This window comes from Malania oleifera, chromosome 3 (assembly GCF_029873635.1).
Source record: "Malania oleifera isolate guangnan ecotype guangnan chromosome 3, ASM2987363v1, whole genome shotgun sequence".
NCBI lineage: Eukaryota > Viridiplantae > Streptophyta > Magnoliopsida > Santalales > Ximeniaceae > Malania > Malania oleifera.
In genome coordinates this window covers 67,083,785-67,155,873 of record NC_080419.1, presented here as the reverse complement: position 1 = coordinate 67,155,873, position 72,089 = coordinate 67,083,785, and the positions used below count along the sequence as shown (strand labels likewise).

The window sequence follows — 72,089 nt, the reverse complement described above, 5'->3', positions numbered from 1 at the left end:
TGCAATTTAAAAAACTCAATTGTAACTTTGTAAAATCATTTTCTAGGGTTTTCAAAAACTGGTCTCTAAATCTTTGCTCCTAAATAAGCTTCAACAATATTTCAAAAGATATTTAAACTATGAAGCACTTATATAAAGACTTCTAGGACATTTGACATTTTGAAACACTCAAAGTCTTCATGCTTGTTTTGCTTTAAGCATTTTGCTTTTCTTTGGCTCTCTTGTTTTGCTTCTTTGGTTCCATCTTGACTTCAAGCTTTAACATATCATCTTTAAAATCATGCTTTTGATTATTTAAGCTTTATTTGATCCTTGTGAGCACTTTGGCCTTGCTTTCACATATGTGAGCCCTAAAATCATCTCTTAACCAAATATGTTAAGTTCCACTTGTTTGTTAGCATCAAAACAATATTTTAAGCCTTGCAAGGCCAACAAAAACCCTGTTTTGCCCTCAACTCTTCAACTCCCTCCTTTTCCACTTCTCGATCAATCCTTATCGCACCTCCCTTCGACCTCGTCGCCTAACCCTCATTCATCATTTTTTAGGCTCTGGAGACCATCCGGTCACCTGATTCAGTTTCAATAACCTTCTTGTTGTGCGAGACCCTGATTCGATGACCTAGGGTTTTGGTTCTTTTTCCTTTTTCTCTTCCTCCTCATCACTAGTTGTGCTTCCTCAAAGATGTCTCCCTAACCTGTCTTAGGACAAGACTCATCCCAAGACTCGTCCCAACCAACCACCAAACGGCAGCGACTTCGGGTCCTACTGAGAAACTGATCTTCTTCACTAGGACAACCAACTCCAAGGGGAACTGTGAATGCAATAAGACCTCCTTATAGGCGGCTTCGGGTCTTGTCAATATGGGGATCTTCTTCAAGCGATTAACAAATCCCAGGGGGAGCATCGGAAGAGATAAGGGCACCAAGGGTAACCCTTGAGGATGAACAGTTGCCTCTGGCACATTCTACTGTGTCACCTATACTTGAGCAGCCTTTGAAGGCTAGCCTAGGGCTTGCAGAGGTACGGTTTCCCCAGCCACTGGCTTTTCATACATTTAATCCAACTTTGCCATATAATCCCATCACGAGGCCTCCAGATATAGCTAACCCGCCAGTGCTGCTTCGAATCCTTAGACCACGCAGTCCACCTTCCCCTCCTACTCCTCAACTACATCATCTTATGGAAGACCTAGCACAAGACTATTGTGCTGCTTGAGTGAAAGAAATATCATCCTCCTCTGATTCTGATTAGGTCAAGGGCAAGCCACCTAGGATCCTTTTTGCGCACCTTACTGATGTATTGTGCTTCTACACACTTTTGTTATTTTTCTTTTCTTTCCCTTTATTTTACTTCTGTATAAACACCATGTTTTTGAAGGGCGATACATGGTGTTTTTGGTGGCTACATGTCTTTTGTGTTTCAATGTACTATTGCATGCTTGATCTTTCTAGATTTTCTTCTTATTGCATATGCAGGTACATTGTTTCATTTCATTGCTCCATGCAGTGTTTCCTCTCCCATGCATCCTAGGTTCTTTCTTTCCACACTTTAGTGAGGACACTGAATTTTTATGTTGGGGGTAGGGGGTAGGAAAACACTACAATGGCACATTTTATGCACAAAAATGACAATGTTTAAAATTTTTCAGTAAGCATTATCATTTTCATGACATGTTAACACTGTCTATATTATTTACATACATTTATATTACCCACATGATACATACATAGGTTTATCAATCATATGACCTTGTTATGCTCACTAACGAAGTAGTGATTTACTTGTGCGTCATTTCATATAACATAGTTATGTACTAATATACCACTCTATGTGGATTGACTAGTGATTTGTTTGTGTTAAATAGTTATATTAACTCTTTTATTCACATGGTACTTCATAAGGCTAAAAACGCACTTTCATGTGATTTGTAACACTTACGGTTCCTTGAGAGCATAGAGAGAACAAATGTGGCGACCATGACACCTTGTGAGGTACTATTGATCCTTTTGTTTATTTCTTGAATTATTTACATCAAACTCTAAGTTTATGAAACTCAACTTTCCTTTCTTTTTCTAAATTTTCTTTTCCCGTTAGTCTCAATTCTTGCATTTGCTAGTCTAGAGGTGATGTGTAGTGGGGAGATAAAAACCTAGGTATTGTAGCCTACTCAAGACATGAAAATTAAGCCACCCCTGGAGATTGACTTAGTTCATGGACCTCCTTTTTGAGCTTAAATTCCCATTGGAGATATGAAGATAACAAAAAGTTGTGAAAATTGTCCTAGCTGACCATAAAAGAACAAAATGAAAAGAATGGGCAGAAGAAAGAAAAAGAGAATGAAAAACTTATACCTACTCCATATAAAAAAAGGTCAAGTTAGGGACAAAACACATATGTTCTTACACGTTTGAAGATTCTTTAACTGTCTGATGCATAAGTTGTACTCACACCAGGTCTGTGAATAAGTTGATCTAAGGTGGTTTTGGTTGGATGTGGTGAGTAGGTGAGAATATGAAAGGGTGAAGGACCCAACACCTCATCCATAGGCTAGATCCCATTCTTATGAGACTAGTGCACTCCATGCTTAGCATCAGTTCTTCAAAATATGTGGGATGTTTAACATGACATTCTTCCTCATATATGAAAGTGAACCCATTTTCTTGAATGTTTTTTAGGGTATACCAGTGAGGCAGAGTCGAGACAACCATTTAGTAGGTGTTCAAGGGTATCTCGAGTGTGACAAATCATGCACTTTACACATGCCTTGTGTGTGGCCTATCCATACTTGAATTTACATGATAATATTAACTCTTAATTGTAATTGCTAGATTGATTCTCTATGAGTGTGTTTTTATTAATGGCTAAACCATGTTGAAACTCATATAACTTATTTGCTTTGGAGTTGTGTGTATAACTACCTTATGGATGAAAGAGCCAATATGTAATTAAGTTATATAATTGTATGTAAAATGGCATAACTATGTTGCATGTTTTATTATCTGATGTTCACTGAGATTGGTGTTTTTGGGTATCGCCCTGGAAACCCTCACAAGACTAGAACTCATCCACTAGGATCAACCTAGGGGTTTAAAGCCTTGTTTCATATGGTAAATGCAATGGTGTTTCCCACGAAAGAGGAGGTAGATAGGATTTTCTTAGTTTTCTTAGATTTTTCTTTGCTCGAGGACTAGCAAAGTGTAAGTTGGGGGTTGTGATGAGTCCCTAAAATGCATTATTCTAGGTCCTCAATTACCTTTGTTTATCCTCATTTATATTGTATGAAACACTTTATTAACATTGTTCGGAGTTATACTAGGTTAGTTCGTGTTTCAAGAAAAACAGGTTAAAACCGAAGAGTTAAGCATTACAAGAAGTCAAGGGATAATTGGAGCGCATAAAGCCTAAGTTAGATGTTCAATCCAGTTCCTAAAGCCTCGGATCATCAAAAGAAAAGAAGAATATGTTCGACCATGTGGTTCGACCAGCTATACAAGGGACAACCAAGTCTCAAGTTGCAGACTCCAAGGTTTAGACTCAAGAATATTTGCTTCAAGGTTCAACCAAGTGACCCTCATGGGTGACCACATTGAGACACTCAATCTGATTGAGCCAGGAAATACCGAGAGTCTCGATGAAGTGCTCGACCAGGGAGACTCTAAAGGGTGACCAAGTCGAGTTCCTAAGATTACTTGAAGATCGAGATCCTACAAAACTCGACTATCAACTCGACCAGTAAGACCCTATGGTGTGACTAACTCAAGAAGATGCTTAAGTTGAATTCCTAATTTCCCGTGATTCTTGACCAGGGCGCTACCAAGGGAATGCATGGGTGTGACTTGGTTGACAGCGATGATCTTTTGCACAAGATATTGGAAGAACTTTCGTATTTTTAAATTAAAACCTTGTAAACCCTAATGGGTATAAATAATAAGAACGAACATGTTCTCTCGGTTCCTCGTTGGCCTCTCTTAGGTTAGTGACTGACTTAAGATGTCATTGAGAGCCATCTAGAGTAGGAGTAGTGTAGATTTCAATACTTGTTTTGGTTTGTGCAAGATGTATTTGAAGGCATGTGACAACCGGTGAAACTCTTGTGCTTTTCACGTAGATTAGATGATCATTTAGTTGTGCGGACAGTCGTTAGTGACAATTAATGAATCTTATACGAAAATTAAATTATTTTCTTATACTAAAAATAGAACAATTCTCTAATGATATCCATATAAGTTAAACTAAATATGCAAAAGATCTTATAAGAAATGTAGTGATGAAAATTGTAAAATATTTTCTACACCCATGAGTAATTCACCTGGAAAAGAGAAGAAAGTGGATCATAAATTGCATAGAAACATAATTAGATCCTTATTGTATTTGACTACTTGTAGGCATGATATTATGTTAAATGTTTGTTTGTGTGCTAGGTATCAATCTAATCCTAGAGAGTGTCATTTAATTGTTGGTAAAAGAATATTATGATATACTCATAGTACTATTGATCTTATATTATTTTATTCAAAAATGTTTGACCATAAACATTTTGACTATTCAAATGTTAACTTTTCAAACTCAAAGTTAGGTTGGAAGAGCACTAGTGGAATTTGTCAGTTTTTATGTTTCCGCTTAACAAGTTGGTCATGTAGAAAGCAAAACTTCATAGTGCCTTAGCACTTCTGAAGCTGAGTATAAACTGCAAAAATTTTCCTATTTTGTGTGATAATTCTAGTGCTACTTTCTTATCAAATAATTCAAGTAACCACTCATATATAGAGAAAAAAAAAACATTGATATTAGACACCATTTTTTGATAGAATATGTTGCAAACCAAAATGTTAATTTCGAATATATATATATAGACACACACAGACACACATAGATGACTAAACTGTAGATATTTTCACAAAGCCCTTCCTTAAAAGAAGTTTGTTAAGTTAAGAAGGTAATTAGGACTTCATTCAATGCGCTATCAAAAGCAAACTCATTAAGACACACAGAGACCCAACCAACCAACCCTTAAGCCATATATGTCTCCTAGCATCCCTCGAATCTTTTTCGATGCCCCCAAAAACTAGAGGAAAAACCTACATACTAAGGAGTTGTCTCCTTTGTTCATGAATGCCTAATCAAAAGAACACAATTTGATCAAAATCTCTGATGACATGGAACGAAACCCTAGTTCCAAGTAGTCACCATTGTCTCACTCTATTCCATCTCCATTGTCGCTACCTCCTCAACCCTTGTCTTCCTTTGCTCCACCAACTATTTGGGAAGAGAAATTTCTCTCAACCGATTTAGAAAATCGTGTCTATGTTGACAAGAAATTTCCTCTTCTAATTATAAAAGATTATGATGTTGACTGGTATCTCACTTTAAGTGAGAAAGGTAAGTTCTTTTCCTCTTTCATCAATAGAAATATTTTGCTACCTTGTATTGTTCATTTTGAATCATTTTCTAACAATGTGTTTAGCTTTCCTACTTTTTTTAGGCTCAAGGGTGGACGAAACTAAATTTTTTCAATGACCCTATTTTAGGGAATTGCTTTTTAGTATTTTTCTTCCAATCTTTAATAGAAAAGGATAGTTGATGCACCCATTTTGTGATCCTACATGCACTCCACGCATATGGATATTGAGCCATGTCATTTGGCCATGTTGCTTATTCTACCATTACTAGTATTGACAATCATTGCTCTAATGAAAAAAAGAAAGCTTTAAAAGTTTTCTTTGGATTATCCAAATCCCCAAATGATGTCAACCTCCTTTCAACAAAAGAATCATTCACCATATTATAAAATAAATAAAAAATGAAAAAGACACTTACATCCCCTAAGGTTTGGTGAAAAGATAATGACCTCCCTTGAAGTCTCAAAAGCCCATGAGATTTCAAAAATCCCAAGGTTCCCTTATAAGGTTTGTCAAAAAGACAAACCTCCCCTTTTATTTTGTAAAAAGACAAGTTTTTTTTTTTTTTTTTGGGAAAGGTTTGTGTCTTTTTGGCAAACCTCAAAGAAGGTCTAGGGCATTTTTGAAACCTTAGGGGAGCATTGTGTCAATTTTGAAACCTCAACGAAGGTCAATGTATTTTGCCCTAAAAAAGAAATTGCTATACATTGTCCTGAGCTAGTTCCATGACCATGGTAACTAATATTGACATCTTATTTATGTGGGCTATTGTTAGCCTTAGTGGCTAATGTATCCCAATCTAATAGGTTTTGATGATAACAACCCATTCGTGGTCCTCAAGTTATCTAATCTTTGTAATCAAGTTTAGTACAGGACAAAAGGACGATATTGGAGCAATCACAATGATAAGGTAAATTTCAATGAAGCAATGATCAAAGCTTACACAAGGAATACCCAAGTACAACCAACTGAAATCATAATCAGTTTTACATGTATAATGGGTTGTGTGTGTGAGGTAGGATTTCTTGTAACTCTTGTGGTTATGATGTCGATAAGAATATCCTACAAGAGTTGAGCAAATGCATATGCATATTAGTTCATACTAGTGTATAGAACATTAAATTGAGTTTTCATATGCATACTAATTCATGCTAACAAATAAGATATCAAAATGAGCTTTCAAATATAATATCACACACAGGATATCTTATAATCTTATGGAACTTTGTGAGGACAACCTTTAATTATCATCAGTATCAATATTTTTCATAAACACTTGTCCTAGATTGGTTTAATTCATTAAAGAGCATATTAGTATGAAAAATAGGGCAATTAATCGACTAATTAACCCTACTCATCAACCAATTAAACCAGTGGCTAAATGAAGTTTTCAACCTAGTCAAATCGTTGACGAATTGGTATGACTCGTCGACGAATTAGGGCAATTCATTGACAAATAGGAGCAAATCGTCAACGAATTTTTCTAGTAGCTTAATGTGTTTTTCTACCCAGGAAATGATCAACAAATTAGGGTAACTCGTTGACGAATTGGGGTAACTCATCGACGATTTGATGCACATAGTTGGCAATTTGCATCGAGAAACTTGAAACAACGAGCTTTAAACAACTAGTTTTTTTACTTGTCCTTTCACATTAAATGCCCAACGACCAGATAACAACTAGCTCATCCCTTTGCTTATAAATACCTGCTACTTGCATTTATTAAACACATTGATTAGTAATCAATTTGTGGTTGCAAGCATTCTAGGTCATTATTTGCTCAAAACTCCCTTGCTTCTTATTCTTGTGAAGTATCATTTACTCAAGAGAGTAGTGTGAGGTTGTATACTGTAATATCAGCTCAAGAAGGAGCACTCTTTGTATCATCTACATTATTTGTGATTTTAAATTGGTTCTTGGTGAACCGTATCAAAGGAGGTTCTTGGTGAACTTCTCGTATTGGCTCTTGGTGAACATCAAGGATTGGTTCTCGGTTTGTAAAGGCTTCTCCATCTTGAAAGTAGATTGAATATTTGATTTTGCAATCCTTGAGTGTGTCTCAAGGCATGAACGTAGGCTGGGTGCCAAACCATGTTAAAATCACGGTGTCAAGCTTTTCTCTCTTTCTTCTCCCTTATTTACTTGCGTTATTTAATTTTCAATTATTGTGATTTAAATTACTCATACCTTGCCAAGCCTTATTGTATCAAATATTTAATCCGAGGAAAAAGTTTATTCACCCCCCCCCCCTCTAGACACAACTCTTGGGCCAACAAGTTGTATCAAAGCTAGTCACTTGACTTATCAAAGTAAATTCTAGAGCGCAATGATCAAATATCGGATATGATTGAGGCACCACTTACCCAAGGACAATCTATTGATTGGCCTCCTAAATTCGGTGGAAGTGATTATCTAGCATGGAAAAATTGAATGACTATCTTCATCCAATCACATGATCTTCAAATGTGGAGAGTCATCACAATGGGAGATTATAGCTTCAAAAATGACAAAGGTGAACCTAAACAAATTGAGGAGATGACATCCACTGAAATGAGGTTAGTTCAACTAAATTTAAGACTAAGAAGATTCTTTATTGTGCTGTGAGTGATGAAGAACATAATCGCATTTGCAAATGTGACACTACAAAGGAAGTTTGGGAAAAGCTCAAGGAAACGTATGAAGGTATGTCTCAAGTTAAAAAATTTAAAATTTATATGTTAGTAAAAGAATATGAAATGTTTAAAATGGACGAAGGTGAATCAATTACTTCCATGTTTACTCATTTTGCACATATAACAAATGGATTGAAAGCACTTGGTAGGGATTATTCTATGGAAGATAATGTACAGAAAGTTCTTCAATCATTGCCTGAGTCATGGCATGCAAAATCAACAACCATCGAAGAAGCAAAGGATCTCTCTAAGGTTACCCTTGATGAATTGATCAGGTATCTCATGATCTATGAGATCAAAAAGAAAAATACAGCAATTGAGCAAGAAAATCCCAAAAAAGTAATGGACATAGCCTTAAAATCAACAAGCCAAAAAAAAAGTTGAGGAAGCGAAAAGTGAAAATGAAGATGAAGTGACTCTACTAAGAAGAAGATTTAGAAGATTCTTATTGAACAAAAAATAAAAAGGGGAAGCTAGCATGAAATGCTACAACTGCAAGAAAGCCAGACACAAAATGGTTGATTGCCCATAATTAAAAAACAAAGGTAATTATTGCCAAGGAGACAATAAGAAGCACAAAGCCATGAATGCAATTGGATGGGATGAACTGGCCGGACTTTCAACTGATGAAGAAAACAAATAGGAAGTGGCAAATATTTGTTTCATGGTGGAGGATCAAGATGAGGTTAGTTCTGATGATGAGTATTTTCTTTCATATGATGAATTGAGAGATAATTGTAGAAAACTATATGATGAGTTAGTAGTAATTCAAATAAAAAATAAACATCTTGAAGAAAAACACTCAAAGTGCAAACAAAAGGAAATATTTCTTTGTTCCACTTTAAAAAAATAAAATGCCTCTTTTAAAATAAAAAATGAAGAACTTGTTAAAAGTTCTCAAGAAGAACATGAACTCTTTCAAAAGAAAATTGAAAACATGAGAAATCAACTTGATAAGAGTTTATAAGAAAATATGTCTTTGAAAAAGAAAAGTGAGGATCAATGTAACATCATTTATAAGTTCACTAATGGAAAAGAAAATTTTGACAAACTACAAGGAGCTTAAAGAATTGGGATTCACAAAGAATGTTTAGGTTATGATTTATCCTCATCTAAATCTATTGGCTTTGCTAGTTTTTGAGTCAAAATAAGTTCTTTACCAAGTGAAAACACAACACCCAAACCAAACCCTTTACATGTAGATAAAACTTGTTTATACTGTGAGAGAAAAGGTCATGTTCGCTATACTTGTCCTTTTAGAGGAAACAATAGAAAAGAAAGTAAGTGTGCATGGGTCACCAAGAAAACACCACAAGAAATAAGGTTATTAGTGACGGATTTAAACCATCACTAATAATCAAAAAATCGTCACTAATAGTATTAGTCACAATTCGATCAGTATTAGTGATGGTTATAAATTTGTCACTATATTTTGCGGCTACAAATACTTGTTAGCAATGAATATAATAAACGGTCACTAATAGTGGAGTATTAGTGACGGAAGACAACCATCACTAATATTCTAAGACTGTTACTATAAATTCTACATATTCTCGGTTCAAATTCATCGCTAAAGCCCAAGTATTAGTGACGATTTTAATCACCGTCACTAATATGACACTATTAGTGACCGTCAATACACTGTCACTAATATTACGCTTTTAGTGACGATTTTAAAAACTCTCACTAATAATATACTATTAGTGACGGTTATAAAATCATTACTAATATTTGGCCTTTATTGATGAATTTGAGTCCAAAAAATGTTGATTCTATAGTGACAGTTTAGACTTTTAGTGACGGTTTATAAACCGTCACTAAAAGTTCATCCTGCTATTATTAGTAATGGTTTTGCAAACCGTCACTAATACTTTGAAATAAATATTTTTTTTTTGAAAATTCCTATAAAAGCATGTAATTACATTTTAGCATACATAAAATTAAACTAGAATTACTAAAACATTCATTTTGCACCCTATTTTGTTTCCCAAAAAACACAATGCCTGTAGAAATTCAGCTTGCATGTTTTGACACTATTAGCCTTAGTGGCTATATAATCCTAATTGTCGTATTTTGATGATAACAACTCATTAGTGGTTCTAAGTTAAACTAATCTTTGCATACCTAGTTGTGACAGGTATAAGTGGCGAAATCATATAGATACAGGTTTAAGCGCAAAGATCAAGCAAATATTCTCATAGGTAGAGATCGAGTGAACACTCAAATAGGCAAAGATCAAGAAGACACTCACTCGGGAAATCTCAAGCACATCAAATGAAGCAATTGAAGAATCATATGTAATGGAGAGTGTTCGAAGTAGTGTTTATTGTAACTCTTGTAGTTTTGATTCACGCATGTTTATTGAGCAAGAGTTGAGCAATTGCATGTGCATACTAATATATAGGATATCACCAAGTCATAAGCTTCATACTTATGAGTTTTCAAAGACAAAAGAATGAGTTTTATGAAAATATCCTATATTCAAATGTATTTTAATATGGGACTAGTATTAAATGATCTTAGTATTGTAAACTTTTATATACTTAGTCCCAATTGGGTTAAAACCATGATTATGCACCTAAATATCAAGTTTGTGAAGAAATAGGGCAAATTGTCGACGATTTGGCCCAGGTGCATTGACGGTTTTAGGCAGAGAGTAAGTTGGAATTTGGCCTAGAGGAAACCGTCTATGGTTTGAGCAAATCGTCGACGGTTTGGGGGAAACTATCTACGATTTTGTTTATCCATCATCGGTTTGTGTCGAGATTCAAAACTCAATGGCTATAAGCGGCTAGGTTTTCAAAGTATTAAATTATTTTCTAAGCCCAACGACCATAAAACAGCTAGTACTCCAAATGACCTATAAATATAAGGCCAAAGACTTGTTCTAGCATTGATTTAGTAATTTGATCATTAGTGAAAAACATTTCTAAGCACATTGCATTTTAGTTCATCATTTGTGTGCTCACTATCTCTCTTGCTCGCTAATCTTTATTGTGACTTATTTCTTTAAGAGATTAGTGTGAGATATTCATTGTATTAGATATCAGCTCATTCAAGCAACATTGTTTTTATAAATTATCTTCAAGTTGTAAGGGTTCTTTGTGAACCAAGTGATAAGGGATTTGTTCTCTTGTAAAGTCTTTGTGTGAGCAAAAGGGATTTGTTCCCATGTGAAGGCTCTGTGTGAGCATTAAGGGTTTTGTTCCCTTGGAAAGGCTCTGTGTGAGCATAAAGGGATTTGTTCCTTTGTTGTATAAAGGCTTCTCCGTCCTTGAAGGAGATCGTGATAGTGGATTGAGAATCCTTGAGTGTGTCTCAAGGCATGGACGTAGACAAGGGTTGAACCACGTTAATATTGTTTGTTGAGCTTTTCTTCCCTACTCTTTAATTTATATCTTGTACATGATTTTTATTATATATATAGTGATATAGTCATTTTTATGTTGCCAAGATTTTATATTTTGTAGATAAAAATAAAATATGCAAAAGAGTCTATTCACCCCCCTCTAGACTTGACGACTCTATGACCAACAGACACTCTTCAAAAGATTTCTCTTATGAAGCTCCATCATTCTACACTCACCCATATTCCCTAAGCGCATATGCCACAAGATAGTATTATCTGACTCAGGCTTTGTAGCTGCAACTCCACCTACAACTGTGGTACCTAACAGTGTATAAATATTTCATGCTAGTTTCTGCCCCTTCATCACTGTCAAAACCCCTTTACTCACCTTCATTACTCCACTTGCAGATTTGTAATTAAATCCATTATAATCTAAAGTGTCCAATGAAATCAGATTCTTCCTTAAATGAGGTATATGCTTAACATCACACAATGTTCTAACAACACCATCAAACATTTTAATACTAATATTCCCTATTCCGATAACTTTGCATGATGCATCGTTATCCATCGGAATAAAACCAGAATTTACTAACATGTAGGTGGTGAACCAATTTTTATTGGGATGTTATGTGATAGGAGCATGTCGAACCCAAAATCCAAGAATTTGTGAGTTGATCTAAACTGGATGAAATAAAAAGCATATCCCCGTCATCGCTCTATGAGCCTTCTTCTTCCAATACGTTCGCAGATTTTGATAAATCCTCTTTATTCTCTACATTCCCCTTTTTTCTCTCTAGACGATCTGGTTTTATGTGACCCTTTTTCTGAACTTAAAACACCATATGTCCTTCCTCTTCTAGGAATCGGACGAAGATTTATTGTTACTCAGTCCACTCCAGAACTTGCTTCTCCTGCGTTCCTGGATACCCTTCACCACAAGACCTTCACCTTATAGATTGCTGGCTTTCTTCCTCTAATGGAAACCTAAAAGAGCGCTTGTGATCTCCTTCAATTCGAGAGTTTCCTTTCCTCACATCAAAGTTGTAACCAAATTTGCATACATAGGAGACACAGGTAGGGAATTCAACAACATCAATGTCTTGTCTTCATTTTTGAACTTCACATCAACTCGCTTCAAATCATTGATGATCTGATTGAACACGTTGATGTGCTAGGTTCAATTCCGAACTCTTTGACATCTTAAGCCTATATAACTTCTGCTTAAGATAAAGTTTGTTTATCAATGACTTAGACATATATCGACTTTCCAGTTTCAGCCAAACTGTCGCTGGAGATTCATCATCCATGGCGTGATACATCATGTCATCAGTCAAACAAAGCTCGATAGTCACCACAACCTTCACTTCTAGTTCCTTCAAATTCATGTAGTCCATGCCTTCCGACTGCCTTCCGTATAATGTCTTCACCATACCCTGTTGCACTAATGGATCCTTAACTCTCCTCTGCCATAGTCTGAAATTTCCCGATTTGTCGAACTTGGCAATGTCAAACTTTGTAGAAGAAATTCCATCCATTAAAACCTGGCTCTGATACCAATTTGTTATGCGAAAGAATGCAGAAACGGTCATGCGATGAAGCAATCACAATGAACAATATGGAAACACACAAAAATAATGAAAGCAATAAAAGACGCAAGATTTAACGTGGTTCGGTAGAATTCCTACGTCCACGGGAGCAAGTGGCGGCTGAATTTCACTATCTATCAAAACTAGAGTTACAACACAAAGAAATTAAAAAATTTCCCAAATACCCCTGTATCAATCCCAGAGGATTTGCCTCCAAATCCCTAACCTATTGATCTTCATTCAAATTTCAAAAACAACGCAAAACAAAACCATCGACGATTTCATCAAACCATCGACAATTTTTTTCTTCTACCTAAGATCGTTGATGTAATAGTTAATGGACTATGCAAACCGTCAACGGTTTTCTTCTTGACTTGGTTTCTATCTGAAACCGTTGATGTGACCATCAAATCGTCGATGGTATTTCTACAAACCAGTTTCCTTGTTTTTTCTCAGCATGCTTTCTCTGTACATGTGTTCCACTCGATATGAGCCACATACTACAACAAATAATAATAATAATAATAATAAAATTCAAGATGTGTGATACTAAATTTGATACATGATCAAGTGAATTTTGAAAATCAAATGATCTAAAAATCAAGTAAATTTAAAATATGAAAGGTAGTAATGATCACATGGATCTTTGAAAAATTTTAAATCTTCAAATAATTTTTTATTAGCTGACGTTTTTTATTCATCTATTTTATAACAAAACATAAATGCCAAAAAATACAAGAGATATGTGAAATTTTTATATGTCAAACTACGACAACTCATTCATTTTCGCTCACTATTGAGTTAACTTATTTATATTTATATTTATATTTATTTAGAGAGTCTTAAAATATGTAATGTGTAAATGATTTTAAATTTAAATTATTAAGTGCAAACTACATAAACCTTCCTTGTGGCTTAATCCAAAATCAATAAGTTACACTGTGGTTTTGGTGTGATTATTAACTTTTAAAACAATGAAAAACTATAGTACTATTAATTCATTTGCTACTCAAATGCCTTAAAATATTAAAATGTCCTATGTAACTAATCAATATAAGTAATGAATAAGAACAATAGAGATCTCCTAACATTCTTTGCAATTCAAATACATCCTGAATCCAAAGGTCAAGGCCGTCGTTTGTCCCCCCCAACCTCTTATTTTTATTAATATTAGTATTTACTTTATTTTTATTTGTATAATATTATTCTCCTTATATTTTTAGGTTGATTAGATAATTTTTCAGATTAGACAACAATATAATTTTGAATTCTTATTTTAATTTTATATTTATTTTATTTAATGGTTAATGTATATATTATTTTCATAGATTTTAGGGAAATACTTAGGCTATTTAATAATAATGGGAACTACAATAAAGAATTTGGCTTTATTTGGTGGTTTAAAGAAAAAGAACATTATTATTTAAGGGCAATTAAAAAACTAATGATGAATAACTTTTTATAATTTAGTGTCTATAATAAAATCATAGTATGATTAGATGATTTTTGGTCAAATTGTGAAGAGAATTTATATAATTTTCTTAATTATTCAATATATAATGCTGAAGTCTCACAATTTAGTCTTTTTTTTAACTAGATAATATTTGCAAATATAAATTTAAGGCTTTTATTTAAATTTCTATAATTTTTTAAAAAAATATACTTTTATATTATATTTTATTTAAATTCTCACAAATCCTTGTTAAAGGGTCAAATTTGTCGAGTTTTTTTCCCGTTTTAACTTTTTTTTGTAAAAAATATTAAATAATACCACATTCTAGAAAGTATTTCCTAGAATGACTCTGATATAATCTCGCTACTCCAAGTAACGAGATTTACTTTGAACGAAGGATGGTGCAGCGGACGCGTGGCAAATCTCGCTACTCCAAGTAGCGAGATTTAGTCAGGATGAGCTTTAGTCCAGTGGACGTGTGGCAAATCTCACTACTTCGTGTAGTGAGATTTTGTTGGAAACATTAAATGCTTAACCACCCGGCATTGGACGCATGGAAAATCTCGCTGGTTGAATCAGCGAGATTTGCTTCGAAATTCAATTTCTTCCTTGTTTGTGCTCACGGACGAACCAGGAAGAGAAGGTTGTTCACTTTGCAAAGCTGCCGGACGATATTGCAGAGAGCACAGCAGGTGACTGTTGAAGATTGCCCGTTACTAATCAAACGTTGGGGAGAAGGCATAAAAGGGGGAGATGAGGTATGTGATTTCTACGTGACTCTTTGCTACTCATATTTTTTATTTTCGTTGAATCTGTTAATTTAAATGAAGTTTTAATTATTTTGTTGTTGATTGGAAGCATTTGCCGAAAACTCCCAACATTGAGGTTAGGATTATTCTGATTTTCTTTTTTATTTGCTTGAATTTTACATTGATTTTACTCCCATGTGTTTCATGTATCTTTTATTTCAGTTATGTATTTCAGTTATTATTATTAAGTATGGAAATTATTATTTATAATTATGTTTATAATGCTATGAAATTATAACATTTTGAATGGAGGTGAGGATTATTCAAAATAACAGATTCAAAATACATTTCAGTTATTATTATTAAGTATGAAAATTTTTATTTATAATTATGTTTGTGAACCTGTTCTTACCATGAACCCTTTCCTGCTATTATGAATTTAATATTAATACTTATTATTATTAAGTATGAACCCTTTCCTGCCATGAACTTATGTATATTTTTTACATATTATGAAATTGTTCAAAATTTCATTAATTGTTATGAATGCGAGCAATTTTTTCATTAATTGAAAAGGTACTGATCTAAAAGTAAAATATATTTTTTAAAAAACACTTATTTTTCTAAAAAGAAAAATAGTTTGGAAAAGTATTTTTTGAATTAAGTACTTGTTCCAAGTGTAGACCAAACAATATTTATTAAGACAATGACTCAAGTACTTTTTATATCATGTACTTATTTTTTAAGATGTCCTAAATGGGGGTTTAAAAGAATAAATCAATTTTCAATGGATAGTATATTGGAATTAGGTAGCAAAGACTTTGTCGCTTTTGTTATTTCTCTGGAGTTTAGATTGTTCTTTCAATTGACAATTGTAGGACATATCAAGGCACATTGAGGAGTTTAATTATAGAAATATTCTTGCTTCAGGTTAATAAATTAATTGCTTGGTGTGATGAAATATGACTAATAACTAGACAATTTGGACAGGCTTATGCTAGAATATAATTATGTCATGTTTGAGTGTTTATTTGGTTTTTGTAATTGGACCTATGAACTTATTATTATTAAGTATGAACCATTTCCTACCATAAATTTATGTATATTATTTGCATATTATGAAATTGTTCAAAATTTCATTAATTGTTATGACTGTGAGCAATCTTTTCTAAACTATTTTTCTTTTTAGAAACATAAGTGTTTTAAAAAAAATATATTTTACTTTTAGATCAGTACTTAAATAAGAATTTGGGCCCAAGTTCGGCGCATTATACCTGGTAAAATTTCTGATAATACATAATCAACATATACACAGCGGAAAACATAATTATAATCTTCTAACAAATATAATACCAGAGTTTACTAATTATATATAACATTCATACTATCCATAACGTACTAGGGCAGAGGGAATCTATTTGTATGGGCGAGTAGATTTCCCTATCCTTAGGGCTTTTGCCAGTAAACTATTGTTGAATGCGTGAATACGAGATCAAGTTAACACTTGAGGGCTTACTAAGTAAGGTGAGTGCCTTGGTATGCTTTAGTAGTGACCTTAGGGTTACCTAAATATCAGAGTAGAGGGGCGCTACTTGTATGGACAGGTAATCACCCCTATCCTTGGATAATCTCGTGGGTTAAATCTTTGCATGTGATTGATTAGGTTCAGAAAATGATTTCAGTGTTATGTTAATAATTTGCAAATGTTTTTAAAATGATATCTACTTACCTCATGTTAGCCACACGCTGTGTTTAATATATTGTTTCTTCTCTTACTGAGATGTGTCTCACCTGAATATAAATGCATTATCTTTTTCAGGATTTTCTTGAAATTGAGCTTAGAGAGCTCAAGGTTTTTATAGCATTATTGAGAAATAGAAAAAGAAAATGGTATATTTCTATGTTAATTTTGGGGAGTGTAAATGTTTATGTCTTATGTCTTTTTGTTTTAAGTCAGTTATTAAATGAATGATTGTGGAAATACTAGAATGCTTGGAGAGGTATGTATTTATGGTAACCACATCTAAAGCTACTAGTGCACTCGTCTTTCTTAGCCAACCCTCAGGCGAAGAATATGCCCCGCCCAATCACATCATGTTCTACGTACATAGGTACTTCTAATATCATAATACTTCATTCCTTTATGTCATTATTCAATCATACACATATGTTCATGTTCATAGCTTAAGCATTGCATTTCATTCCACTTTAAGTGGCTCTTTCCCATTTTACATTATTCACATTTCACGTTTTATTTCCATTTCATTCATTTCCATTTTCATTTCTTTTTATTTCATACCCAACATCTTTCAACTGTTTTACCCAACATCTTGCAGCTATTTACCCAACATTTTTCAACTGTTTACATGGTTGCATTGACACACACAAGCAACATAGTTCATATCATGTTTTATTCACAATGCATTATTTACTTAACCTGCATCTCATAGATTTAACATATATTTGCACAAAATCTCATGCCACACAGTTTAGTAATAAAATTCATACATTGCCTGTAAAATACACCAACCAACATTTAACGTTTATATACTGAAAATACCTTTCATTTCTTATATAATTATCCTGAAAATATTTTCTCACTTTCATCAGTTCATTTTTGCATATACGTACCTAATAAACAGCCCTAAACTCGGAAAAATATAATTTAAATGATTGACATTTTAAACTAATACTGAGACATATACACGTAAATATAACACAATTCATTTTTCATTAAATTCATAAAATTTTTGGTTTAATATATATTTTTTCCCTTACCTGATTTCTTGAACTACGCCAACAGGGACCTCGAAAAATACCTACGACACTCACCCAGACCCTGAATCAAAAATCCTAATTTCATGTAATTAATCCTGAATAAAATATTATTTTAATATTTTCTAAACTCATAAATTCTAAATAAATATATATACCCTTAAATATAACCAAATTATCAAATTTTCAAAATCTCACTCTCGCTTTGGAGTAGGACCTAGAAAACCTTAATTGAAAAATTACCTACGCCAAAATGACAACGACGACGATTAGGACCCCGTGGTGGTGCCTGATCGTCAATTAAATGGCAGATTTAACAAGAAATTAAGAAATTAGGGGAAAGTTACTTTACCCCAGGAATGGTGCTTACGCCGCTTCCACAAGAAATCTATTCCAATAAAAATGTAGGTGGCGGAGTTAGGAATCCAACTGCACCTTCCGTTTCCTAATCGATCGAGTATCTGCCAAGAAATGAGAGGAGAAAGAGAGAGACGGAGATGGAGACGGCGAGTGACTGAGAGAGTTGCAGAGAGAAAGATTGAGAGAGAGAGAGAGAGAGAGAGAGAGAGAGAGATGTCTATTGTTCAGAATATGCTTTCATCATTTTTTTTTTCTTTTTACTTGACTTAACTTTTATATATATATATATAATCACCATTTTTACTTAACTTAATTAATTCAAGTTAATAATGTTTAACTAATTAATTACTAATAAATAATTTTAATTTAATTTAATTCTTTTTTTTCTATTTCCTTTATTTGTTTATTTAATACATTATATTAATAATGCTTAACTAATTAATTGATTAATAATTTAAATTTATTAATTAATTTTTTTTTCATAATTTTAATTTATTAATTACTTTTTTATTTTTTTTATTTTTTTTCCCAAGTTATTACATTAGCTACCTAGGAAGTTTCACAATTTTAATTTTTTTAAGTTTGTAGAACGAAAATACAATGTCATGTAAGAATAATCATAAATTTAACAAGCAAATTTTATACCTATCTAATATGTCATTAAACATACTTCTTGAATGCTTGTGTTTTAGTTTAAAATCTGATTTAACAATCTAGTTATTTTGTTTTTAGGCTTTTAGCCTAAACCTGATTTGACAATTTATTTCTTATGTTTATAAGTTTTGACATTTTTATTCTCCTTGAGGTTAGGTGTGTTGGAGTTAAGGTTCGAGCATTGAGTGCTATTTTTGTTGTATCACTATTTGATTTATATGAATAAAAATATTTTCTCCTTCCTCAAATGTAGGAGTAATCTACAAAGGTTAATTCACATAAATCATGGTGTTAATATTATTTACTTAGTCTACATAGATTTGCCCCTTATACTTCAAAAAGTTTGTCCACTTGAAACCCATTACAAGTGTTACAATTAGGAAGTTTTAAGTTTTAATTGTGTTGTTCTTATTTTCCTTTTTTGTTTTACTATCCAAGTTGCTACATGTAACCATAACTTTATTAATTTGAATTAACATTAAATAAATTAATATGTTAAATTAAATTAGTAATATTCATTGTAATATTAATTTATATCATAGTAATATGTTGTAAATATACATTAATAACAAGATTATTGTTAATTAGATATAATAAATTGACCTTATTTATTAAGGTATTAATTATTAATAAAATATAAATAATTAACACACTATCTATATTCCTTATTTAAATGTTGAGTATTCAGATTGTTAACCTAAGAAATCACCACACATATTAATTTATGTCACACATCGATGAGGACGAACGCCAGATGTAGAGGAGCGGCCAGGAGAGGGCAGACACAGACGACAGCCACCCCGACACTGGAGACGACCTTTCTGCAGCACAGAGTAGGAGATCATTGTTGTATTATTTGACTTGTACAACATGCATATGTTCATTTTTTCATTTGTACATCATGTATTTGTTCATTATTTAATGTGTACATCATGTGTTTGTTCATTCTTTCATTTGTATAGTTTATCATATTACTAGATGTGGCAAGCATCTATTTGTTCATTTTTTAACTTGTATAGAACGTTGTATTAATTCTTTTGTACAAAATGAGGATGTCCATTATTTCATTTGCATAGATGAACGGTCTATTATTTCATTTCTATGACATTATATTGTTTTCCTTCTAAATTGAAATGATCATTGTATTATTTATATATAATTTTCAATATTCATTCATTCACTATAGTAATTTGGTAGGTTGGATGTGTATGGAACTGGTGGATGTAACGTTGTGAATATACTGGTATGCCAAATCGTATGATAGATAAATGTTTTTTTTGTAGAGGTGCATGGATGGATATGTTGAATGTTCCGAAGGAAGTGTGCCGAATTTTTTTATAGTATTTTTATAGCTTCGATGTGTATGTAACTGGTGGATGTAACGTTATGAACATACTGGTATCAATTGTATTTCATAAATGTTTTCGTTGAACAGGTGCGTGGATGGAAATGCTAAATTTGTAAAGGAGATTCTACCGAAATTTTTATAGTACTTTGATACGTTCGATGTGTATGAAAGTGGTGAATGTAATATTGTGAATGTACTGGTATGCCTTGTGTAGGATAAATGTTTTATTTGAGCAAGTGCGTGGATAGAAATGCTATATTTTTAAAGGGAACTTTGTCGAAATTTTTACAGTAATTTGATAGGTTGAATGTGTACGGAATTGGTTAATGTAACGTTGTGAACATACTAATATCAAGTGTGTTGGATAATGTTTTCTTTTGACTTCCAATACTCATATTACTATTATTTATATTATAGAATATTGAGTCAACAACAACTAAAGAACTCGATATAACAATCATACGTTATAAATATACACTAACTCATTGAACATATACCATGGTTTAAATTGAATCTTTATTTGAGAACAAAAGTCATTGGGCATACTATGATTAGTATTCTAGGTAGTGAATTTGGTATGAAGTACTCATTAGCAGTATCACTACGAAGTATCCTGATTGACGTATTAAATTGAGTCTTTATTTGAGAATGAAGGTCACGTAAGATATTAAAAAATTAGTAAACTATTTCATTAAATACAACAAAGTCATCTTGCATTAGTCATCAACATACGTAACAAAGTATTGAAACCCAAATTTCAACGTGACACAACTTGTTGACTAGGACCCCAAATATCATAATGTACTAGCATTAAGGACTAATCACCCCTTTGTTTACTTGGAAAGAAAGGGAAAATGATGATGTTTTCTTAATTGACAAGACTCAAACTCAAGATTAGACATTATTTCAAGGTAGGAACTATCTGTTTCAACTTGTCCAATTATAGATGACTGAAGGTGATAATGGATTTGAAGTGGTGCAGCAATGGTTATATGGGCAATGGGAGGAGAGGTTTGGATGATTAGAGGTTTGGTTTCGCAGTAGGGTTTAGGTTGGATCTTGCTTTGATACCATGTTGAATAATTGGGTAAAATGGAAGACCTCGACTCAATAATAGGTCTCTCCCTCTACTTACAATATATGGCAAGTATATACCAATGACCATTATATCCTTACTAACTCACAATTACCTCTAGCACATACTAACAATGCTAAATGGCCTTATCTAGTGAATGTTTTGCCCCTCAATGGTAGAACACTATACTCCTCCAAGAGTGAATAATGGTTTTGGTTTTATGAAGGCAGCAAAAGACCTAAAGTTCTAGTTTTCATTTTCTTTAGCACAAAACTTAAGTAAACAAGGAATAAATATGATAGGTCCAAAATTGTGTGAATCGATAGATTCGAATTGACTCATTACATTCATGAGTTGAATTGATAGACTTGTAATTATTCAATTGGTTTTAGATTCGTTTGTTATATTTGAATTGATTTTGGTGTGGAATTGATACAAATCATTTGAATCAAATCGTGACTTATGAGATTCTAACTATGTAGTGCATATAACTTCAAACCTAGTGTTCTGTGAGCGAACTAAGCATATGAAGTTGATTGCCATTTTGTGCATGTGTAACTTGTGAATATAGATATTTGCACTGCATACATCTCATCCAGGATGCAACTTGCAAATTTATTTATCAAGGGATTAGTTGTTGGTTTTGTTCAATTTTATGAGAAAAACTTTGACCATTTGATATTTATAGTGCAGCTTTAGGGGGAGAATTATGAACAAATCATTAGGCCTCAAAAGCGTATCTTTTTAATTAGTGTATATTTATATTGTATGACTGTTACATTAATTTTTAATAAATAAATATTTTTAACTAAATTACGAACTGTAATTTAATTAACTATTAAATAATAATTTAAATAAATAACTGAAGAATTTCTAATTTAATTAATTATTAATAAATAATAAAGGGTTAACCTAGGTGCACAGAAAATCTCGCTACTTGGAGTAGCGAGATTTAAATATCAGGCCCAATTTGGCACGAACGCGTGGCAGCCAACCGACTTGCATACGTAACAAATCTTGCTACTCCAAGTAGCGAGATTTGTTAAATATCGTTACTTCAAGTAGCGAGATTTGTTAAATATCGTTACTTCAAGTAGCGAGATTTAAATGCATGTCAGGCCCAATTTGACACGAACGCGTGCCAGCCAACCGAGTTGTATACGTAGCAAATCTTGCTATTTCAAGTAGTGAGATTTGTTAAATATCTCTATTTCAAATAGCGAGATTATGTTAAAGTTATTCTGAAAAATACTTTCTAGAAAGAGGTATTATTTATTATATATTTAAAAAAAAAAAAAAGTTAAAACGGGAAAACGGCAAACACAGCGTTAGCGACTGATAAGAGGCATAAGGGGTATTATTTGTCTATCGGTCGGATGCTTTAGGTACGCTAACCCTACGCCCCTCCAGCAACTATAAACGGCAAACACAGCGTTAGCGACTGATAAGAGGCATAAGGCCAGACAGTGAAGCAGTAGAAACAAGAACTAGAATGGTGAGCTTGAAATCGGAGAAGGATCCTACAAAACCCTCTACCAAGAACCCAAGCAAATCTCTGCGTCCTCGCGGACCCAAGATAAAGTCTAAGAAGAAGAATGTTAAAGCCAACACCAAGAATAGAAACAAGAACGAGGGGAACACTGAAATCAATAGCAACAATAATGACAACTGCAAAACAGTTGAAGTAGCGTCGGCCTCTCAGCAGCTGTCTTTCCTTCTCGACGAGTTTCAATCCGCCAATGGCGTGCAGCTTTCTTCCCTCGAGTTGGAATCGATCAAAGGTCTTTCCCTTACGCATCGTTTATTTTATTTAATTTTTTTTATATATATTTTTTGGGGTAGGTGGGGCGCTTTGTTTTTATTTGCGTTATCTATAAACCCTTCTTTGCATATTTTGTTTTTTTTTTTTATGTCTATTACTTATTTTTCTTTGAATATCACCATTTTGTTTGAATAATTGGAGGAGTAAAGAAAGGAAATGATAATTGTTAGTCTCTAATCTATAATACCATAAAGGAGATCTTCCCTTGGTGTATTTTTTCAAAAGTATGAAATTAATCCTTATAACTATCTATACTTATTTTAAAATGCCCCTATAACAATTCATTCTATCCCAAATAACCCTTAGGCTGTGTTCAGAAGCATGAATTTGGGATCATAGATTTGAATTTGGATGGATTTGTACAAATTCAATATTACACAAATTCAAATCCAAGATCTTTCCCGAACATAAGATTGTAATTATGTAAAATATATCCCTATAACTATTCATAATTATCCAAAACATCTATGTAATATTCTATAATTATCCCAAAATACCCGTATATTCTTTAAGTCTTGACATTTTTTCTTAATAAATTTTTTAAAAAAATTAAAAATAGAGTTGCAGAGCACGTACGTGGTGCGTGCCCATGACTAGTTTTAATAAAGACAAAAGAAAACAAACAGTGGGTTATCTCTCATATTATTTGAATAACTAAAAAGAAATAAAAAGGAAAGAGAGTGATTTTTTTCTTAGGCCCTTTTGGAACTTGGAAAATGTTAGGGAAAGGAAAGGAAAAAGGAATCCCCTTTTTATGTTTGGTTATCAAGAAAAGTGAAAAAGAAAACAAAAATTATACCAAATCAATGAAGAAAAATATGATTTTACACATCATTTATATTTAGTTTTTCCTAATTTTTAATCATATTAAAATAAAATTTTGGTTTTAGTAGTATTTGGTATTGAGGGATTTCATATAGTGGAAAATGAGTTTCCTAACTTTCCTTCATCATTTACATTATTGAAGAGAAAGAAATGATTGAATACTATTTTAGTAAAATAATCTTTTATTTCTCAAATAAAATAATTAATTTTCTTTCTCTTAAGGCTCGTTTTTTGGAACTTAAAAAATATGAGAGAAAGAAAATGAAAACATAAAGGAATCTAATTTCTCATCTCTGATTATCAAGGATAGTGAGAAACAAAATAAAAATTATATTAAATTAATGAACAAAAAATTTGGTTTTATATCTTTTTAGCATTTAATTTTTCTTAATTTTTAATCATATTTGAATAAATTTTCATTTTTTAGTAGTATTTGATACAAAGAAAAAATACAATGGAAAATGAGTTTCCTTCTCATTTCCCTTTCCTTTCCCTTTTCCCAACCAAAATCTTTTCTCCAACGGACCCTAAAAGTATTTTTGGTGTCTTGAAAAAACTTTGCAAAGTTAGTATCTTTTCTCTAGAAATCTACCCACTTTTGAAAAACAACTACAACAACAACAAAGCCAAGCCTTAATTCCCACTAGGTGGGGTCGGCTATATGAATCATTTTCCGCCAATTTATGATGCGATCATGGACCATTTCTTGTGACAGATTTAGGGATATTAAATCCTTACTCACTATCTCCTTTCAAGTTATTTTAGGTCTACCCCTACCCCTTCTACTATCCCCCACAGTAACCAATTCACTTTTCCTCACTGTTGTACTATGTGGCCTATGTTGCAAGTGTCCATACCATCTGAGTCGTCCCTCTCTTATCTTATCTTCTATAGGAGTTACACCTAACTTACCGCAAATATATTCTTTCCTTAATTTATCTTTCAATGTTATACCACTTATCTATATAAACATTCTCATCTCGGCAACTTTTACTTTTTAGATATTATGTTTCTTCGTTGCCCAACATTCCGATCCATATAGCATAGCTGGTATTAAAGCTGTCCTATAAAACTTTCCTTTTAATTTTAAGGGTATTCTAGGATTACAAAGCACACTTGAAGCACTTCTCCATTTTACCCAACCTGCTTTAATTCTATGCATTGCATCATCTTCAATTTCTCCTTCAGCATGCATAATAGATCCAAGGTATTGAAATCTACAAGTGCTATTTATTTTTTCATCATCAAGTTTAACTTTGTCTCCAATATTCCTCCTATCATTACTAAAATTATATTTCATATATTTTGTCTTATTTCTACTTATCCTAAAGCCTCTTTCCATAATTCTAACTCAACCTCTATTTCGTCTCTAGTTTCATCAATTAATACAATATCATCTGCAAACAACATACACCATGGAACCTCCTTTTGAATACTCTTAGTCAGTTGGTCTATCACTATAGCAAAAAGATAAGGACTCAAAGCAAATCTTTGATCTACACCTATGGTGATTGGAAATTCTCTAGTTTCTCCATTTATAGTCCTTACACTAGTCATTACTCTATCGTACGTATCCTTAATGACATCAGTATACCTACTACATACACCCTTTTTTTCTAAAACCTACTATAGAACTTCCCTAGGTATCCTATCATATGCTTTCTAAAGGTCAATAAATATCATATGCAAGTCCCTTTTCTTTTCCCTAAACTTTTCCATTAATCTTCTTAAAAGATATATAGCTTCTATGGTAGATCTCTTAGGCATAAAACCAAATTGATTTTTTGAGACCTCCGTTTCTAATCTTAATCTTTGTTCAACCACTCTTTCCCATAGTTTCATCGTATGACTCATAAGTTTAATTCCACAATAGTTATTACAATTTTGAATATCTCCTTTATTTTTGTATATAGGTATTAAAGTGCTTTTCCTCCATTCATCTGACATTTTCTTAGTGCTTATAATTGTATTAAATAAATTAGTTAACCATATAATTCCGTTATCACCTAAGCATTTCCAAACTTCAATTGGGATGTTATCTGGTCCCATAGCTTTCCCATTTTTCATCTTTTTTAGTGCAAACTTAACTTCATTAACTCTAATTTTGTGAATAAATTTCATATTTTTAGTCTTTTCCTCATTTGACAATCCTAAGTTTAAACCTTCAATTTGGTTTTCATTAAACAACTTACTAAAGTAACTTCGCTATCTTTCTTTAATGTCTTCGTCCTTAACCAAGACAACATCATCCTCACTTTTTATACATTTTACATTTCCTAAGTCCTTACTCTTCCTTTCTCTAGCTCTAGCAAGTTTAAGCATATCTCTTTCCCCTTCTTTTGTATCTAATCTATCAAACAAACTATGAAATGATTTGTATTTAGCTTCACTAACAGTCTTTTTTGCATCTTTTCTCGTCTCCTTATAATTTTCGAAGTTATCCCTGTTTCTACATTTTTGCCATGTTTTATACCAAATTCTTTTTGTCTTTACGGTTTTTTGTACATTTTTATCCCACCACCAACTTTCTTTGCTATTCGAGAATCTTTCCCTTAATTCACCTAAAATCTCTTTTGCTATCTTTTTAATAGAGCTAGCTAATCTACTCCAAAGAGTATTTGTATCTATCCCATCCTCTGTAGTCCAATCCCCATCTTTGATCATTTTATCTTTAATATTTTATTATATTTTCTCCTTTTAGGTTCCACCACATAGTTCTCTTACACTGCTCACTTTTGAAGAGATTCAAAAATAAGATTATGAGTGGATTTTCTTTCCCTCCATTTCTCTCTTTTTCTTTCCATTTGTTTTATAAAGTGCAATCCAAATGAGTGATTTGAAGAGAAATTTGGAAAGAAAAGATACTTATTTTCTCTCCTTCCATTCCTCTCCTTTATTTTCTTTTCTCTACAAATCATTCAATTCAAACGAAGTGTACCTCTTGATATGAATTTTACCTCAATTATTGTCTGACTTGCTTCTGGGAAGTGCCATATTTGCACATTGAGCAAATTTTTTTAAAAAAAGACGTTTTTATTTTTAAATTTTTGGAGTAGTAAGTAAAATTACACCAAAAGTTGCTAATTGTACCCAATTTCTCTTAGGTCCATACAGCTTGAAAAGTAATGATGCTCACTTTTAACCAAAATTTGTGTTTAAAGTGCTATATCTTCTGATTTATACACTTAATTGGTAATTGATCATTCTTATTTTGCAAGGATAATGCTTCTTTTAAGGTCAAGATACTATGGTAGTTGATTTGTTTGCTCTTGATTGGAATCCCTGGAGAGCTTGATTTATATGTGTGATGTTTTTTGAGTGGTGGATTCCACTTTTCTTGCACTGTCCTCTTTGACAAAGCTTTTGAATTGGAATTTATGCACTTTGGTTTGTGTATGCTTATGTTTCTGTGGAAGAAGAATTACCTAATGCTTATGCAAAATTCAGGTATCATTATTTATGTTACGAAGTGCTAGAAAGTTCAAGAGGTTCTGGAATTGAGGATTAAACCTTAAGATATTATTCAATTTCAAAATAGAATTGTGGATGAAAATGCAAAACTAAGATGAATTTTAAAATTTTTTGATAATCTGTATACAAAATTAATTGAGGACATGTTTGTAATTTTGATTTAATATAATTACATTAACGTATAAAATTTTGTATATGCATTAAAGGAACCATTTGATCATGCCAATGGACTTGTAGATTGATGAAGCCTCAATTCCACAACTTAAATAGTTCAAGTCAAGGAGCAAAAGTAATGTTGATAATAGGATTAAGATTTGTCCAATTTTTTTTGGAGTTTTCTATTTGAAATTGGAAGTGATTTATGTATCAACATATAAAGGAAAGTTGATGTATTTGCCCTTGATTTCATAGTTTTGGTCCTAGTCATCTATTTTCATTACGACTCATGAAATTTCTTTTTCTTTTAGTCATTCAAAAATATTGATTGCTTTGACTTAAAAAGGGAGTGGAAAAGATATTTGCAAATGATTGAAGCTGTGATATGAACAAAATGCATGAGGGATGTTTTGCATACAACCCAAGTTGATCTAAGAAACCAAGGGTACCATGTTATCATTTTTAGATTGCTGAAATGTTGAACTTGAAACCCATTATATTCATTCATTGTAAGAGAATAATTACACCATGGTTCAATAAAATAAAACCTAGACTACCAAAAGGGAAAAATGCCCTTTTCTTTAATTATAATTACATAAAATACATGTATGTATAGAACACACAGTAACACTCAAACGTGACCCCCCCTCCCAACCTCACGATGGAAGCACACAGAACATCCAGAGTTTGCCATGTAGAAACTTGAAATGGGCATTGATGTGTGATTAAGTAAAGAAATCAACAAATTGGAGAGAGTAAGACAAAGGGTGAAGTAATAGTGCCCTTCTAATGTTGCTGATGAACCCTTCATAGAGGAAGAGTGAGCTCTCACTCTTATTGTGGAGGCCACCCAATTTTGTTTGCAAAATTTCACCTTTTGAAAATTCAAATAAAAGGGAAGTGGGAGTGTAGATTTTCTTTGAGGACCTCTCCCTTTTCCATTATTCGAATAGTTGAGTAAATTCTGTACCCCCAACCACTTCTAAGGACAAAGGATATATAGAAAAGATGGTGAGGGTTCACAATCTCTTTGTAGTGGTTTGATGTGGATATATGGACCCTTTTCCACAAAATCCAGGGTAGAGGAAAGCAGGCACACTGCTACAGCACTTAGCTTTCTTACCCTTGCCAATGCCCCACTATTCCACACTTAAAAAGTCACTCATGACCAAGGTTGTTAGAATTGGGATCCTACATAAGATCGTTGAGAGGGTCCGCTGGATCGGATCGTAGGATTCTACTTACAATGTAAAATAAATTAAAAATTTATATATTGGCAATTTATGACAACTCTGACTAAAATAATCCTAAAAACTTAGTAGTAAATTTAAGAAATTAAAACAAATTTCAGGAATGTAGCTAGCTTGCTAGCTAGCAGCTAGCAGGTTTTTCCTTCAACAATTTTGAACCTAAACAAAAAAATCTAAATGGCCTGAACTGCAAAGGGCAGATTGTTGCTAGCTTATTTATTTAATAATCATAAATAAAAAGAAAAGCAAAACAATGAAGAGAAGAAGGAAGAATAAATTGCTAATCTTAATTCGATGAACTGATGTAATTTTCTCAGTTTCCGTGGTTTTGTCATCAGACCATAAGATGAAGAAGGAAAAAAAGAAGGAAGAGGAAGAACCTTTATTAGTCGCAAAGAAAAGAAGAGGAAAAAGAAAACTATATGCTCTTTGCTTTGGGAAAAAAGATAGGTCTCTGGCTTGTCAATAATAAGAGGGGAAAAAAAAGGAAGAAAGTAAAAAAAAAAAAATAAAAAACTACAAAGATAACACATAACTGCTACAGGCGTGCAACTTTATGCTCTCAGCCTGACTGTGCTACTCCCTATTTGTTGAAGCTCTCTGCCGATCTCAAGTCTATCAGCTAACCTTTACTGTTGCTGGAAGAAGGAACAGTCCAAGCCTACTGATAGACAACTAGGATCTGTCTATCAATAACTCTAAGCTCTTAGAGAGCTTTCCATTTTGAAGGAAGAGAGGTGCTCAGCTGTGCTCTTGACTTGGATTGAACAAATCCCAGAACATGCTTGTTACATTGCTCTAATTCGATGCATTTAGCCAACTAGACCATATTTTGTGCCTATTGCAAAAGTAAAATGTTTGGGCCATTAAAAAATTATATATTGGGCCTTTTTCGTTAAAATCCTAAAAATAGGAAAAATCATATTTCATTGCAAAAGTAGGATCGGTAGGATTGGGATCCTAAGATCCTAAGGTTCTAGATAAGATCCTACTTGGATCCTACTCTATTAAGATTCTACTTAAGATCCGGATCGATTATGCAAGTTTGGATCGTAGGATTATAAAATCACATGATCTGGATCGAGATTTTGATAACCATGGTCATAACTTGATTTTTGCATTATCCTTCTCTCTTCATTGTCTTCAAAAGAGTACTTGATATGAGTGAGTAGTACATCCCTATCTTCTCCCTATATTGTTCTCCTTTGGTTTTTATAATTCCAAGTAGAATGTTGTTATCACAGTTTTGTTCAGAGGTTGGCTTTCTGCTTTTATCTACATTAGCTGACTCTTTTGTCTATTTATCTATTTTTATCCTCATTATCTTTAGGAGGTGAAGATGCATATGTTTTTGTAGCGAACTAAAATTCTGTGGGCTAACCATATATGTCACTGTCAATATTCATTTCTGTACACAGAAATGTTTTATTATGTATGTGGTGACATTGCAATGACTGAATCTTAGGTGATTGTAAAATATTTTTTTTAAGGAACTAGTGACAATGTCATGTGTTACCCACGATTGCAAGTGAATAATCTTAAGTGATATATTTAGATAATTTCTAATAATATTTAGATTTTTCTTCGAATAAATTGATAATACAGTGTAGTAAATTTTAGTATTAGTTCTGGAAGTTATATATAGTAATTTATATTGTCTTTGCAACCATACAATACAAACATGAACATGATACGGAGTTGCAAAACAATACGAATATGGGGGACATGACAAATTCTATTGATATATACATGTTGAATGTTAAATATTGATTTATATAGAAAAATCTAATACAAATTGGCATCTTCATTTTTTTTTTTATATAAAATTTGTAAAAATTCTGAGTATTTTTTCACTGAAAGCATTGACAAATTTATTGTAGTTTTTTGTTAAAATCAAAATTTTAGTGTTCCTTTTTAATTATAATTTTTTGTGAATAAAATAACTTAAATTTGTACTGTAATGCATTGTAATAACTCTTTCGCTAAATTCTCCAGGTTCAAGTCTAAACTCATCTAAGAAAATAAGCATTTTAGATGCTTTTTTTTTTAATCTAATTTGGTTGAATTTAATTACTGTTGAGAATATTTTATTTTACTTCTAAAATATTAGAATATTCTTTTCACAAAATAATTTAACCACATATTTATACGAGGGATAGATGTTTTAAAAAAAAGCCAAAATGAATATTTTTGTCCAACAAATGATGTATGTAACTATGTTATTCCTTATTTTATATAGAGTATAGATGAATGCCAATTTTTATGAAAAGATGAAAAGGAGAAATATCTTGTCTACAGAAAAGAATTTTTGCTCTTAGATCCTCTGAATACCTTGCTCACCTGATGCTTTACTGTTGGATCTTGATGCTATTGCTAGGTGCTTGGTTTACCCTAGTATTAAAAAAATTTACTCGTACAATTATATGCATATATGCACTATATTGAAGAATGAAGTAGGTACTTGGTTAAATGTTTTGTTGAAATATGTAGATACATGCATTCTGGAGCTGTCTCAATGCCTGGATCAAGATGCTAGTAACATAGGTAAACATATGAAGGCGGCTTTTGGACAGTTATGGAAGGAAGTTCTTTGCAATGGGCAGCTCTTGGAAGGAAAAATTGAGTCTGGGAGTCCAGTCATTCTTATTATTAGTGCATCTGCTTCAAGATCATTGGAGCTACTCAGGTTTGTGGGAATTTTCATTTCACTTGAATTACAAGGTATATGATCCTGTGTGGAATCATATTGGCAAATCATGCATCATATCGTGAATTTGTAATAATGTCAGGACAAGTGGCATGTTTCGCCTGGTGTTGCTTTCACTTTTGTGTTTTTCTATGAGAAAATTCATCATTTTCAGTTTGATGTGTTGTTTCAGGGGGTTCCGGCCATTGACCAAAGAATGTCCTGCTGCAAAGCTATTCTCAAAGCACATGAAGGTTGAAGATCAGGTAGGTTCTTCCATCTTCTAAATTTATTTATAAATGTTGATTTATGAGTGATTTTTTTTTTTTTTGATAACAAGAGGAATATATTAAGAGAGAAGAAAAGATATTACAAGCTAAATGAGGACAAAAGATCACCAATAGAAGTTGGAGGATATTCAGAGGAGATTTCTTTGGGGAAATGGGGGAGAGGAGTTCAAACCTCAAATGCCATCTTGTCAAATGGGGTTGTCAAGCAACCTATGAAATTGGTGGGGAAGGGGGGTTGTTTAGGGCTCAAGTCCTTCACTTCCTTCAAAAAAGCCCTCATTGGGAATTGGCTGTGGAGATTCATGAATGAGCAAGATCAGTTTTGGAGAAAGACCATAGCTTCAAAATATGGTCTTGATCATAATGGTTTGCCTTCTACAGAAGTTAGAGAACCGTATGGCGTTGGAGTTTGGAAATGCATTTGGAATTTTTTGTTTATCAAATTTGACATGGGAAACGGGGACACTAAGGTCTCTACTGCTCTCTACTCTTGTTATAATTCTTGCCCTTTTTTTTGATTCCCTCTTCCTCCCTTGATTGGTTTAAACAGTTAGATATGGAGGAGAGCCCCCCTTGGTCTCCGTAGATTGAAAAGAAATATTCCAATCTGTATTTGGGAAAAAATTGGGGAAGGGGTTTTGTTCTTTTGGAAGAGAAATCTCAGTTCAGGAATTAGTGTCAGATTCACAATTTCAGCAGCACTATTGGTATGTGACTGTTTGTCTTTGGTTGTTAGATCTGAACCAATTTGTTCATAATAGAGAGTTCAGCAAGGTTCAATTTTGGGTCATGATAAAGGCGAATAAGAAAGGCAAGTATTTGGTGGAGGTGGGGTTAAGATTGTTGAATAAGGGGTATTCCTGGAGGTTTGGGTAGAATGGGTTGGCAAAGATGCATGGAGATGTCACAGTTGGTATGTTTCAAGAGTAACTATTAAGATACAATCGTTGGTCAGTCTTGTGATTGTGTTGCTTGCCTGAGTTTGAAGATGTTATCAAGAAAGACTGAACCAGTACTTCGTAAAGATTAGTTATAATGTGACAACTGCGGTGGGTCTGTGCTGCTGCATTGTGGAGGGGTGGCAGCTGAATGTTCTATGGGCTTTTGAGGCAGCTGGGGATCATGGGATGAAGATGATAGGAGTAATAGAGCCCAATATTGGTGTGAGTTGGGGGTGGGCTGGGTGTGGAATGATTGATATTACTTTACGTTTGAGCCATACTCTTAAACTCAAATCGCTAAAATTGGCTCAGAAACAATTTTTCAAGAATGGGCCTTACTACTACTAGGAATCGTGGGCTAGCCCACAGTCATATTGGGCTGACCCATAAACATATCAAACCTATATCATGTAATCCCATTCTTGAAAAATTGTTTCTGAGGCAATTTTAGTGATTTGAGTTTAAGAGTTCCTTCAAATGTAGGATGGGCTTTGTGCTTCTCTATTAAGGCTGATTCATTGCAACTGGGGAAGACCAGTAAAGGGTATGTGCAGTGTAGGGATGTGGTAGTTGGTAGGTCTTTGAGTCTTGCCAGAAGGGAAGTTGTGCAGGATTTGGAAAGAGCTGTTTGGTATTATCGGGGAGAGTTGGGTATGCCCTGTATTGGTGGAAGATTTACTAGCCATTTCTTTTACAGAATTTGGTAAAAGGAAGGATAGACAACTTATGGAGGTGCGGCTTATTTGCAGTCTTAAGGGGGATATGGATGGAACGTAATGCAGGGATTTTTTCGGGGCAAAAATTAATTTGGGAGCTGGTCTGGGATAAGATCCAGTATTTAGCATCACTGTGGTGCGTTCAATTTGGGATTTTCAGAGGAAATAGTTTCCTGGAGATTCAAAGAGATTCAAGGAATGTGTTGGCTTGTTGATTTTCTCCCTTTTCTGTTGGTTTTAATTGCTTTATCTGGTTTGGTCCAGATTTTCTTTGGGAGATGGCCCATTCTCCCTCTTGTAAATTCTTCTATCATTCATATAATTTTCTTTTTCTATAAAAAAGTTGTGCAGGTGAAAAAGGGTAGATTGGGGAGTTCAGTTGTCCATTCTCGCTAGACAAAAGTGAACTGTGATAAGGGATCTTTCAGGGGTCTATCAAATGGCTCAACTGTAAGAGGAAAGGAAAGTGTTCATCTGTGGGAGTTTCCAGATTTCAACCATTGGATGCTGCTGATTGTCAGACTACCCAAAGGGATCAGAAAGGGCTGATTTCTGCAAATGAGTTGTGTGTCCAAGGGGGTAAGGGTTTGAATGGAGGAGCAAAGCTGAAAGCACAGACTGGCGATGTGGAACTTAATGGGGAGGATGAGTCTCTGGTTGATGGAAAGAGAATGGAGTGAAGCAGAAGGTACAGACTGTTGTTCTGGAAGTTAACGGAGAGGATGAGTCTGTGTTTGCTCGGAAGGGTCATGAAGTGGTTAAGCCCATGTCTATTCTCGTTGAGGGAGTAATTTTTTAAAAAGAAATATGGATTCAAAGCAGAGTCCGGCAAAGAAGGGCAGTAAAGGAGACTGGAAAAGGAAATTAAAAATTGGGGGTGGAGGGAATTTGATTGTGAATTTTCTTGTGATGATGGATTACTATTGGATGAGTTTCAGGAACAATTTGGTTATGTTTCAGATTCTTCCAATGTTGCTGTTGATATTTTCCATGCGTCAGCGACTCAGCTCAATGGTTTAGCAGGAATTCGTAATTTTGAGGATAATAATATGGCTAATAAGCAGCAGCTTAGGGGGCAAGTTGGGGATGGTATTTTGCCTAGCCTCGTCTCTACTGTGGAGAAGATTAATGAGAATGACGGAGATCAAGAAATATTGGATAAGATGGGTTTGTGGTTGTTAGATCCTGGAGGTCAAGAAATTCTTTTGGATGATGGGAAGAGAGGTGAAAAAGGGACAACTTGTGTGTACAAAATTATGATGGAAAGGTTCTAAAAGGGGGTTTTCTTAATTAGATTTTTTTTTTTTTTCATTATGTTTTTTTCTTTTCTTTTGTTTTGTGTTTCAGTTTTTAGTTTTATGGCTCTTTTGAGTGCTTTTTTTCCTCCGTTAGCCTGTAATTCATCTTTTTCTCTATTATATTTCTTTTGTTACAAAAAAAAAACATTTTCTTTTGGCGTGACTATGCGGTGTGGTCACTCTTCTCTTAGCACAAGTGATGCAGGGCTGCAATGCCAGCAACAAGGTTCTGCAGCCATGGAGAAATTGTAAGAGAGGAAGGGGAGGGGAGGGGAGATACAAGGGGGAAGCTCGTGTTCAATTCAGTTCAAATTCATCAACTGCTACAACATGGCTTTCACAGACTATAAGAAAGTCTGTTCATATGAAAATTATGCATAACCCCTAAAACTAAATTACATTACAAACATACCCCACACATACTACAAACAAGCCCCCAAAATACACATAATACTATACTAATTAAACTAAACATATAGTAAACTACAAATTAAACTCACAATCCCCTAGTCCAATTCTTCTTAATTATTCTCCAACATGACTCTTCCTAGGGTCTCGCTTCTTGTCATACGTCAACTCTCCCACAGTCAGAAAAAAATGGCCTTGAATTTTAAAATGTTGGAGGATCTAAAGGGAGAAGCAAACTTGGACTCTTTGAAAGCTAGCGCTTGAATGAGACAAGAAACCATGTTTTGTTGGCAGCACCATAGACTTGACTTGAGAATTATCCATCAATGAACTCATTGGAGATGACAAACTCCACAATAGAAATGTTCAGACTTTCAATGTCTTTAAACACATTCATTGCCTTACTTGTAGTTTCTTCAAGTTGTGTAACTTTGACATGATCAATTATCTCAGATTCTTTGTCCTAGTTGGTTGGTAAAATAGACTTCAAAATGATTTTATTTCCATTATAATGGAAGACATATGTGTTCTCATGTCCTTGAGTCACACCCAAATCATTCAACCAAGGAGAACCAAGGAGTGTATGGCCAATCTTTATCGATATGATATCAAACAAACATTGTTAAAATAGTCACCCACTTGATAGGAACTAAACATTTTTCACAAACATGTATGGTATGTTATCAATCCAAGATATCTTATAAGGCTCTAGGTGAGGTTCTAGATGAAGTTGCATTCAAGTGACTCCATTTCTAGAAACCATATCCATAGGGCATCATCCATCAATGATGATTTTGCAAATATTTCCTCTATACTTAAGAAAAGGTGTGGAAAAGCTTGAAATTGTGCCCAAGGAATGATAAATGGCATTCCTTTGTCCAATAATTTGTCACCATATTGCTGGATTTATACTTACATATACTAAAACTATGTATCACCAAAAGCCCTTAACACGATTGCCCACAATTCTCAATTTAATCATGCAAACCACAAACTTTACTCTCAATTTCTTAAGAACAATCTTCAAGTAAGACAAAGCGTTAGAAAACCACTTACAAATGCTGCAAATGACAGCAATTTGGTCTGATTGTTTGGGTTGGCAATCAAATCTATAGTCTTTTAAATCAAAAATATTACTTGCTTGCAAAATATCATGTCCAAAACCAAGATTTCATGCTGCAGCCAAAAATATCAGAGGAAAAACCCAAATTCTTGAGGCTGGAAACCAAATTCTCATGAGTTTGCAAGTTGCAGGACAGGGGAAAAAGAATCCACATGTGCGTTGCTGCCAAGGTCTCTTAAATTTCGATTTCGATTCAAATTTTGAAGCTCCAAAAGTATGGAAATTTCAACAGAATTTTCGATTTTGATGTCAATTCCGATTTCGATTTGAAAAAATAATGGAAATCAGTAGTAAAGTGTGGAATTCTTTTATGAAACTTTAGAAATGGTTAGTAGACGTAATAATATAAGTTTTAGGACAAATATATTACAAGTTAAATACATCTATGTTGTGTACGAGGTTGAAAAGTTCTACTATAACTCGGGTATCAAACATATTTGTAAGATAATGTACATTAAACATATTCGGTTAATACAAATTAAATTCCTAAATCATTTTAATATTATTTATTATACAAATAATGATAATTTAGACATGAATGGTCAAATAAAAAATGTTGTTGTAAGTTTATTTTTTCATACAATTTCAAAAGCTCTTGTAGTAATTTTTTTGTTTCAATAAAAAAGTAGAATAAATTAAGAATGAAATTTCACTTTGCTCGTAAATCCCTCAATTGAATTCTGAGGAAATTTCGTTCTATAGTTAAAATTTTGACAAGTTTCACTAAAATTCCTAGATTCTGATATATTTCAGATGATTTGTTGAAATTTTGATGGAAATTATGTAAAACGGAAATCAACTGCCATTTCAATTTCGAGGGTGACAGAAATCGGAAATTTTGACAATTTCATGGAAATTTAAGACCAGGTTGCTGGAGTGTGGGGTGCATAAGTCAGTGATGACTTTCTAGAAATGATTTTTGGGGCGAAGGGAGATCAAGGAATGGGAATTACATGGTGTTGGTGGTGTGATGAGAAAGGTGCAGGAGGATAGGGATTTTGAAGAACTGGAGATCAGAACAGAGAAAAGAAAGAAGAAGAGAAGAGGGGAAGAGTGAGGGAGAATGGGTGGATTGAAATGGAAGAATGGCGATTGTGGTTGGGTTTGATACCAAATGATGCAGGGGCAACATCGAGGTCCTGCAGCCATGGAGAAGTTAGAAGAGAGAGAGGAAGGGGAAGGGGAAGGGGAAGGGAGGAGAGAGGAGATACAAATGGGAAACTCATGTTCAATTCAATTCAAATTCATCAACTGCTACAACATGGATTTCACACACTATTTATAAGAAAGCCTCTTTGTACGAAAAATACACATAAGCCCCTAAAACTAAATCACATTACAAATAGACCCCTAGAATACACAAATACTTCAAACAAGCCCCCAAAATACACATAATACTGTACTAATTAAACTAAACACACAATGAACTACAAATGAAACCCAACAATCTCTTGACCCAATTCTTCTTAATTATTCTCCAACTTGGCTCTTCCCAAGGTCTTGCTTCTTGTCCTACATCAACAAGCTTTTCAACCTTTTTTGGTTTGGCCAGCCGCAAAGATGCACTTATGAGCAGCCACCTTTACCTTTCAGCCAATGGGACCATATGGGACATCCCAATTGTGACAAATGCTCACAATTGGGAAATTCAGAGCTTTGAGATTTTCTTTGGCTGCCTAGACAAAGTTTGTTTCTGAAACCTCTCTGATGAGCCAAAGTGGACCCTGGACAATGGTGGCAGCTTTACTGTGAAACCCTATTACAGGAAACTCATAGCTCCAGCAGTAATCGGCAGAGTTCCCTTGGAAGCTAATTGCTTTTTTGGCATGGGTGGCAATTTTCCAATTGAAAAATTCTCACAATAAGCAACTCGTGGAAAAGGGGACTGCCCTTGATTTTTATGATAGAAAAGGAAATTCATTAGATATAGAAAGAATGTACAATCAAGAGAGAAGACATATCCTTTACGAAATATTGGAATTCCCGGGAAAAACAAAAAAAATAAAAACACAAAATAAGAGACAGTAGTGAAAATCAGCATGCCCTAAGAAGAGACTGCCAATCATGCTGAACATCTGAATTACACATCCGCTTGAAATTTCCATTGCCCACACACCATAAAGAAGCCATACAAAGAATCTTTTCCCACTCCAACTAATATGGTAACTTCTTCCCTGGAAAAATATGCAAGTTACATTGCTTACACAGATACCAGAACACTGCAAATAAAGCACAATTCCATAATGCTATTCCTTCCTTCTTCCTCCCAAACTCTACAAAAGATATTTCCGAGTACTCTTCCACTGTTCTAGGACAATCCCAGCTTTTTCCAAAATAATTGAATAGCTTGTTCCAAACCTTCCATGCAGAATTGCAATGCAAGAAAAGATGTGAAACAGATTCTGAACAATCAAAACAAAGTATGCATATTATCAGGAGAGAGAGAGCCTTTAAAGGCCTCCTCATCTGCAGCAACAAAGATGTTGAGACAATGAACCATATTCATTTCCATTGTTCTTGGATCAGATATCTCTAGGATTTGGCCTTTCCACTCTTGAGGCAACAGTGCCTCACTGCTATAACTAATTGGCATAACGGATTGTGCAGGATCGACTACCGTAGTGTTCTTGACTTTTTTGACACTGTTAAAGCTTGATATTCATTGTTGGCCATAACCTAACAGCTTAAGCTTTCAGGTAAAGTGGTAATCTAACATGGTATCAGAGCTATTTACTAGGAGGCCCTAGATTCTAGTCTTGTTGCGTGCATTTATTGTGTGGTTAAAAAAAAATTATTGTGTTCCCTGTAATGGGTGTTATCTACCATGTGTTTATCTCTCCACGTGCTGTCGGGCTGCACGTGCGGGGGAGTGTTAAAGCTTGATATTCATTGTTGGCCCACAAAGCTTTCGGCAAAGTGCTAATCTAACAAACACCATGTGTTACAAGTAACTTTTTGACTCTTTTTGTATGTGGGCTACACCCCTTCGTGCTTTTTACTTGTTTCTAATGATGAAAGAGAAACAATCCTCAAAAGAGCAAAAAGTAAAAAAATACAATATAAAACAAAAAAAAAAACCAAAAAACAGGACAAAAAAAAAAAAAAAACTAATGAAAAACTAATTAAGAAAATCCTTTCCATCACAATTAGTTGGACACTGGAAGTTTGCTAAGTCCTGCTGGCCCCATTTCACCTGTCTCTTCCTATCGTCCAATCCAACTTCTTGACTGCTGGATCAGAAAACCACAACCCCATTTTATCCAAGAATTGTGCAGCTTCTAAATCCTTTTCATTAATCTCTTCCCAGAATAGATGGGGTAGGCAAAGTACTGTTCCCAACTTGCTGCTTTTTATCCATGCTCTTATTATTAAACATATGAATACTCCCCTAAACTTTAGAAGATTCCAAGGAAAAACCAAATTGTTGCCGAAACTCATCCAATAATAATCCACCATCACAAACAAAATCACTATGGAATTTGCTATTGATATCAAACACATAACCCCAATTTTTAATTTCCTTGCCCCTATCTCTCTTAGTGCCCTTTGCTGAACTCTCCTTTGAAACATTCAAACCTTCTTCAATGTAATAACTTCCCTCCATTATTCTTTTTAAAAATTTACTCCCCTGACAAATTATAGGCCTTGGTGGATTCAGCCCCTTCACAATCCTTCCGAGCAACTAGAGATTCTTCTTCTCCTTTACTCGAGCATATGATTAATTACTTTATGCTTTACAGCTACACTCAAACCCTTGATCCCTTGCACACACAAATATTTCTCAGCATTCTCCTGGTGGACAGGTAGTCCCACAATCACCCGCTGCCAGCTACTGATGTCTGAAGTCTCCTGCACCATGACCACTTCTCATATCCCCTCCAGTAGATCCATTAGGAAAACCCTTGAGAGATCCCTTGGCACAATTCCTTTTTGTTTGAGGGGAAAAAGGCCATCAGCCGTCCCTTCACCACGCACAATTTCCCTTTTATGAATAATCAAAACCCTACCGGTTTCCAAATTCTACACTGGGCATGCCTCTTGCTCCTCCTTTGTTGCGTTTTATGAACCCTGTCTGCAACTCCTAGTCACTCCCAAATAATTCGTATTCTAGGCCTTTCAGGGAATCCCCTGAACAAATTACCTATGACAATATTGGGCTTCTATGAAACTCACAAGCCTTCTATGTTGAAAATTTAATTCGGGCCTCGTTAACACGATTATGGGCCCACCCACTAAGTAAACTCTGCAGGATCAAGATGTGGCCCAAATCCAACACAATGGTCAAGTGATCTGGTCCACTCCACTCCGTCTTCATTGCACGCCCTCTTCTATCAGAAGCCTAGCCACTCTGGAATCTAACCCTGTATTTGCCATGCAGAAATTCTTGCTCGCTGCACTGAAGTTCATACCGTCTCCACACGCATCTGACCACTTTATTTTGCGCATAATCGTGCTCAATTTGCTTTAAAATTCTCCACGGGAATTTTTTGTTGTTCACATTAAACTGCAACTCTTTGTTGTCCTAGCTGCCAAGAAACAATGTAAGAATAGTAGGTGAAATCAACTCAACCAGTGACTGAAATTCTTATGCAAATATGCTCTAATCATCTCCTTTGGATCTGCCTTGTATAAACACAGAAAACCACTTCCCATTCGTGCTCAACTCTAAATTCAGACATATACCCATTTTTGTGTTCGTAGTTGCCTTCCAGAACATCACCTCTTGACCTGGTACATTGATAACAACTTCCCAATGTACCAAAAACTGAAGGCAAATCATCACAGAATCACTCCGCTGCTTCTGAAGAGATCTGCACCTATTGATTGTGAGCTTGGTTATGCCCAAGAACAAAAAGGAGCACCCTTCCCCACTTTATCCTGTCAAGAGATACATCCACAAGTGACTGATTACCTTGTTGGGATAAAAATGGTGCCGCTAAGAATGATAAAGTCGTGGAACTAAGAATATAATAATGTATCTGTGAAGCATGGACATCACTTTGGACATGGATACGACATGACACAGATATGGGGACATGACAAATGCTAAAAATATAAGGCACAGCACAGTGGTGGCGTACTAGTTAATTAGTAGGCAATATTTTGTATCAATATGTTACATATTATAAATATTAGGTTTTAAACTTTTATGCAACACACACACACACACTATCAGAGACCCGTGCTATGCATGGTAATTACTTAAGAAAAAAAGCAAGAAATAAAGTTCAACTATAAAGCATAAGCTACGTAACTAAGTATAAGCTGTCAAAATTTTGACAATAGATGTTCTATAATTTTTTAACTCATAAGAATTAGAATTAATTACATAATTTTTTATTGATTCATGAGAATTTAGTACCAAAGTCAAAATGCCCCTATATACGGGTGTACAAAATTTACCGAAAAACCAAAAACTGTACTAAAACCGGACCAAATTAAGTTTCAATTTATTTTTTTGGTTTTGGTTATGATTTTCAAATATTTGAAAAATCTATTTTTGGTTTCTGTTTCGATTTTTTTTGTAAAACCGCACAGAAAGAGGGGGACCCAAGAAGACTTCCATATTCTGATTTGGGAAATGGGAATTGGAAAGTTAAAGCCGGGGAGAGAGCTGCTTGCTTGGGAGATGTTCATCCCATATTGAAAATGGAAAAAAAAAAGTCAGCTCCCAAATTTTTTATTCGATCAAGTTATTACTGATTTTATGTAAGAGATCACAGAGATTGAAAACTGAGTTTGGTTTCGGTTAAAAATTGAACTAAACTGGTTAACCGAGGTTCACATTTATGGTTCGGCTAACCGGTTTGTTAGTGGGTTTCATGGATCTGTAACATATTACAGTTTCAGTAGATTAGTTGGTTTCATAGATCAGTATTAAGGGGGCTGTCACTTCATGGGAACATAATTTGTCAAGCACAAAAGATTACAAGTCAACCCAATAAGTTGTGGAATGCAGTTAAAAAAAAAAATCAATGAATAAATACAGAAATTATAATCTAGGCATCTCAACAAACAGTTTTGACGCAATTATTTACTGTTAATGGACCAAAAGAAAAAAAGCAAGTAAAAAAATTGACAAAAGAAATTGACCAGATTTGCATATCATGATCATATACTTGTGGTCTAAAATTGGATGATTTAAATTTGATTGCATTGTTGTTTTTCAAATAATGGCAGAAAGGATAAAGAAAAAGAACAAAATGTATACATGCAAATATTTCTATGATTCTAGTTCATTCATCTGCAAACTAGGGAAAAAAGAGACTAGATTGTGCAAATTTTACATTCCATAGTTGGAGTAGAAACTTTTGTTTCCAAGTCTGCAATTTCATGTCTCTTGATGGGTACAGAGACATTAGGCTAATTAACTTTTAAGTCAACTGTTGCAATACGACCCCCCAGAAAAAGCAAATAAAATAGGAATTAAAACAGATCTTAGAACTGATGTATGTCATTGTTGGGTTCAATGCATCAAACTAGCCATTTGATCTACCAAACCAAAGGTAAGCTTTGTGGCCGAGCGGTTCCAAGCCACTGAATGCACCTTTTGATATGAAAATAATAACAATAAGTCGTTGTCTAGGGTTTAATAACTGTAAGTTAAAAAAATGCAAACATAATGTTGGAGTGATCCAAATTTGCTGTGGAATAATCAGCGTGGAGAAGGGGGGGGGGGGGGGGAGGGGAGACTTGAGGGTAGAAATTAATTAAATTGTTAAATGAGAATTAATAGGAGTTCAACAGTCAGAAAACCAACCAATAAAAAATTACATAATTAAGAAATTCAAAATTCTAAAAAATTTGGATTCTGTTTTGCAAGCATATGACGGCAGAGTGACCTGTTTTACTATATTATATATGTATGTATGAATGTATATATTTATGTGTATGTATATCAAAAAGTCTGATATATCAATATACATATATATATATATGTGTGTGTGTGTGTGCCTTCCCCTTCCATAAATTTATGTTGAACAGTAAATATTAGCTCCATTATCTTCTCTTGTTTGATATACATGTTGTAAAGCACAGAGCCGACATTGTTTGTGTAATGGAACCCTTCCCCCTTTATTAATATTAAGAGCCCTAGGGGAATTTTATGTGATTTGCCACTTATATTAGAATGTGATTTATATTGTGAATCTGGATCCAAATGCTGATATCAATCAAAATTACGGGTGACTTCTGCTGTGTTCCATTTATGGAGGAAATTCATAAATTCTTTGCCTTATGAGATATGTAAGCATCATTGCCTTGATTCGTACTGTGCCAGCGTCATTATGAAGCTATAATATGCTGTTCTATACTCTTCTCATTTTGTAACATTGATATCATATTATTGGCTTAGTTAGTTTTGTCTTTCGAACTCTTTAATGTTCTTATTATATATAATTTTTGCGTGGTGCAGGTATCCTTATTAAAGAACCGCGTTAATATTGCAGGTGGCACGCCAACCAGGTTAGTGGTCAAAACACAAAATAGCATCTCTCTCTCTCTCTCTCTCACACACACACACTCTTGTGCATGCGTCTGACTTAACACAGCCTTACTCGGTAAGTTGGAGATGTAGGCGATAATAGGATCTTCGCAAAGAAATTGTAGAGCCTTCACTTTATTTTTAGCATTGCTGATTGTTGTTTTTGAAACAGCTTATGTTCAGGGTGGCATTGTAGTTTTATAATTTTCAAGGTTGATTCATAATTTTTTGTTTTCAGAGGCAGAGTTTTAATGTTCGTAACTTTTAGATACTTGAGGTTTATTTCTTGAGTAGTTCTTTTGGAGTCTTTAGTGTGTCTACTTGTCAAATTATGGGCAATTATGGGCTTGTTATTGATTGGTTTAGAAGTTTGCTGCACCTCAAGCAAGTCTATATAAAGGGTGATAATCTTGATTTCTAATAGATACATAGATGATTTAAAATGTTGTAATGTTCTTTACTTTTAGATACTTAGGTTTATTTCTTGAGTAGTTCTTTTGGAGTCTTTAGCGCGTCTACTTGTCAAATTATGGGCAATTATGGGCTTGGAAGTTATTGATTGGTTTAGAAGTTTGCTGCATCACAAGAAAGTCTATATAAAGGGTGACAATCTCGATTTCTAATAGATATATAGATGAATTAATGTGAAAATTTTCAGCATTGATGCTTTCCCATGGGCCTTGGTCATGTGGATTTTGATGTTTTACAAATGTTAGGTGGATTTCATGTGTCCTATCCTAATTCACTTCTTATTCTGGTCCGGAGCTGAATCATTAACTATCCATGCTATCTCTCCTCCTCTTTTGTTTTGATTCGAGTCTAGTTCCTCAATTACTTGGGTCTTATCCTTATTCACTTATTCTCTCCCTTCTTTTGATTTGTTTCAAGCCTAATTCCTCAAAATTATATGACAAAGCCATAGTTTATCGTCTATAATCTCCTAAACCCATATCCAGAACTCTCCAACCTACAATCTGTAAAGTCAGTTACTGGTCTCCATACTGTTCACAGTCCCCTTTTCATCATACCTTGACTTGTTATCCAAGTTCTACCCCAAGTTTCACCCACTAATACCCTAATCAAAACCCTGGCTCCTCTGTTTTTGTCATCTTTTTCTCAACAGCTCTAAACCTACTTTTCAGCCTTATAAAACCATTAAACTTGTCACCAGAATCAGATTTGCTGTACTGTTTATTTCTGGTTGGTTCTGTGTCAGTTTGGTATCAGAGGTTTGCTTTCTCGGTGATGTTTTCACAACATAATATCCTGTAGATGCAGATTGAAGTATTATAATGGACTGAATATTGAGCAGCTTGAAGAGCGAATGAGAAAAAAAGCTTTTTCATGAGATATGATTATGCTTGAACAAGGTAATTTGTCTGTTCTTTACTATGCTCGTAAATTTGTTTATTTTGCTGAGAGATGTGGAGGTAGTGAAGATAAAAAATTGACCTTGGTTTGATTCGAGAATGGACTGAATCTAGAAAGACTGCAGACACATCTCATGTGTGGTTATAATCTAAGCTAGCAGGGCCGGCTATAACCAAGTCAAGTCATGCACTTCTAGATCACTGCTACTAGTAGGGTCTAGAAGAACATGATGCAAAATTTAGCTAGCTGCCAAAGCAGTCCAATCCAATGCCACTGACAATTGTTTTGACATGCCTTCAAATTTCTTTCATGAGGCTGAACATTTCATTGAAGAAAATGGAAACTTTGACTTTGGATCTTGCAATTCAAATGATTTAGATGGTGATGAATCGATGATTTGGTTTGCACTCAAGAGGATATAAAGGGAATTAGTGGGAACAATAAAATCCCAAAGAAAGATTCTGTAGTTCTAGAATGTGAACAAAACGTACCAACTATAGCAATCACAGAAATGAAAGGTTGTTTATTTCTCCAATAAAGCTAAAACTACAGAAATTTTTTTTGACAGATGCAGCATAGAGGAGGAGATTTCTAATCCCATCAATCCATGGTTTTAAATCACAGTAGTGGGTAGCGTAACGTAATGGTAATGAGTGTAATGGGAAGTGGGAGTAGCGGATGTTACATAACGAGAAGCAGGAGTAACGACTATGATTTTTTTTAAGCATACACAACCTTTTGCATATTAGTGTACTTGCATGTTTTAAGCTTTTAACCCTTCTTAGAAAAAGTTTTAGTGTATTTTATATCCTTTAGTTCGACTAACTAAGTTATTTGGCAAGGGCAACAGGTTTACATTTGTTTTAAACTTCCATTGATGGAAAAATTACGTGTGTGTGAGTATTTATACTTCTCATCATTCTTATTTGTGATAAATTATTATATGTGCTAAATTAATTAATAAAACAAAATACATTATACACTCTATTTATTTATTAGACGCATAAGACATACGAATGATACAAATATAAAATAACTAGAAAAGAAAGAAGGGTGAAGTTGAAAAATATAGAACATAATATCATATTACTAATATTATCAAAATAAAATTTTTTCCTAACAAGTTTGTATTTTCAAATTGTTAATCAATGCATCTCTTTTGAGTATTTAAAAAAATACTAAATTTTGTATCATTGTCATCCTCATTATAATATTTTCATAAAATAATTTTTTTGGCGTAACAGTCCTATAGCGGTTATGTAATGATCGTAGCAGCCTTTACGCCACGGTCGCAGTCCGTAATGGCTGCTACAGACGTGATTTTTATTCCCACCAATTTTGTGGTGTGTAATGGTGTTGGTAACCCAAAAAATTGTTACGTAAGCAGCTGTTATTTAAAACCATGCATCAGTCTAAATCAAGATAAGAGTGTAAGCCTGGGATTTGATTCGAGTGTTTGAACTTTTGAAATTGATAGTCCAGCCAAGTTAAACAATCATATGAAGACAACTTTGCAATCTCATGCATTTTGCCCTCCAATGAAGAACACAAAGCAGTATACAAACCAAATATTTAGTACCCATAAGCTGAAGGAACCTTAAAATTGAGGATCGGTTTTTTCAAACAGATTGGAAGGCAGATTTATTCTAATCTTCTTGGTTGCTTCTTGGTCTTTGAGGACACCTTGTCCTTATTTGATTGTATATTGTTTTGGTCCTTAATAAAATTTTCTCTTAATACAAAAGTAAAATTATTATTATTTTTTGATAGCAAAAGAAGAATATTATTCATAGATTAAGAATTTACAACTAGGAGAATAAGACATCTCCTGAGCAAAGGCTGGAAAAATCCAACCAAAAACAGTGAAAAATCGAAAACTAAATAGAACAAATAAAACCAGCGGAATCTAACAATTAAGCAAATACCACCAGTTGCCCTGAATATCTGAAAAGACCCCATAAAATTCCCATGACTCACATACCAAACAGAAGCAAATTTTAATAAATATAATTCATCATTATCATTTAACAATAATAAACCATAACATAACAGTAATATATTATCATTAAATTAGCATTTTAGTTGATATTTTCTAATTGATATAATTCATCATTAATATTTTCTAATTAACAATAGTATATTATATAATACGTAATAAAATAATACATAATAAAAAATTATGCTAATAATGATATATCTCTAATACTAATCAAGGGAAGTGGTTTCCAATCATCTTTTTCTCTTTTATCATTTTCTCAAAAAAGCCCTCAATTTACAGGTTATCTTATAATTACAATATTTACAATCATGGGTAATAAATTGTTTTATTTTAAAATTTAAATGCATTTTTTAAACTTCCCATTATTTTCTCAACTCCCCATTGTCCACTAAAGTAATAAATTCAAAAATATGAGAAATTTAAACTAATTTTTATAACTTTCCTATCATGTTCTTAACTCCTCATCCATCTCCTAAAAAATATATATATAATGTGCACCCACAATTAGTTATTGGTTAGATTTGCAGTTTTTATTAATATTTTCTAATTAATGCAATTCATCATCATTATTAATATTTTCTAACTAATATAATGCATAATGTTGTTTTCTTATTAACAATAATACATTATTATACATAATAAAATAATTAAATATCATGTATTTATATTAGTATTAATATTTTAATGAAATTAAAGGTTTTATTTAATATTTTCTGAGTGATATAATTCATCATTATATTTTCTAATTGATAATTTATTATAAACATAATATAATACTACATGATTATTTATTTGTGTTAGTAAAATATTAGTACTTAAGTTAAAATTTTTAATTAAATATTTATGATTGATATAATTTATCATTATTATTTTCTGATTAACTATAATGTATTATATAATACATCATTAAATGATGTATGATCATAAGCTATTTTCATAAAAATATTAATTAAATTAATATATTTTATTAATATTTTATAATTAATATAATTCATAATTATTATTTTATAATTTAAATTATGTTATAATTCATAATAAATTAATATATGATTATTAATTTATGTTAATCAGAATATTACTAAATTGCCACGGTGCAAGAATGGTGCCCACTGTTTTAGCGCTCTTTTTAATGATTACTTTTTGAACAACATGCCAAACAACACATTTTTCGAATAAACATTTATTTCGAGTGATAAGAGCTATAGCACTTTTTTTTCAAGTGCTGCCAACTGGTATCTGATTGTTATTGATGTTAATAAATATTATTTGGCTACTCTTACCAGCTTGACATTGGGAATGGTTCGATACGGTGCTTTCACTTCTTGGGCAAGTTTATGTGGAGCAATCTCTGGGTTATGTTGGTCACATGGGGTGATATTGGTACTGTGTGCGTAACGCAATTAATGGGCTGAAAGATCCCCTGCAAGCATGGTGACTTTCACTTATTGGGCAAGTATTGTGTGGATCTTTGGGGTATGTTAGTCAGAGGGGGTGATAGTGGTAAGGTGTGCAGACCAGGGAATGCAATTAATATGGATTGAAACAACCCCTGCAAGCATGGTTAGATGAATTCACTTATGTATGGATTGGGGAATTTTCCAAAGTTGAGTAGATCATCTAGTGTTTGTTTGTAGACATGGTACAACGGTTGTCATTCTCATTGTACGCATTGTTGACATTACCATTTCAAGGTATTGAAGTGTGTTAGGCATATCGTGTGATTGTAGAATACTTTTAAAATTAAAAGGGAAGTTATGGATTGGATAATTGAGCAACTAAGAAATAAAATATGTGAAAAGTAGGGGTTCCATAAATGAAAGTGGAAAATTGGATAAGAGGATAACTTTAAAGGGTAAAGTAAGAATGAGCCATCTATAGTAGGTTGGCATAACACCCGTACAAGATGAGGGAAGGGTGACTAAAATAGTTTGGACTCTTGCAATGTAGCCAAATAATGCTTTGGTGAGAAGGGGGTGATTTAGTGGTTGTTTGAAGGAGACCTTGAATAACTTGGAGTAAGGATTTGCTTAAACTTCCAAAGGAGGCTTGGTGGTGATTGTACTTCCATTTATTTATGATATGCATCTGCATTTCTATTTGTCATGATGAAAACAATGTTCTATTGAATTGCAGCAACAGCTGTACAAACTGTAGAAGGAATCCCTTCTTACTGGTGACAACTTTCAATTATTGCAGGGCAACAGTATTTGCATCCTTAGTAAAAAGCTATAAGTTGTTTGATATGCATTTTGATACAAATGATATTATATCTTTCCCCTTTTGTGTTCTTGTGATGATTGCAGGATTAAGAAATTGATAGACATAGAGGCATTGGGTCTTTCACGGTTAGCAGTTGTTGTGCTTGACACACATGTAGATGTTAAAGGTTATTCTTTGTTTACACTCCCACAAGTCAGGTTTGATTTTAGACTTCATCCTATGCTTTTCTTGATCTTACTAATGCTTTTGTTTTGTCATATTTTTGCTTGTTTTGGTTCATTGTTTTAAAATAAACTGATAAATATGAGAAAAAATCCCTTGAGATTTGTTTTGTCATGTCTTTTGCTTGTTTTGGTTCATTGTTTTTGAGAGAAATCGATAAATATGAGAAAATATCCTTTTGAGGTTTCTGATGTTACTATAAACCTCTTTTTAAGGTTTCGAAACATCACTAGTCTGAAGGAAATAGTGTTGCAAGCTTTTTCTTGTCCTTTTTGCTCTGACTTTAACTTCGTATCTTCCTTGAAAGGCCCAACAGTTTTTTTTTTTTTCTTAAAGGGGAAGGGGATTCCTCTTCTTTTTCTTTTTGGTTGAAACAATTGGGTTAGTTTGCATCAAGAATTGTGTTTGAGAAAGGAAAATAAGAACGAAATTCATTTTCCATTGTATTTTCTTTCTATGTCTAATACTATTAGGGATTGTTTGGAGCCATTTATGTCAAAGTGCTTTTCAGGAAAAATACTAAATTTAATAAGTACGAAATTAAAAAAGTGTTGAAAGTTGTATGTGGTATTTGGTTGTATTTAAAATAAGTGGTATTTGGATACTTATTTTTATTATAGTAATATATGATTTAAAAAAAAAATATTTTACATTACTTATACTATTATTTTTTAATTAACAACTTCATTAATAATTATTTAATTATTTATAATTAAAATTTAAATACTTTCTATTAAAAAATAATACAAGCTTATTATTTTTAATTAATAATAATCTTGTTATTAATGTATATTTATAACTTTACTATCATATTAAATTATGATAAAAAAATAATATTATTAATTAAATTTAAACTTTTAATTTATTTAATGTTAATTTAAATTAATAAATCATTCGTGTTCAATTTAGAATTGAATTATGATAATATTTTAAATAAAAATAGTAATACTTTTATAATTAAAAATGTAAATGATCAACAACAACAACATTAAATTAACAATATTATTTTTAATATTAACCCCACCTTAGAGTCCCAAGGTGGGGTCGGCTACATGAATCCCTGTTCGAAAATTCACCCGATTCAGAGCATTTTCCTCTATTGGATTAAAGACTATTAAATCCTTTCTCACAACCTCATTCCAAGTTATTTTTGGCACCCTTACCCCTTTTCATACCAGAAATCATAACTAACTTACTCCTCAAAAGAGTTCTATTAGGCATGCGTTTCAAATGCCTAAACCATCTAAGACACTCATCTCTTATCTTATTTTCAACTAGTTATTATGCCTAAATTATTACATATATGTTCATTTCTTACTTTATCTTTTAATGTTAAAACACTCTTCTCCCTTAACATACGCATCTTAGCAACTTTCAATTTTTGTACATATTATTTCGTAGTTGCCCAACATTCTAAACCATAAAACATAGATGACCTTATAGCCGTCTTATAAATTTTTTTTTTAATTTTTTATTTATTTTAAGGGTATTCTATCATCACACAGTACACCTAATGCATTCCTCTGTTTTACCTAACCTGTATTAATTCTATATATTACATCTTCTTCAATTTTCCCTTAATTTTGCATAATAGATCCAAGACATCTAAACATATCAGTGTTATTAATCTCTTGATTATTTAATTTAATCTTCTCTCTTTTGTTACTCCTTACATTACTCAAATTACATTTCATATATTCAGTTTTATTCCTACTTATCCTAAACTTTTTAGGCTCTAATGTGGCTCCCCATAGTTTTAGCTTAGATTCCACTTTGCTCCTACTATCATCAATCAACACGATATTATCTGCAAACAACATACACCAAGTAATCTCATTGGATATTCTTAGAAACTTCATCAATTACTAGAGTAAAAAGATAATGACTCAAACTAGAACCTTGATGTACATTTATTGTGATTGGAAACTCTCTAAAATCTCCTCCCACAGTCCTAATGCTAGTCAACACTCTATTATACATATCCTTAAAGAGTTCCATATATTTACTGCAAACTCACTTCTTTTCTAATAACCACCAAAGCACTTCCCTTGGTACCTTATGATACCTTTTATCTAGGTAAATAAAAATCATATGCAAGTCTTTTTTTTTTTCACTAAACTTTTCCATTAAACTTTTCAAAAGATAAATAGTTCAATTGTTGATATCTCAGGCATAAAACTAAATTGATTTTTTGAAATCTTCATTTCTAATCTTACTTTATGTTCAATTATCTTTTCCCATTATTTAACCGTATGACTCATAATCTTAATTCCACGATAGTTTTTACAGTTTTGAATATCACCTTTATTTTTATACAAAGGTACTAATGTACTTTTCCTCCATTCTTCTGACATTTTTTTTTTTTGGTTTTATAATATTATTGAATAGATTGGTTAACCAAATAATTCTTTTATCCCCTAAACATTTATAAATTTTAATTGGTATTTTATCCAGTCCTATAAATTTCCCACTTTTCATCTTTTTTAATGCCATCTTAACTTCAAGGACTCTAATTTTGCAAATAAATCTCCTATTTATAATTTTCATTTTGGTTTTCATTAAACAACTTATCAAAGTTTCTCCGCCGCCTTCTTTTATGTCTTTTTCTCTAATGAAGACATTATCATTCTCGTTTTTATACATTTTACATCACCAAAATCTTTGCATTTTCTTTCTCTAGCTCTAGCAAGTCTATTACTATCTTTTTCTCCTTCTTTTGTATCTAGTTTATTATATAAAGTATCATATGCTCGATGCTTAACTTTATTGATAGTATTTTTTGCATTTTTTCTCCTTTTTTTTTTTAATAAATAATTTTCAAGATTTTCTATATTTTTACAATTTTGTCATATTTTATACCAACTTCTTTTTGTCTTAACGATTTTTTGGACTCTTGATCCCACCACCAACTTTCTTTATTATTGAAGTATCTTTCTTTGGGATCACCTAAAATCTCCTTTACTATCCTTACAATGGAATTTGTCATTTCTAAATAGTGTTAGTAGGACTGTACACGGTTCGGTTATGGCCAGAACCGAAAACCGAACTGAAATTTTCGGTTTTGGGATTTCCAAACCGAAACCGAAATCGAACCGAAATTATGCTTTAATTGAAAACTGAAAATGTGGTGGTTCGGTTGCGGTTTTTCGGTTTTAAACCGATTTTTTTTACAAAAAAATTAACCTTTATTTTTCATAAAGTTGTTGAAAATTTATTGAGCATTTTAATTTTTTATAGGGACTCATAATTTTAACAAAATAAAATTTGTTGGGCACTTTTAACAAAAATAACCTTTATTTTTCATAAAGTTCTTAAAAATTTATTGAGGATTTTTATTTTCTATAGTGGCTATATGGCTATATTGCATGCTATATTTTTACTAGCTATATCTATATATATATATATATATATATATATATATATCTTATATAAATCAGTTTTTTAGTTTTTTTCGGTTCGGTTTCAACATAAACCAAAACCGAAACCGAACATTTTTTATTTTTGAAAACCGCAATTGAAACCGAAAACCGAAAAACCGAACCGTTTATGGTTTCGATTCGGTTTCAGTCCGGTTTTCGGTTATCCGGTAATTTTTGTACTCCCCTAAGTGTTAGCATCAACCTTATCCTCTACTATCCAATCACACTCTTTGTTCATTTTATTTTAAATTTTACTATATTATCTTCCTTCAAGTTCCACCATCTAGTTTTGTGTTGATTTATGCTACTCCTTTTCTTCCATCTTTTAATATGTATATCTAATACTAAGATTCTATGTTGTGTAGCCAAAATTTCACTTGAAATAACTTTACAATCCTTATAAGATAGACGATCCTCGTTCTTAGTTAAGAAGAAATCTATTTGGCATTTATTGTACCCACTCTTGAAAGTTATTAAGTGTTCTCTTTTTATAAAGCAAGTATTCAATATAACCAAATCGTAACACATGACAAAATCTAAGATTGTATCATCGACCTTATTTTTATCTCTATATCCATGACCTCTATGTATCCTCTCATATCTTAAATTATCCTTGCCAATGTGACCATTCAGATAAGTTCCTATGAATGTCGTCTCTGAGATTGGTATCCTCTGTAAAATGCTATACATGTCTTCCCAAAAGTGTCTTTTCAGACATTTTGCTAAGCCTGTTTGGGGAGCATACACACTAATTACGTTCACTACCTCCAGACCTAAAACTATCATAACTTTAATGATCCTATCCCCTATTCTTTTAACATCGATTACATTATCTTTTAGGTCTCTATCTACAATAATACCTACCCCGTTTTTATAGTGTACCAAAGTTTAAATCTTGAATTTTCAATTTCTCTAGCTTTGTCTCCTACCCATTTCGTCTTTTGAAGGAAAATTAAACTAATTTTTGTTCTAAACATTATTTTCACTATTTCCATACTTTTTTCCTGTAAGAGTTCCTATATTCCAAGTTGCTAATCTTATCTTAATTTCTTGTGCTAACTTATTAACCCTCTCCCTTTTATACAAATCCGATATATTCCCTTGATCTAGGTGAATTCGGTAAGAATTCATGATAATAAGATTTGAAAAAGTTTTACATTGACTTCCAGCTACCTAACACAGCCCCATTCCTTTATTCGGGTTTGGGATTGACTGTGTGTTTGCAGAAATTGTGTTACACTGGTGAAATACACGTGCTGGCATTTTTTTAGCAAACTTATTTCATATAGGCAGTTTTCTAAGTCACACCCTACAACTAGTATAAACCACACTCAATACAGTGCATGAAAACAATTTTAAAGCGTACAGTTTGAGTGTAAACCTTCGCGCAGACGTAAAAAACCTTCATCTTCAACCTCTGGATCTCAAACATCAATTCTGAGCAATTCTACAAGAACCTCTATCCTTGTTCTTTGAATCTTCGCCCACTCTCCAATTCTACCCCCAATCTCAATTTTTTACAACACTGCAGACTCTCCAGTGCCCTAAAACTTCTTTCTTGGCCCCAATGCAAGATTGAAAATCTTTCTAGGTAAGAAAGAAGACTCTTTTGATATGGTTGGTGAAGGTGCTTTGCTAGCAGCAGCTGCCCAAATATGCATTGGGTCGGAAAAATGGAGAGAGAGAGAGAGAGAGAGAGAATAATAGCTAGACTGAATACATTTGATGCTTTGAAGATCAACCAGAATTTTCATTCATGTATGAGTTCCTGTAAGAAGCTTCAAGGCTGGTTGCCAAGTTGAGCAAGAACAATATTTCGACCCTTCAAGAAAGAAATGGAGAAGAGCTTTGATTTTGCTCATTTGTATAAAAGAGGATGCTTTGACAAAGAAGAGGCTTCGAGCCTAGCCAAGATCATCGTCCAGCAAGCCTTAGATGTTTCGCGAATAGGGTTGGAAGAGCGGTGAAAGGGGGGTCGTGAGTCTATTCATTCATGAATTTAATTATATTTTATTAATAATTAATAGGTTATAATGCTTAATAAAATAATGAGTAATTTTTAATTAAAAATTTAATTAATAATTATGTGAATTGTTATTTTTATTAGTAACTAAATATTTTTATTAAGTAAAAATAATATTATATTATTTTTTGATTAATAATCTTGTTCGTAATTTATATTCATAATATATGATTATCATATTAATTCATGTTAAAATAATATTATTAATTAAATTAGTATTTTTAATTTTTAATTTTTAATATTAATTATAACTTAATACATGGTTCTCCTTCTTCATTCCAAAATTGAATTATGTTTAATTAATAATTAATATATTATAATATATGATTATTTTATAATATATTCTTAAAATTCTTATATTTATAAAATTGACTCCGCCTATGAACAATGCCACTTATGACCAAAAAATTATGTTAATAGAAGTAAATATTTGTTTTTCTATGATTAAAAAGTAAAAAAACGTCAAATATTAGTTGTGTAAAATCTATTTTTTGTTTGTGTATATAATATGTTTGTGTATATATTAACAAACACGAAGAAGAGAACTGGTCTCTGTTTTTTTTTTTCTCTCCCAAGTGCCAAATTAGGCCTTTAGCCTTAGTGTTGTCGTTCATAATTTTAAAAACCTGTAATCTTATTTAGTGTAATGGCTCACTAATCTCACTGTATGCACATTTTGGGCAGGGAGGAATTCTGGGACCTGTACAGAAACTGCTTTCACGAGAGAGTAACTCAAGGTGACCTGCGTATCTCTCTTTCTGGCCCATTGCCAGTCGTTTCTAGGAGAAAGAAGATGCACAATTTCTAGGAGAATGTAAGAGATGTATGTTGTGGAGGAAGTATTGTATTGTATTGTATTTATGTTGCCCCTGGTGTCGAATTATTTATTTTATCTTCAAATTTTTTAAATTTAAATTTGTATGAATTTCGATAAATTATAGTATATAATTTTTTGTAATTCATGTTGCTAAATGCTATTCATATTGGATTTGAATATGATATCTTTAAGCCAATCCAGAATGGAACCACAAAGCAAAAAAATAAATTGAATGTTAGTCAGAATAATTATGAGATCAAGTTTAGTTGGTTGGATATATTTCCCTAATTTGCATAAGCTACTTTTTTTTCAAAAAAAAAAATAAAAAATTAATCCTTAGCATTTTGGTGTAGATGGTTTCTTTGTAATTTTTATGATTAACAAAATTAATGTGAATTAATTTGAAATATTACTTATGAGTATGAATAACATTTTTTATTTGAAATATTACGTATGAAAGGAAACAAAAGCTTCAAATCATCACAAATAGTTGCACAAAAACCTCGGGCATTCCGCAAGATGGCCAAAAAGGCTAAACAAGCTATGTCAGACCATGTAACACAATGAACAACATAACTGTCAAGTTTTGACCATGTAAAACAATGGATATCAATTTGGGCAACTGAAGAAGATTGCAGTCAACCGAACCCAAAAATCAGGCAAGTGGGTGGCTAACAAAATTGGGACAATCACCAAAACCAATAGCTTTAGAAAAATCAAACCAACAGTCAGAAAAGCTCACAAATAGGGAGCATAAAAAGACTTGAGGTCTTGAAAAGTCTCAGCACCCACTTGATTCAGAATAGGGAAAATTAGTTATAGACTTCTCTATAAGTGTGCTTTTGTATCACTTTGAATAAAGCTTTAGGATTGATAGTTTTGCTTTCAAACTTTAACTTGTCCCCGAAGTGCCAAATGAAGTAAACAGTGACAGCTAAAGAAATTCTCTTTGCGACTATCTTAATTCTAGTCGCATGTTGCTTTACGAAGCCATTTTAAAGCAGCTTTCAAGGTTGACATGCACCTATTCAAGCCAACCCACCTTCAAACCCTTCCCCAGACCTCTGTAGTGATTCTGCACTTGAAAAATAGATGTTCCACAGTCTCAATCTCTGCTTTGTACATCAAACAGTTCTGGTCAATACCATCTCCTTGCAGTTTATTACTCATAAACAGTTTCCCTTTGATACCAAGCTAGAAGGCAAAGGCATGTTTTGGAGTAGACCCACTCTTCCACATCTCCTTGTACCAAGTGACCTTGCAACCTTTGTTATGCCAGAAACTGTAAATCTGGGAGGAATTTGCCTAATCACCCCTGCATCCATGAGCCCTAGCATATTGTCTGCAGCCAGCTGATCATCACATCCCTACAGAATCAAGTTATTAATCTCATAGATCTTCTTCATCAGGGGGGAATCCTCATGTTTAGGGGAAGCTTCTAAAATGTTTTTCCTTTTCAAGTAGACCTAATGAACCCACTTAGCCCAAAGTGTATCCTTTTTTCCATGTATATTCCCTAGGGCCCTCGTAAGAAGAGCCCTGTTCCAAGCTGTAAGGTTAAGCACACCCAGACCACCTTCATTTTTAGGCATGCAGACCTCCCTTCAAGCCACCAGCGGCCTTCTCCTCCTCCTCTCCCCCCCCCCCCCCGGAGGAAAGTACGACATGGCTTCACAATGTTCCCAAGGACAACTTTGAGGATGGGGAAGATGGAGAGCCAAAAGCACTCAATACCTTGCATGACTGAATTGGTCAATTCAAGCTTACCAGCAAATGAGATAGTGTGTCCTAGCCAAGCACCAAAGAGGCCTGTAATCTTGTTAGCCAAAGGGGCATAATGAATAGAAATCAATCTTGTAGAAGCAAGAGGGATACCCAAGTATCTAAAAGGAAATTCCCCCTCTATAAACCCAATAGAATTTCTAATATCCTCCAAGTCTTGTCCACTGATACCTGCTATGTACATATTGGATTTCAAACCATTTGCCTACAAACCAGAACAATATGAGAATTTATTCAAACATTCCATGATAAGCTCAATTAAGGTGGTCTCCCATAGCAAATAGAATAAGATCATCCACAAATGCAAAATGAGTAATCTTTGGACTCCCACATTTAGGATGATAGTTGAAATTTGACTTGTCCTCCAGGGACTTTAGAAGCCTTGAGACATACTCCAAGAAAATAACAAAGAGCAGTGGTGATAGGGGGTCTCCTGGCCTTAGACCCCTCTTCCAAAAAAAAAAAAAAAAAAAAAAAAAAAAAACCATGCAGACCACCATTAAAGGAGATGGAAAATGTTGTGGTTTACACACATTGCATAATCCAAGTAATCATGATAGTTGGAAACTTAAGCTTCTTAAGCATACTTTCAAGAAACCCCCAAGAAATTGAATCATAAGCTTTCCTGAGATCTACTTTGAGCATACACCTAAGAGAGATTCTCTTCCTCGCATATTTCCTAACCAGCTCTTGCACCAAGTAGATAATATCAATCATGCTCCTTTGTCTTATGAATGCAGATTGTGCAAGATTCACCAAATAGTCCAAACAAGGCTTAATTATGTTCACTAGTATTGACTTTTTGAGTTCAATCCCCTTTTTGATAATGACAAATCACAACATCTCATCTATGTGCTAAGTATATGAACATGTCCATTTTTCTAAGCTCAGATGACAGATGAGATATGAAAGCTGAGAAGCACTTAAATACGCACACTATTCGGCGTATTCCATGGAAATTCAGGAAGAGCAAAAGCTTGAAGAATTTTTTTTGTTTGTTTTTAATTAGGTTTCATTTGTGCATGCATTTTCACTTGATTTAAATTAAAGCTCAATCACCGACCTTAGATTGACCTTAGGACCAAAAGTTTTCATGGAAAACCTTTTCACTTAAAACAATAATCTTTTACAAAAGGTTTAAATTTGGTTTTAAAATCAAGACAATGGCCAAAACTCTTTTGACAAGTTTAAATCTTCTATTAGAGTCGATATAATTCATATATACTTATCCTAAGCACGGGGTAACACATTTAAGGCTCAATTGCATGAAAAAACAGAGCACTCGTCAACTAGTGATAGGCACTCATCGACTAGAGAATCTAGTAGCCTTAACATGATTTTTAGCCAAAGTGACTCATCAATGAGACAAGGCGACTCGTCAACTAATGGAGGTCACTCATCGACTAGTGGAGGGCACTCATTGATGAGTCATATCGGGAACATAACTCCAACGAGAAAAAACGGTTAGTTTTCAAAGTAAAATATTATTTTCTTCCCCCGACGGCTATATAATGGCTAAAAATGGGTTTGGCCTATAAATACAAGCTTAAACAACTTGTAAAATGTTAGAAAACAAGATTGGGAGCATACTTGCATTATCTTTGATTCTTGTTCATTTTTCAAACCCATTTTGAAGATCAATCTCTTATTTCTCCTACGCTTTCTTTTTGAATATCTCTTTGGGGAAAATCTTTTGGGTTATACAAGCAAGGTTTGAGCATATATCAACACTCATATATATATATTGCTTGAAAAGCCTTCTTGTTCCTTGAGTTTCTCTTGAAAGCCTTGAATATATATTTAATCATATATATGTTATTCAAAGGCTTCTTTCTCTTGTAATATTTAAAAGGTCAATCTTGAGGAAATATTTTTCTCCAACTCTTCATTTGAAAATCGTTTTGGAGATAATATTTGAGTTACACAAGTAAGGCTTAAGCATATATTTCACATTCATATATTTTGCTTGAGAGCCTTCTTGCATTTGATATCTTAAAGAAATAATTTTCCAAACTCTCATTTTTTTATTGCAAAATATTTTTGAGAAGAAGTACCATACTCTATTGAGCTTCATTCTCAAATCATTTAAGAGTGCATATGGAATTTTTATTATACAAATCAATTTATTGAGAAGCATTTTATCGTACGAAAAATTTATTTTTACAAATCATTGTTTTTGCGGTTTGGGTTGTGAACTGTGCCGAGTGAGGGGATATCACTAGGAGAGGCAGCTGCACCTAGAAGTAGCGAACCAAGCATAGGGTATCGCTTGGTGAGGTAGCTTCGCCTTGTGGTAAGAAGTAGATTGTAAGAGGTAGTTTTGCTCGTGTAGTGTATTTAAAGTTCTAAAAGGGCCCCTAAGTAACTTCAGATTTCTTGAAAATTTGTACAACCTACACCCCTGATTTCTAGTGCCCCACGTAGCCTTTACAATATCCTAAAAACTGTAATGCTCAATCCACATATTAAAGAACTTGAAAGGCCTTCTAACCATGCCTTCATCATTTGCAAGAGACTCTAAGCAAAGTGAGTGATCAGAAAATTGGCCAGGCAGCTGGAAAGAGGCATAGGCATTCAAACCATCCTGAATCCACCTGGAGTTGACCATTGCTCTGTCAAGTTTACACCAAACCCTTCCATTTGTCCATGTCAACAAACATCTAGATGAGTTGATATCTAAAATTCCTGCCTCCATGAAACATTCCCTGATATCATTTGTCTCATATTCTGTGACAGGGACTGCATTCCTTTTTTCCTTAATTCAAAAACACTATTAAAATCCCCCAATAGAAGCCAAGGATCTGAGTAAGAACTACCAGCCTATACCAATACATGCCATAGTGATCTCCTTGCTACAATAGTGTGGTAGCCATATATATAAAGCTAATTGTAAAACATGAAGATGTTGACCCACCCATGTGGGTGCATTTATTCTACTTGGGAAGTTGCAGCGTCGTGGTGCATGCGCAGCCTTGAGCATGCATACTTCTTTTATTACTGCTCCATCTTAATGTTCCTCTCTGATATATGTATGTACATTGCTTTGTAAAGCTATGAGTGTCTGAGAAAAATATACAGAGTGAAGAAGAACAAAGAGTTAAGTGTGAGGTAGAGAGGTTTGTACTGAGAGTTGAGTTAAGCTATGTTACTCCTCTCTTGTATCTCTTTTAGTGATCTTATAGTGAGATTCCCTCTCTCCCGTAGACGTAGGCTGAGTTTGGTCGAACCACATATTTCTTTTGTGTTCTCTGTGTGATTGTGATTGTGTTTGTGTTACTGGATTCATCCCCTTACCCCCCTAACAACCGATATCAGAGCTTGGAAAGGGTAAAGAGCATGATTAAAAAATAAAAAATAAAAATCTGAGCTTACCTTCAGATTCGGCAATGCCGAGATGAAGCCAGGACAGGAGTCGCAGGGGCTTCATGCGCCGCCACTTCTTGATGCTATAAAACAAATTCTTGCTTATGCTAAATTTCTAAAGGATTTATGCACTGTGAAACGCAAACTGAATGTGCAAAAAAAGGTTTCCTCATTGAGCAAGTTAGTGCCATTATTTAAAATCACACACCACCTAAGTACAAGGATCTTGGGTCACCTACTATTTCATGTGTCATTGGAAATTCTAAGATTGGGAAGGCCTTGCTAGACTTAGGTGAAGGGGTTAATTTGCTACCTTATAGTGTGTATGAACAGTTGGGGTTAGGGGAATTGAAAACCATATCCATTATTTTGCAGCTCGCTGATAGATCCATAAAAATTCCTAAGGGTACTATTGAGGACGTCTTGGTCCAAGTGGATAAATTTTATTACCCTGTGGATTTTTTTGGTCTTGGATATGAAAGTGTCATCCCACGCAAATTCTTCACCACTTGTGATTTTGGGAAGATCATTCTTAGCAACTTCTAATGCCATAATCAATTGTAGGAGTGGGGTTTTAAAATTGAGTTTTGGGAATATGACTTTAGAACTGAATATCTTCAATTTGTGCAGGCAACCTCAAGAACATGAAGACATTTAAGAAGTCAATTCATTGGAATCCCTAATTGCAAACACTCCTTGGTTAAATTATGATTGTGATAAGCAGTGGGAGGATTTAAAAGACTCCCTTGATTTAACTGAGTCCACCGATCATTTTTCATCTCTTTGTGCTGCAGGTGATTCAACTGAGATGCAATGGAAGCTCAAATTTGAGCCACTACAGGTAATACAAACCCCAGCACAACCATCCAATGAGAAGACACCAGTTCTAGAATTGAAGCCACTACCGTGGAAGTTGAAATACACCTACCTTGGACCAGAGAACTCATTTCCAATGGTGATTTCTGCATTGTTGACCCCTAACCAAGAAAGTAAGTTGTTGATAATTTTGACACAACACAAATCAGCCATTGGTTGGTCCATTGCTGATATCAAAGGTATAAGTCCCCTATCTGTACCCATAGGATATATTTGGAAGAGAATTCAAAACCCTATAGAGAAATGCAAAGGAGAATAAACCCCACAATGAAGGAAGTGGTAAAAAAGGAAGTCTTCAAATTGTTAGACATAGGCATCACATATCCAATTGCTGATAGTAAATGGGTTAGTCCAATACAAGTTGTTAAAAAAAAAAACTGGTATAACTGTTGTAGAAAATGATAAGGGAGAATTGGTGCCTACTAGAGAGACCATAGGCTGGAGGATGTGTGTAGATTATAGGAAATTGAATGCCGCCTCTAGGAAGGATCATTTTCCTTTGCCTTTCCTTGGCCAGGTTTTAGAAAAAGTGGCAGGGCATGAATACTATTGTTTTTTTTTAGATGGATTCTCTGGTTATTAAATAGAAATAGCTCTAGAGGACCAAGAGAAGACAATCTTCGCTTGTCCTTTTGGAACTTTTGCCTTCAGGAGAATGCCATTTAGTCTATGCAATGCCCCAACTACTTTTCAAAGATTCATGTTAAGTATTTTCAGCAACTTGATTAAAGACATTGTAGAGGTTTTCATGGATGACTTTTCAGTTTTCGGGAAAACATTTGATGTATGTTTGTCTAATTTGCAGGTTGTTTTGAAAATATGTGAAGAAAAACAATTGTTGTTAAATTGGGAAAAATGCTACTTCATGGTCCAACACGGAATAGTTTTAGGGCACATTATATCTTCTCGAGGCATAGAGGTGGATAAAACTAAAATAGACTTGATTTCAAATTTGCTTGCACCTAAAAATGTGAAAGATGTTTGATCATTTTTAGGGCATGCTGGTTTTTATAGAAGATTCATAAGGAATTTTAGCTTTATCTCTAAACCTCTTTGCAAACATTTGATGCATGATGTTAAATTTGAATGGATCCAAGAGTGTCAAAATGGTTTTGATGAACTAAAAACATGTCTCACCACTGCACCTATCATTCGATCTCCTGACTGGTCATTTCCTTTTGAGTTAATGTGTGATGCAAGTGACTTTGCTGTGGGGGCTGTTCTTGGACAACAAAGAGATAAACTTCCATATGTTATATACTATGCTAGTAAGACTTTAAATGCTGCACAAAAGAACTATTCCACCACATAAAAAGAACTACTAGCTATAGTACTTGCATTGGATAAGTTTAGATCATATCTTCTTGATTCTCTTGTCATAATATTCATTGACCATGCAACTCTGGAATTTCTACTGTCAAAAAAGGACACTAAGCCAAGACTAGTAAGGTGGATACTTTTGCTACAGGAATTTGATCTCACAATAAAAGATAAAAAGGAAGTGGAAAACGTGGTGGTAGATCACCTTTCTCAGCTTCAACCAGAAGTTTCTGAGAAGTTTTTTTTTAATTTCTGATTATTTCCTCGATGAACAATTATTTGAAGTTGAATCTTTACCATAGTATGCTGATATTGTGAATTTCTTGGTCACAAGGAAAATTTTGCCTTGTTGGAATGCTCAGGACATCAGAAGGTTGAAGGCTAAAGCTAAAAATTTCTTTTACGATGATCCCTATCTCTTTAAATATTGTTCAGATCAAATCATTAGGAAGTGTGTGCCTAACAATGAAATTTCTGATGTCTTAAATTTTTGCCACACAGAAGCTTGTGGTGGGCATTTTTCCACCCACAAAAAAGTGGCTAAAGTTCTTCAAAGTGGATTTTATTGGCCAACTATGTTCAAGGATGCTTTGAGTTTTTGTAAAGCTTCTGAACCTTGTCTAAAATTAGGGGGAATCACTAGGAGAAACATGATGCCTTTGCAATCTATACTAGTGATTGAAATTTTTGATTGTTGGGGTATAGATTTCATGGGACCATTTCCTTCTTTTTGTGGCTATTTATACATTTTGATTGCCATTGATTATGTTTCTAAGTGGGTTAAGGCAGTCCCTTGCAGAACTAATGACCATCAAGTGGTTATAAAATTTTTGAAAGAAAACATTTTTGCAAGGAGCATGCCTAAAGGCATAATTAGTGATCAGGGCACACACTTTTGCAACAAATATGTTTTGGCCTTATTGAAGAAGTATGGTATTCATCACAAAATCTATATTGCTTACCACCCTTAAACCAATGGACAATCTGAATTAGCAAATAGGAAAATTGAAAACATCTTTGAGAAAACTGTTAACCCAAACAAAAAGGATTGGTCTTTGAGATTGTTTGATAGCTTGTGGGCCTATAGAACAACTTTTAAAACCATTTTGGGCATGTCTCCATATAGATTAGTGTATGGTAAGGCTTGTCATTTGACTGTAGAGCTGGAACATAGGTCGTAATGGGCTATTAAGCAATGCAATTTTAACATTGATGAGCTGGTTGTGTGAGAAAATTACAGTTATTTGAATTAGATAAGCTGAGGATGGATGCTTACAACAATTCTAAATTGTCCAAGGAACGAATGAAGAACTTCCATGATAAACACATTCAGCGTAAGTCTTTTGAGCCTGACCAACAAGTGTTATTATACAACTCTCGTTTACCCTTGTTTCTTGGTAAGTTAAGGTCTCGATGGAGGGGACCTTTTGTGGTAAAGAATGTTTTTCCTTGTGGTGTTGTAAAGATTCTAAATCCTCACAATGGTAACGTGTTTAAGGTTAATGGTCTAAGGCTTAAACCTTTTATCTCCAACTTTGCACTTGAGGAATCTACTCTGCATCTGCTTGATCCCACTTAGTATAGTTTTTTTATTTGTATTTTTATTTTTCTCATTGTTTTCTTTTGTTCTTTAGTTGTTATTTCTTATTCTCTAGGATTGTGTTCTTTTCAAAGCGGTTCAGGTACTTTTTCTTTTTCGTTTGTCTTGTAATTTTTCCTTTACTTCTTTGTTCGTCTTACATTTGTTTTGCTTTACTTTTAACTGCTTTCTTGGGTAAATTCTTTCATTTCTCCTGCATTATTGAGGACAATGCTACATTCTAGTTAGGGGGTGGAAGAGAATTTACCCTATGGTTTGCATGCTTTAAACATATATTGGTTTAACTTAGGAAATACTGTTATGGAGCTCAAAACATGCTAAATTCCTCATTTGTGAACGTTACATGCCAAATTTTTATTGAGGATATGGAACATGTAGGATGTAGTGCAATTAAAATTTTAAATCAAAAGAGATTTTTATTTATTTCACTTAGTTTCATCCAAGGGAAGGAGGTTGAAAGTCTTGCTACACACACTACACAGCTTAGAAAACTTAGAAAGACTACCTTAGTTCATTTTTGGTTGAGGTACTTCAATTGTTTGGGACTCTAATAAACCACTTCCTAAGGGCTTATAAAAGAAAAGAAAAAAGTTTGAAGCAAATGAAAATAAGAAACAAGCCATGGATTAATTGCAATAAGGAAAAGAGAAAAAAATTAAAAAAAGGGAAGTGATTGTGTATTGGAAAGGGCTACCTATTATCGGGGTCCTAACTAAACAAAAAGTGGGTACCTTGTAGTAGCATGACCTACTACCGGGTTTCTAACTAATCAAGAAAGTAGGTGCCTTTTAAAGTGTAATAGTGTGAAAGTCGCCAATATAATGAATTTGAATTAGAGTAAGACCGTGCGGTTGTCTTAGACTAATTGATTGTAGTTGAAACCGTTAATGTCTATTAGTAGTCAATCTTGGAATTTCAGCCTTATTCTCATGACATGTGAGTTTTGTTACACTCCATTATCTTGGTTGTTTTACTAAATAGCGTATAAATCTCTCAGTTGATACGTAACTTGAGTTAATCTGTGTCTTGTGTTCCTAAACTCATTAAGCATATTTCATGGCATGCAATTTTCATAAGTATTAGAATTTTAGTTGCTTCTCCCTTGGTTTGAATGCATTCACGTTATTTGCTAGGGACTAGTAAAACGTTAGTTGGGAGGTGTGATTACGCGCTTAAATTGCGTAATCAGGTGTTTTAACTCATGCATTAAAGCTTATATTTTTAATTAAATGCCTAATTATTTTGAATATTTTAACATTGTATTCTATTTATAATATTTGGGTTTAATTAAGTAATTTATGAATTTTTGGTATTTTTTATTGCAGGGTAACTATTGGAAGCTAAAATTGACACTACTTCATAATTTGGGCGTAACTTTCTCTTCCAAGTGCCGATTGAGGCCATTCAAAATGATATGGAAATCTAAGAGAATGCTCTACAATTTTTGTGTTTTGAGTTTTGAGATATTCGGGCTGTAAGAAGGTCAAAATCGAGCTTGAAGTTTCTGTACTTGCACAAGACAAGGAAGTATGTGGGCCTAATATATTACATGTGAGCCATAAAATAAAAGCATATTAAATAAATGGGCTTAAGAAGGGTCAGCTGGAGAGGAGTTTAAAGCTATGTGTGTGAAGCAAAGCAAGGCCCAAAGCAAACAAAACAGAAAAAAAAAGAGTGTGGGTCGGGTCCTTGATGTGACCCGGCCATGCAACCTAAAAGCAAAAGGGCTTGTGTGTGTGTGAAGGGCAGCCTTGTGCACTGGGCTTGAAGCAAGAAAAGGAGTGTAGCATAAGGGCAGTGGGGTATGTCTATTTTGGAGGGCAAGAAAGGAAAAGGAAGGGTTAGCAAAAGAAGGAGAAAAGTCAAAATGTGGGGGGCTAGACTTGAAAAAGGGGAGCTAGGGTTTTTGTAGGGCTTCTTTTTGGCTTTCCTAGGGGTTTTGTGCGCGGTAGAAAATAGAACATAGCAACCATAGCTGCTGTGTTGGAGCAATCCTCATGCCTCCTCCTTCTCTCTCTCTCTCTCTCTCTCTCTCTCTCTCCCTCTTCTTGTTTAGTTATTTTTAATGTTTGTTTTAATGGATTGTGGGAAGAAGTTCATGTATTTTAATGGTAGTTTTTAATACTTTATTAAAGTGCTTTAATACTAAGTTTTCTTATTTTATTGTTTGACTATGGTCATTAGATTAATTAATTGCTTATCTTTTACTTTGTTATTTTGAATGCTTTCAAGGTTGAGTTAATTTGTTGTTTTAGTTTAGTATACATTTAGTCTAATGATTGGAATGATTTTAGGTTAGATTAATTAGTTCTTTAGTTTTAGTATGCATCTAGTTTATTGTTCTTTTAAGTTGTTTTTTTTTTTCTATTTTATTATTGCAATGATTTATTGTGGAATTCGTTTGACCCGAAAATTGCGGATTGCAAGCTTTAGTGGCTAGGTTTTATAACTTGGGTTGTGGGTCAATGTCGATTGCTTTCCATTGTTTACTAGTTTTCCTATGATATTATTGTTAAACTTTTATTTGGTTAAAACCGAAAATTGAAGGCATCGTTGATAAATCGTTGGCTCTTATTTCTTGTTTTGTTGTTGACGTTAGGCACATCAAAACCTTGATTTAATCTAGGATTTTTGTCTTTAAATGTTTACATGAAATTCGGTTGATGCTTAATGAGAGTAATTATTTTCTTCCATTTGGATGCGGCCAATTTTCTCGAGCTTTAGTATGAAAATTTCATCTTATTAATGCCTTGATTGGATTAACAAGAAGAGGAGTAAGGTTTAGGGAATTAGTTAATGGTGGAAGCAAAAGGACATTGAACCTGTAACCTAAGTGTTTGGTAAAATTATTTCAGTTAATCTGTTGAGTTTTGGTCGCATTATTAGATTTACATTTTTGAAAAATTGATAAAATTTCAGTCTCATTTTGATAGTTTACTCAAGCATTTGCCCTTTGTTTACTGTTTTCAAAACTCATAAAAAACTAAAAATATTTTCGAACCACATTTTACGGCAACAGGATTTTACTAAACTTTCATTAATACTTTGATACTCAGTGGTCCCTATGGAATATGATCCTAGACTCATCCTTGATACAACTTGACACTTCTGCACTTAGAAGCAAAACTCAAAACAATTCAGTAGTTGCGGGGAGATTGGTGTTGTTTTAAGGCGACTGTGTGGAAAAAACTACATGGAGATTGTGGTTATCTCAGGGTGGTTTTGGGGATTAGGTGTTGGTGAGGTTTAGCATGGTTAGTGTTTAACCGGTCACTAGTACACCATCGGTGAATTTAAGTAAATGGTTTACCGCTCAGTACTCGAGAATGAACGGTGATGTTCGAGTCATGTCAAAGGGTTCCTATGCCAGTGTAGTTGGGTACTTTGGTGGGCAATAGAGGGTTCTATCAGTTGTGAGGTTTGCAAATGGAGAATACACAGGGGGCTTGGAATATAGGAGGCTTGCAATGGAGTATGTTGTGGGAAGGCTCAAGTGTTGGGAGTCTAGGGTACAGTCTCAGAGTGCACTGGTTACAATTGGATCAGAGTTCTTGGTAGAGGCTGAGGCTGCCAAGGTAGCATTGTTGTTTGAAGGATCGTTCAAGAAGATGGGTGTTTAGCTTGTGATATTGCACTGGTCCTGCAATGATGGCCTCTTTTGGTAAATGGACGACTAAGTGGACCATAACATCGAAGAATGCTGGTGGAAATATTTTCTTAAGCTTGCATAGTATGATTGCAATGTCCTTTAACCATTAAAGTACATTTAAGGTCAATTTCTTTAAGCACAATTTTTAGAAAAAAATTTCCAACTCAATCAATGCTAAGTGAACATCGTCAATCAAGTATCCATGAAAGAAAACTGGTAGAACCCATTGAAGAAGGACATGACCGTCATGATTTTTCATTCCTAACATCTTACCTTCCTTAATACTTATGCATCAAGATATGTTAGATACATATCCATAAGGAAACTTCACGGATTTCAACCATTCAAATAAATTAAAATTTTCATCCTTCGGAAAAAAGTAACATACTGATGGCATGAGAAGCTTGTCCTCATCACGAATCAGGTGCAACTCAAGTCCTATTCCTATCTTTTCCATATCCCTGCGAGCATTTGCATTGTCCTTTGTCTTCTTATTTATATCCAACAATATACCAATCACATTCTCACAAATATTCTTCTCAGTTCGCATAACATCCAAGTTATGGCATAGTGGAAGATCTTTCTAGTATGACAACTCAAAAAAGGTGTTTCTCTTTGTCCAATTTAACTCACTTTCAGCACGTTTCCTTTTTCTATTGCTTGATGCTTTCCCAAATTTCATATTTCTTATAAATTTCAATTGATTTAATATCTTTTCCCCACTTAGTCGATTTGGTTGCAACCTTTGTTTAGGTTTTCCATTAAAGCTTCTATTAGAACGTGTCCTCCAAGGATGTCCAGGTGGTAGAAAATGATGATGACACATAAATCATAACTTCCATCCATGTTTCAAGGATAAGGACCCAACATCCTTATTGCACACTGGGCATGCTAAGTATCTTTTTGTGCTCCACTCCGATAGATTGTCGTAAGTAAAGAAATCATTAATTGTCCATAACAGTGCAACATGCAGTCGAAATGTTTTCCTAGTTTCCACATCAAATGTCTTCACTCATTTTTCCCATAGTTCTTTCAACTCATCAACTAACGGCCTCAAGTAAATATCAATATCATTACCAGGTGCCCTCGGTTCAGAAATAAACAAAGAGATGTAAATGAATAGTTCTTTCATACATCGCCATGGCGGTAAATTGTATGACATCATCATAACTGAACACATGCTATATGAGTTGTTCATTTTACTAAAAGGATTGAAACCATTTGAAGTAAGGCCATGTATGATGTTACGAGGATCACTAGAAAGCCATGGATACATTTTATCAAACTCAACCCAAGATTTCGAGCCCGTTGGATGGGTAATGGTGTTTTCCTCTTGACGACGTTTCTCTTTATGCCATCTCATATCTATAGTAGTCTTTCTAGACATGTATAATCTTTGAAGCCTCGGTATTAGTGGACAATATCATAAAATATTTTGGGGGATCTTTGTACCTTTCTTTTGATTAGTTTTACACCTAGGTTCACCACATTTTGGACACTCATTTGCATTTTTGAATTCACCATAAAAAGTGTGCAATCATGCATGTATTGGAGTGTAATTAAAACCCAAATCACACATGTATGTCTTCACCTCATAAAAAGACTTTGGAAGTGTTTCACCATTAGGCAATGTTGACTTAATTAGCCTTAAATTTATTGAATACACTCTGAGTTTGACTAAGCATTGTCCTTGCATGAAGAAACATTATTAGGAACTCAAATTTTGAGAACTTCTTATAGTTTGAATATAGGGGCACCTGTGCATCCTTTGCAAGATTAGCAAATGGTTTACCAAGTTGATTTAACTGTCTAGGATCACAAGGCATGCTGCCTACTAAAGTAGATTCAGAACCAATACGCAACACATTGCCATCCTCCGTGTCCACTACATTTCCCCTTTGCAAGTCACTAAATGTTTTGATTAACCCATCCGAACATGTGTCACCACCTTTTATATTGACCCCCTCATCTTCATCTTCATCATCATTGCTTAGAATTGTGTAATCTTCATCATGAAACACCCATCTTGTGCAACTATTGTCCATTCCATAGTCTAGTATATGTTTTCCAACAAAAGCAATGTGTCGAAATGTTAATTTTTAGCATTTCTTGAAAGGACACCTTATTCTACTGGATTTGTCAGCATGAGGACGCACGAACTCTATGAAATCATGTACCCCTTTGATGTATTCTATCATAAACCTACCATGATCCTTTATCCATATCTTATCCATGTTTATAACATGTTCAAGTAAATGATGTTGATTATATTCTCATAATGTTTATGAGGCATACATCATGAATCCTAAAATCAACCACCTTTTACCTAAAGGGTACAAATCATATCCCATTCAGTAATGGTGCATTTACATCACTTAAATTCCTTGATTATAGTCATTTTAAATTTCGGTAGCGTCTCCCCATGGTTCTCTAAGTACACGAGATGGGGGAAGTGAATATGTTGTTAGTTTTTCATCACTAACAACTTGTCATGACACGCCTCTATGCACCTAGAGAACATAAGTAGAGACACTCTCAAAATATGTAATGACAATGAATAAAGCGTGAATGATGAAAACAATGTAAATACAACTTCCTAAACTGTCCACACATTGGACAATTCAAGAATGGTTGAAATACAAACATCACTAATCGTAAATGAAACAAAAAATTAACATGTTCCATTGATTATTAATCTAGATGTTCCATTGATTATTAATATAGATAGTATGGCTACTAATAAATTGAATATTAATTGATTTGTCTCATATTTACGATAAGACATGAATGTATAGTAACGATTCTTGAATGGGTCTAAGTTACAATGAATACATGCATATAATGAATGAAAGCATAAAAAAAATATATATACTTTTAGCTCTATCCAACAAAAGATACCAGCTCATAGCTGCCCTAATTTTATAGATTCCATCACAAACTAAAAGCAAAACCTTTGTTTGAGCTATGTTATGATTTAGGCCTATTATGGGCGAACTGCTATTAGTGTAACCAAATTTCGGTCATTTGGTGATTTGAGGCACACAATGAGCTTTATTTTGAAAGGACATACTATTGTGACTAATTTTGAGTGATTAAAGGGCCATTATGGACCTTTCTTTAAATTATAGCCCAATTTGGGCAAAGAGTAGTCAAAGGAAATTGCAACCATTCCCACACAGTTGTTCCCCATAAATAGTAGTGGCTTGCTATTCCCTATACATTATTTACCCATATGGTTGGTCCTAGTGGCTAGCCATATCTTGTATTTCTTAGGTGCTAGTTCCCATATTAGCATTGCCCATAGGTAGGGGCTGGAAGAGCAAAGGCAAACCCAATAAGGAAAAGAAAAAGGTAAAGGGATAGGAAGAAATAACCAGGTATGCATACCTATGCCTTTATAGTGTTATGATTATACATACACACTGAAATTTTTTTTTTTTGGCTGTGTAAATTTGCTGTGACCTTTGTTACCTCTCTATAGATATGATTACTTGTGATGACATCAAAACTCTCTTAAAAAAATCTTTCATAGGGG

The 72,089-nt window shown here is 33.7% G+C and overlaps 1 protein-coding gene across 1 annotated transcript; it reads left to right on the top strand.

Annotated features, from left to right (window-relative positions):
* The first annotated feature begins 22,733 nt into the window (after window positions 1-22,733).
* Window positions 22,734-56,160, top strand: LOC131151584 (protein CMS1). The gene is made up of 6 exons (XM_058102832.1): window positions 22,734-23,205; window positions 31,439-31,634; window positions 31,828-31,900; window positions 43,825-43,874; window positions 49,567-49,680; window positions 55,832-56,160. Exons 1-6 carry the CDS (start codon window positions 22,917-22,919, stop codon window positions 55,953-55,955), a joined length of 846 nt encoding a protein of 281 aa, XP_057958815.1. The 5' UTR covers window positions 22,734-22,916; the 3' UTR covers window positions 55,956-56,160.
* Window positions 56,161-72,089: the final 15,929 nt, after the last annotated feature.

Bases quoted from the DNA above. Each gene is read 5' to 3' on its own strand.
- LOC131151584 (XM_058102832.1), top strand. From the start codon at position 22,917: ATGGTGAGCTTGAAATCGGAGAAGGATCCTACAAAACCCTCTACCAAG. The intron at 23,206-31,438 runs GTCTTTCCCTTA...TGAAATATGTAG, and splicing joins CGAGTTGGAATCGATCAAAG to ATACATGCATTCTGGAGCTG. The intron at 31,901-43,824 runs GTAGGTTCTTCC...TGCGTGGTGCAG, and splicing joins ACATGAAGGTTGAAGATCAG to GTATCCTTATTAAAGAACCG.